The 60948-nt window shown below is 47.2% G+C and overlaps 1 protein-coding gene across 1 annotated transcript; it reads right to left on the bottom strand.

Annotated features, from left to right (window-relative positions):
• Positions 1–18290: 18290 nt before the first annotated feature.
• On the bottom strand, positions 18291–58122 carry LOC142839742 (protein THEMIS3-like). The gene is made up of 4 exons (XM_075956017.1): positions 57950–58122; positions 56803–56937; positions 24473–24946; positions 18291–19526 (listed from the first exon to the last, which is right to left on the bottom strand). The coding sequence occupies exons 1-4, from the start codon at positions 58038–58040 to the stop codon at positions 18505–18507; spliced, it is 1722 nt and encodes a 573-aa protein (XP_075812132.1). The 5' UTR covers positions 58041–58122; the 3' UTR covers positions 18291–18504.
• Positions 58123–60948: the final 2826 nt, after the last annotated feature.

The following is a 60948-nucleotide window of genomic DNA, read 5'->3' as shown; positions in this document are numbered from 1 at the left end:
TACTTTATCCTCAATTGTAATAAATATTCCTGTTTGTAATAGATAATACTACAAATGTCCAAAATACAGTTTTTATATATTCAATTAATGAAACAAATACTTAAAGAGACAACACACAAAAAGAGAGGAAGGGAGGAAAAAAAGAGAGGGGAGAGATAAATAGAAAGGGAGAGAGGGACGGGGTCAGAGAGAGAAAGAGAGGCAGAGGGGAGAAGGGCACCGTTTGATCTTAGAATTTTTTTTCTTTTTTTTTTTTTTTTTGGTTTTTCGAGACAGGGTTTCTCTGTGGTTTTGGAGCCTGTCCTGGAACTAGCTCTTGTAGACCAGGCTGGTCTGGAACTCACAGAGATCTGCCTGCCTCTGCCTCCCGAGTGCTGGGATTAAAGGCGTGCGCCACCACCGCCGGGCCAGAACTTTTGTTTTCTTCAGCTGTGGGTAATCTCTGCCAGTTGCTTACGAGGGGAAGATCCTATGCTCTGACATCAACCGTCTCTCCCTCCCTTCTGCATCTTCTGCATTTCCTTTGTTTGTTTGTTAAAATGTTGCAAGGCTAGTTAAATCCTAAATCATTCTCCTAGACCTGTATTTTCTGCCATCAACCCTAAGTCTGTAGTCTCCTTACAGTGGCCTCAGGTGTTGGGAGCAGTGAGACCCCAGATCCTGAATTTCTTGTAATCCCCTGATCTGAGTGCCTACAGCTGCTCTGAGCACGAGACCTTCAGGAGTTCCTGATGGCAGGAGAGTGGTTTCTGGTGGGTTTGGCTGGGGCGTGGCTATCTCTATATAATCTGCCCTTGAACACAATAAAGGGGGTATTCTTGGGGAATTCAAGGATGACCCATGTCGCTGTCTCTCTGTCTGTGTGTCTGTGTATTTTAACCTGCAGCCTCCCTTGCCCGAAGCTCACAAACTGGGTAATAGCGCACCCAGCGCAGACACGGGGGCATGGTGCACGGCACTCAGGTCCTTTTAAAAGCTACTCACTAACATTCAGGGGTTATCTGCAGGGGTGGGGGGTTTTCTTCACATCCTGATATGATATTTGTATGAGTTTTTAGAACCCATCTAATCATAAGGTTTTTTTTTTTATCATTTTCTCTTATATTTTTGGTTGTGTCTGGTCTTTAACGGATGATCCATTTCTCCAGCCCTCATTTTCTCTTACAGTGGAAAAGCAGCAGTAGGTACCGCTGTGGGAGGGTGTCATTTTCTTGGGTAGTGTAACCACTGACATGTTCCTTGCTCCAATAAATAACCTCCCATCAGCACTCGTGTTAGAGTTTTATTGATGTGAAGAGACGCCATGATCATGGCAACTTTTTTTTTTTTTTTTTTTGGTTTTTTGAGACAGGGTTTCTCTGTGGTTTTGGAGCCTGTCCTGGAACTAGCTCTTGTAGACCAGGCTGGTCTCGAACTCACAGAGATCCGCCTGCCTCTGCCTCCCGAGTGCTGGGATTAAAGGCGTGTGCCACCACTGTCCGGCCATGGCTACTCTTATAAAGAAAAACATGTAATTGAGGCTGGCGTGCAGTTCAGAGGTTTAGTTCATTGTTTTAATGACAGGAAGCACGGTGGCATGCAGGCAGACATGGTACTGGCGAGGTAGCCAAGATTTTTTTACATCTGCATCCTCAGGCAGCAGGAAGAGACTGAGCTACTAAGCCTGGGCTTGAGCTTCCGAAACTCCAAGCCCACCCCCAGTGACACACTTCCTCCAACAAGACCACACCTACTCGAACAAGGCCACCCCTCCTAATAGTAGCACTCCCTATGGACCTATGGAGGCCATTTTCTTTCAAACCACCACAGCAGTCAAGCAAGCAATTCTCAACTCGGTGGACTACACACAAAAAGAGAGCATGAGAGAGAGGAACGAGGTGGAAACAGCTAAAATTCATTGAATGAATGTCAATCAAAAATATATGTAATTAAATATCTGAAACAACAATAGGTTGTTAATCAAGACATTAATGACAGATTTTAGTCTTGTTTTGTTTTGCTTTTTGAGACATGGTCTCATGTAGCCCTGACTGACCTGAAACTCACAGGATCTGCCTGCTTCTGCCTCTCGAGTGCTGGATTTAAAGGTGTGTGTCACCCAGCATACATTATAATCTTAAATTTTAGAGATTTTTTTCCATTAGAGATCACTGTACCCAGCCTAGAAGTGACAGGTTCAGAATATTTGAGTCTCTCTCTGTTGCTTACCAAGAGCATTCTACCAGGCTGCTTGAAAACATAAAACTGGCTTTCCCCCTTCATTTTGGTAGAAAACACCCATTCCAGTGCTCAGTATTGGACAGTATTTGTTCTTGGGCTCAACTCTCCTGGATTCAGCCAGGGGCATACAAAAAGGATATAGAAAACAAATTGTACCTGACTGAACAGATATAAGGTTTTTTTCTTGCCATCATTGTCTAAACAATACAGTATAATATTGTTTCTATTGTATTCACATTGTACAGAGAATGAACCATTGTACCAGGATTTTTCTTTTGGGCACCAATCAGCTCCCAAATCATGACACAGAGACTTATTATTAGTTTTTAATGCTCGGCCTAGTTTAGGCATGTTTCTGGCTACCTCTTTTTTATGTTAATAATCTTGATTTTTTTAATTGTTTTTATTGAGCTATATATTTTTCTCGGCTCCCTTCCTCTCCCCTTCTACCGTCTCCCATGGTCCCCATGCTCCCAATTTACTCAGGAGATCTTGTCTTTTTCTACATCCCATGTAGTTTCAATCCATATATGCCTTTCATAGGGTCCTCATCGTTGTCTAGGTTCTCCAGGATTGTGAATTGTAGGCTGGTTTTTCTTTGCTTCATGTCTGAAAGCCACTTATGAGTGAGTACATATGATATTTGTCTTTCTGGGTCTGGGTTACCTCACTCATTATGATGTTTTCTAGATCCATCCATTTGCCCGCAAATTTCAAGATGTCATTGTTTTTTTTTTTCCTACCGTGTAGTACTCCATTGTGTAGATATACCACATCTTCTTTATCCATTCTTGGGTCGAGGGGCATTTAGGTTGTTTCCAGGTTCTGGCTATGACAAACAATGCTGCTATGAACATAGTTGAGCAGATGTCCTTGTGGTACGATTGAGCATCCTTTGGGTATGTACCCAAAAGTGGTATTGCTGAGTCTTGAAGTAGGCTGTTTCTTAATTTTCTGAGACATCCTGGCTAGCTCTTTTAAACTTAAATTAGCCTGTTTCTCTTCATCTACCTTTTGCCTGAGGGTTGTTACTTTTCTTTCTTTTTTTTAATATTTATTTATTTATTATATATACAATATTCTGTCTGTGTGTATGCCTTCAGGCCAGATGAGGGCACCAGACCTCATTACAGATGGTTGTGAGCCACCATGTGGTTGCTGGGAATTGAACTCAGGACCTCTGGAATAGCAGGCAATGCTCATAACCACTGAGCCATCTCTCCAGCCCTGTTACTTTTCTTCTGTATGTCTTACTTCCACTGCTTCTCACGTCTGCTGGCTGGTGTTTGCCTGGCTTCTGGCCCCGGGTGTTTCTCTCATTCTTTCCTTCTTCTTTGCTTTCGTTTTTCCCTTCTCTCTTGAGCCTAGATTTCTCCTCCTATTTGTTCTCTGTCCCTGCCAGCCCTGCCTGTACTTTCTGCTGCCTAGCTATTGGCTGTTGAACTTTTTATTAGACCAATCAGGTACCTTAGGCAGGCAAGATGAAACGGATGCCACCCATCTTTACATAATTAAATACACATCTTTACATGTTAAGCAAACACAGCACAAACAGAGGGAGCACATCTTTGCACAGTTAAATAGTCCGCAACAAACCATGACTTGGAGGACTGTGCAGAGGTTGCTTACAAACCCCACATCACTTTGTATGCAGTACTTGAACATCACAGCCTTGGGCTCCTGCTGGGAATCCTGGACCACAGCCCCTGCGGATACTGAGGAGTGATTGCAGGGCATTTCCTCAGGCACGGTGATGCTCTAGGACTTAGGATTGGGTTGGAATGCTGACCTTGACTACATGTAGGGATGGCTACAACAACACAGAGGGCATTGCATGTGGTGCCCTTCTGTAGAGACTCAGATGGTTGGATATTTCCCAGTGTTGACCGCGACTCACTTTGCGGCAATTGCCTGAACATAGGTGTCTGCTCTTGCTGTCTGGTTTTCAGGGAGGACTGTATTCAGATGTCACCAGACAATGCTTCTTTGTTGGGGCATCACATCTGGCTTTGGAAGTGTTGGTCCTCCTCTTCTTCCAGATGGTTACATCCACCTGTAGGGTGCACTAGAAGGACTTGGCCTGTCCTCTCTTCCTCTCACAGCCTTCTCTGCAGCCATCCTTTTGTAGTGTTAATGTAGCTCCAGTTCTAATTGGTTTAATAATAATCCCCCCTGTCAGATATTAGGGGCTGAAAGATGAACGATCAGAGAAACCGAGCAGGATCAGAATACATTCCACTCAGACACTGCTATTTCATAACATCTTTTATTTTTTGTTAAAAATGCTTAAACAACTTCAAACTTAAATTTGAAATTTAAATTTGTACGGTACGCAGTTGTTTTTCTCGAACCCATTTGTAGGTAATTGTTGTAATATGAGTGGCGGGCTACGTTCCTGGCACCCGGCCGCCTGCACGGCTAGCTTTATACCTGAAATAATTACACCGAAACTGTATTCTTTTAAACACTGCCTGGCCCATTAGTTTTAACCTCTTATTGGCTAGCTCTTACATATTGATCTAACCCATTTCTAATAATCTGTGTAGCCCACGAGGTGGCTTACCAGGGAACATCTTAACCTGCATCTGTCTGGAGTGGGAGAATCATGGCAACTAACTGACTTGGCTTCTTTTTCCCAGCATTCTGTTCTGTCTACTCCGCCTACCTAATTTTCTGTCCTCTTTATGTAACCAATGAAATTAACACAAAACAGAAGACTCTCCCCCATCAGGTAATTCGTCCAGGTGATGTCCTCTGACTCCCACCTAATCCCCAGACCTCCTTACCTTTGCTCATTGTCCTAGAGATGTCCCTTGCAACGAAACAATCCAGTCTAATGCCATGCATCCCAGGAGCTTGTGTCCCCTCTCCCCTGTCTTCTGCAGCACAGGGAGCCAAACTTTAGAGATCACACTGAGGATGGCTGTGTGATGATCCAGGAGCTCCGTGGACAATAGATTGTACTCAGCAGTAGCAAACATCAGCGAGCCTTTGTGGACAGGAATGTGTGTGACCATCTGCCGTATGCCCCTTGCTTCCTTTCTCCTGGGCTGCGACAGACCAAAAGGAAGTCAGAGAGGGGAAGAGTTTATTTGGCTTATACTTCTAAATCATAGTCCATCACTGAAGGAAATCAAGCCAGGAGGTCAAGGCAGCAACCCGAAGCTGAACTATGTGCTTGCCACTTTGCTCATGGACTTAACGCTTAGTGAGCTTTCTTTTATAGCCCAGGGACATCTGCCTAGGGAATGGTGCCCCCACCATGGGTTAGGCCCTCTTGTATCAATTAACAATCAAGTCAGCTCTCCTCTTCCAAGACATGCCCATAGGCCAATCTCATCTGCTCCATCTCTAAGAAGAGAGTGGAGATTCTCTTCTTAGGTGATTCTAAGATGTGACAAATTGACAGAGTATGACACTATGTTTTTAAGCAGCAAGATTAAGTCTTTGCCTTTGATTTATGGAGTCGTGGTCTTCATGGGCTTTGCTGAAGCTATTATTTGTTTTTGCTTATGTTTAAGTCTTACCTGCGTGGCTTCTGTTTCTCACGGTCCCCTGTCTCAGGTTTGCCTGCATATGTGGGCTTTCTCTGTTCAGATTTAAGAATGAGTAGAATAGAGTTGCCCCACTGGCCTGACTTTTGAGAGCCTGCCTTGTTCGTACAGAATATGATGGACGGCAAGCATAAAGGGACTAAAGAGGCCACACTCGGAATCTGTCTCCAGCAAAGACAGGTGACGAGGTTCTGAAAAAACAAGGGGGAGAAGTATCCAGACCCTAGTAAAAGCTCCCAGCTGTAGGTGAGGGGCTTCGCTGTGGAAACCGTTGTCACATGGAGGCGAATGCAGCCATTGCAGAGCGACAGTGGCGTGGAGAAAAGGGAAAACAAATCCGAGAACTCCCAGTCCTCCACAGTCATCCGGAACTGGAGCAGTGTGTCCTTAGTTCCTTAGAGCCTGCTCATGGGACGTGCAGTGTGCGGCTTATCGCGGGAACAGAGAGCACAAGAGGGAGGAGCCTGAGGTGGATCCCAGAAGCAAGGGGCAAAGATCCCCCCCCCCCAACACACACAGGGGCCATTCTCTAGGGAACAGTCCAGGAACCCCAGGAGAGTCGTAGAGCCCCTGGGTGGGGCACCTGCAGACCAGGGAAAGATGTCCGTATTGAGACCTGTGTCTAGCCCCACCCTGCAATCTCTTGTGTCCCAGACCGGGTCTCTTTTCACTTGCTGCCCAGGACCTTAGTGTGCCCGTGGAGGAGGAGCGGAGTTCCCTTTCCACTCGGTGAATCCAGACACACACTCAGGTTTGTGGCTTCCTCCTGGATGACTCAGTTACCACTTCTCTTCCAAGAACCAGCTGAAATGCCTTGGTTCTGCGCATTTCCCTTTTCCCCCCTTATAACCCTGTTTTATTGACTTTACTTGGACATGGAATACCTAACATTTCTACATTCACTTTAACCAAATCACACACACGAACCATTCATAGGTCTTTAACGTTATCTCCAATGCCCAGTAACAGTATAAAATGAGCAATAAAAGGAAGACCTTAAGGGCAATGTTCATGCATGGCACCTTCAGTGGAATGTATTTTGAGGACAAGAAAAAAAATGTTGAAGAAATCTTAACCTTGGTATTGGATATGTTCTTTTAAAATGATATTGCCAAGAACGGTGTCTAAACTGTGGTTTAGAATGCATGAGTAGTGAACGGTCCTAGTTTGCGAGCTAGTGCTGCAATGAACAGCATGACCAAGAGCATCCTAGGGAGGAGAGGGTTTCTTTGGCTTACGCATCTCCATCATAGTTCATCTCTGAGCAGAGTCAGGGCAGGAACTGAAGAAGGGGCAGAGGCGGGGACCATGAAGGGGTGGGTGCTCTTTACAATTTTCTTCCCAGGGCTTCCTCGGTTTGCTTTCTTTCTTCTTCTTCACTGGGTAGAGGGGACGCAGTGTGGGGAAGGTGAGGCAAAGCCCTATATATCTTGGTTTGAACCTCCATTTCAAACACCGACTATGCTCTGTTGGTGCAGGGAAGCAGCGAGAAATTCACAGGTTCCCCACACACTGTCTTGCTGGAAATGTTTGACCTAACCCTCACCACGAGAAGTGAGTCAGACAAGTCTAGAATGCAGCCTGGTTTGCAGGAACTCTTCGGGACTTCACGGATAGCAGAGGGGGGTGATGGGATTGTGTCAGAGGTCAGAGAGGAACAAGACAGTGTAGCTGTTGTTTTTTCTCCTTGGGGGCCCGCCACCCAGCTCCCAAATAAACACACTGAGACTTATTCTTACTTAAGAATGCCCTGCCTTAGCTTGGCTTGTTTCAAGTCAGCTTTTCTAGCTTGAATTATCCTGTTTCTCTTTAACTACATTTTGCCTTTGGGCTTTTTACCTTTCTTTATTCTATAGATCTTTCTTCTCTTCTTACTCTGTGGCTGGCTGGGTGGCTGATTCCTGGTTCTTCCTCTCCCCCTTGTCACATTCCTCGCTCTCTTCCCTAGATTTCTCTTCCTATGCCTGCCAGTCCCACCTGTTTCTCTCTCCTGACTAGCGATTGGCCGTTCCGTTCTTTATTAGACCAATCAGGTATTTTAGGCAGGCAGAGCAAAACAGTTTTACAGAGTTAAGCAAATACAACGGAAAAGAACCCAACACATATTTGTGTCATTAAACAAATGTTCCACATCATAAATAAATGTAACACATCTTAAACTCATAGTCCACAGCAAGATAAGGACTTGAGTGTGAACCTTTAACTCCATTTTCAGGCAAACGGAGAGATATCTACGTAAGGTGCTGTGGCAAGGAGAGGTGCCTGCGCTTGCCAGCCATAGTTCGGCAGGAGGTAGCTGTGTGTACCATGCCAGCCCAGAGAGAAGCACTGGATGAGTCTTGAGTGAGGGCACTGTGTTGTTATTTTGGAAATTTTAAGTTGAAATACAAGTAAAATAAAAAGGTGTGGAAAAAAAGTAAAAAATAAAAACACAGTTTACTTTAAAATCTCAAAAACCCATTAATCCTGGAAAGGTTTTGCTTTATGAAATAAATGACCAAGGCACTCTGAACTAAAAGAAGAAAGGCAAGGACAAATCATTTGTGCTAGACAAATCATTTCACATAGGAAATGTAAAAGTCGGGCTAGATAGACAACCCAGCAGTTAAGAGCACTTGCTGCTCTTTCTGAGCACCCAAGCTTGATCTCGGACACCCATGTCACAGTCTAGACTATCTGTAACTGTAGTTCCAGGGGGTCCAGTGCCCTCTTCTGGCCTCTGTGGGTAGCTGCACACACATGGGGTATATAAACTTGTACTCACACACATTCGCATACATTTAAGAAATTTTCATATGGTATATTTTGATCATATATATGATCTCTTAGATCCCCCTGTGGTGTTTTGACTGGCAATGGCCCCCACAGGCTCATATATTTCAGTGCTTGGTCCCGGTTAATGGAACTATTTGGGAAGGATTAGGAGGTGTGGCCATGTTGGAGGAGGTATGTCACTGGGCAGGGGGCATGGTATGAAGTTTCAAAAGACTTGTGTTCTTCCCAGTTAACTCTCTCTGTGCCTCATGCTTGTGGATCAGATGTGAACTCTCAGCTACTGCCTGCCCGCCTGTTGCCATGCTTTCTGCTATGATTGGCATGTATTCATCCTCTGAAACAGTTAAGCAAACCCCCAATTAAATGCTTTTAAATTCTGTGAGTTGGGGCTGGAGAGATGGCTCAGTGGTTAAGAGCATTGCCTGCTCTTCCAAAGGTCCTGAGTTCAATTCCCGGCAACCACATGGTGGCTCACAACCATCTGTAATGAGGTCTGGTGCCCTCTTCTGGCCTGCACACACACACACACACAGAGACACAATATTGTATACATAATAAATAAATAAACATTTAGAAAAAAAAATAAATTCTGTGAGTTGCCTTGGTTGTGATGTCTCTTTACAGAAAAGTAACTGAGACACTGCCCACTTCACAACTCACCCAACTTTGTGTGTGTGGGTCTCTCTCTTTGAAATAAACAAACCACAAAACATAAACATAAACAAAAAAACAAAAGACCAAGAAGATGAAAAAAAAATCCACAGCCCAAACTATAAGTCCACAAAAACAAATACCAAAAACCAAATAAAACCAACTCCACAGAGGACAGAATGTGTTAACCAACTACCCCTGAACACGAGGCCTGCCCTGGTGTGTGATTGAGAGACTTACTGGAGAAAATGGATTTTCCCCTTTTCCAGTGGGTGGTAGCAATTGCAGAGAGCTTTTTGGTTAGGGGTGGGACTTCGTGTCACTTTCCCATCTCGGTGCTGGGACCCCGTTTGGTTTCAAGCCGTGCAGATCCACGTATGTGCAGCATCAGTCTTCTGGTGTCTGGGAGGCTCTGTTTCCTCAGAGCCGCCCACCACATCCTTCTGTCCCCTCTTCTGAACAGATAACTCTCTGAGCCTGGGGGAGGGGTTTGATGAAGACATGCCATTTGAGATTGCATGCTCCAAAGCCTCTCATTCTCTGCACACTCTCCATTCAATTATACAAAGTCTTTTAAAAAACATAAAGTCGTCTTCAGAACGTTTGCTCAAAGACAGCTGGCTTTTTCCAGTCTTCATCATCCTTTTTAATTTTTTTTTTTCTCCAGAGACAGGGTCTCTCCATGTAGCCCTGTCCATCCTGGAACTCGCTCTGTAGACCAGGCTGGCCTCGAACTCACAGAGATCCACCTGCCTCTGCCTCTCAAGTGCTCGGATTAAAGGCGTGCACTGCCACACCCAGCCAATCATCCTAATTCCAATGGCCAGACATCAGAACCAGCACCACCTTCCCGTTGTGAGGTCAGGAGCCAGCCATCCGATTCCTTCCTTTCCACTATGCAGCCCAATCAGAGCCTTGACTTAAGAAAATTCTGTGTTGGGCACGATGCTGGCGCACGCCTTTAATCCCAGCACTCGGGAGGCAGAGGCAGGCGGATCTCTGTGAGTTCAAGGCCAGCCTGGTCTACAAGAGCTAGTTCCAGGACAGGAACCACCAAAGCTACACAGGGAAACCCTGTCTTGAAAAACAAACAAACAAAACAAAACAACAACAACAAACATAAAAAGAAAATTCTGACAAAATTCTAAAATTTGGCTATTACAATGGATGAAAAGACTTCATTTTCTAAAGCATCATTCAGGTGAAGCTTAGCATTGCTTCATATGACCATTTCTCTTTCTCCTCCTCCAATTTCCTTATTTCCTCCATATTATTTGTCCCACTCAATCTCCTGTCTTCTTCTAGTTACCCAGAAGGCATTCTGAATAATCTTCTCACTTTTATCATTAGTTTGTTATAACTGGTAGAAATATTTCCCCGAATTTGGCACACATCTTTCCATTTGTTCTAAGATAGTCTTTCTATATAGATGTTTCTAGTGTGCTTTACTTTTCTCACCTAAGAAAGTACTAATTAAAAAACAGAAATATTTGCGGGCTTTCTATAAAGCAAGTATGATGGGGGAGTGTCATATATCAATCTGTTGATTTCATTGGTTGAGCAATAAAGAAACTGCTTGGCCCTCATAGGTTAAAACATAGGTGGGTGGAGTAAACAGAACAGAATTCTGGGAGAAAGAAGCTGAGTCAGTGAATCGCCATTATTCTCCCACTCCAGGCAGACACAGTTAAGATCATTCCTGGTAAGCCAGCTCGTGGGCTACACAGATTATAAGAAATGGGCTATTCCAGGTGTGAGAGTTAGCCAAGAAAAGGCTAGATATAATGGGCCAAGCGGTGTTTAAAAGAATACAGTTTCCGTGTAATTATTTTGGGTAAAGCTAGCCATGTGGGCGGCCGGGTGCCGGGGACGCAGCCCCGCCGCTCCTATCTCAACACAAGTACTATTGAAAAGAGTCATATTCCCAGTCTAAGTAACGGGACATATAAAGCCAGCCCATAGCTTCTGGCACCATCTCACAAATCACAGTTGACTTTGACTCTTCTGTGTTGTCCATACAAGGCTGTTATCAGTCAAAGGGGTGACAGATAATTGGGCTGTGCACAGCAGACTCCAAGCGTCCAGGAAGAGCAGACTGTCCTTCAAACTGTCTGTCATCTCTACAGCACCGCGAGACTCTGACAGACGCAGTCAGATCCACCCGGATGTGCAAGGTCTGCTATGCTCATGACTTAGGAAAAGGTCCCGGGTCAGAGCTTACTTAGAGAAGGTTGAGCTGAAAGAGCTGGGGATGAGTGTGCATGCCTACAATCCCATCACTCAGGATGCAGAGGCAGGAGGATTGCCAGCAGAAGACCAATGTGGGCTAGATAGAGAGTCTCAGGTCAGCCTGGACTATTCAGTGTGACTGTCTCAATGATGAAAAACAAGCAGGAGGGAAGAGAGCAGGTCTCCTATTCTAGCTTACTAAGGCCCAGCATCAGACAGGAGCGGAGGTTTGGGGAGGCAGGTCAATTTACACCACTTCCACAGGGCCACAGGGTACTCAAGGTCTCCCCACCCAGCCAGCCCGGCCTGCACCTACACAGCGAAGGGAACAGGCCCAGAGCCATCTCATGTGGTTTCAAATACCAGTGTTCATATATCACTTTCCAGACGTAGAAGATCATACTATTTTTTGTTTCATTTTGAGACAGTTTCACTGTGTAACACAGACTGTCCTCAACCTTGATGTCCTCCTGCCTCAGCCTCCCAAGTGCTGGGATTAAAAGTGCTTGCTTTTGCACCCAGGTGGCATGTGTGCTTTTGATAGAACACAGGATGTAATTCTTATCCATGCCACCTCATATCTGTGCACCCACTACCTCCTCAATCCATCCGGAATGTCTTCCTCTTACTTCAACATCCATGTTCTCTAGTGAGAAAATAATTCAAGATCTTCTTTGAAATTAAAAAATAGCAACTGGAGTTATAGTCCTCCTTCATTAAAAAAATCCGCCCCCCACTCGTGTGTGTGTGTGTGTGTGTGTGTGTGTGTGTGTGTGTAGGATGGCCACCCTTGGTTGTCAACTTGACTACTTCTGGAATTAACTACCCCCCAAAAGGAATATTCCCCTGTTAATTTGAAATGACTCAGAAGGAAGAGACAGGTGATCTGTGACTGTGAGGCCAGCCTGGTCTACAAAGCAGGTTCCAAGACAGCCATCCAGGGCTACATAGAGAAACTCTGTCTCAAAAAAAGCCAAAAATCAAAAGCCAAAACCAACTAATCAACCAACCAACCAACCAACCAACCAACCAACCAACAAAACCCAACAACATTCTTCCCCCCAAATCCCCAAGGTTCTCCACCAATAATCAGAGGGCTGGAGTGTTGGCTCAGTGGTCAAGAGTACCTGAACTCTTCCAGAGGACTGCGGTTCAATGCCCAGTACCCACTTACTCCCTTGACTGTGCACAATCCCCTGTAACTCTAGCTTCAGGGGATGCGACACATACTTCGGACGCCAGGTAGACATGTGAAGCACATACATGCATGCAGGCAAAATACTCATAGACATAAAAAACAAAAATAAAAACAAAAGTTCTCTATCATTATATATAGTTCTGGGGGCTTGCGTTCAGCCTGCAAGCACTTCATAGACTGAGCCATCTTCCCAGCCAAGATCATTGCCCTCCTTCAAACAGTCTCCTTCCATCTCTATGGGGATCAAAAGGAACACCGGCTCCTGCCCTCCTGCTCCCTCCCCTCCCCTTCCTTAGAATGCCAGGAAACTTCTGTGTGACAAACACAAAAGCTTAGCTCTGATCTATGATTCTGCAGCTAGAAACCTAGGGTCAAAGTCACTTCTGGCCAAGATGAGCATCGTTTAACACATTTATTCGTCCTTCTATTTGATCTCCTTGGACTTTTCATTTTCCTCCTTCGTTCATTGTCATTGTCCTATTAGATTTTTCTGGTTGAACGGAGTTCTGCTCTCTAAACCCCCACAGGGAGTCAAGATGATGTAAAAGAGCTGTGTGAATACGGCATGTGAGCGACAAGAAACAGACGACCTGTTAGAAGGGAGAGAAGACCGGCTCCCATTCTCTTCCGGGACTGAAGATGGGAGCGCATGCTACTTAGGTTCAACCATGAATTTGGGCATTCTCTTATTATGAGGTTTCGCAGACTGGCAAATTCGATTTTCTCTTCTTTCTCTTTCCTCCGGTGTTTCAGATGTTAGAATTTTGAGGAAGGTAGTTCTGCACACAGTCGGTTCCCCAGACCCTTGGGTCTCTACAGTTTGTCTTCCTCACACCCCTTCTTGCTTGCTCGAACCTTGCCTCTGTGAGTCGGCTCCCGGCACGGTTCCTGCACCTCATCTGGTCTACCTGCATGTGATGGTACAGCCCACTCAGCAGACAGGGCCTGGCGCTGCGCTCCCCTCCTCTCCCCTCCCCAGAGGAGATCCTTCCTAACGGGATAGCCTTATTACAGAGGAGCTACTCTTCATAATTGCCCCTCTGCACGTACTCACGTGCCGCAACTTGATGGGGGCTCAGCGGGAGCACACTTGGAGAAGTTTCCCTGCGGCAGGAGCTGTCTGTGCCCCGCCCGCCTGGCTCACTTTGGCACCATGTCTAAATCTGCAACCAACTTCCAGCTGTAAGAACCCGTGACTCCGCCATAGAGATTTCAAGAGCATGATTGACCGACAAAGAGACCGATTAAGATCCTTGGATTTCCTGTTCCTTGAGAAATAATCGAAGGGTTCTTGCTCTCTGATTGGCACAGTCCTGAAGCTTGGTCCAGGACTGTGTTGGTAAGTTTTTCCTTTAAAAGGCCATATGGTAAATATTTTAGACTTGGTAGACTAAGTCCCTATCACAATCGTTCATCTCTAGATTATAGTATGAGAAGCCATAGCATGGACATACACAAATAGATGGGCATGGCTCTGCTACAAATAAAAAATTATCTGCATCTATTAAAACAAAAATTTCAGTAACTTTCATGTCACAACATACTTTTCTTCCTTGGATTATCTTCCAACCATTTAAAGTCATAGTGACCAGCCTTACCTTTTGGCTCACAGGAACTCAACGAACTTGGTTTACCTGCTGTGGCTTGCTGACCCTAACCTAACCAGAGGCCCCTGATGACTTGGGCCTTGTGGCTCGTAGCAGGATGTGCTCATTAGATACCTTGTATTGTTTCCCCCGTTCCCTGGCTTCTTTGTGTTCATCCCAGGATGACCTTCCCAGTATGCTGCTGGTCTCCAAAGCTCTTCCATATTCCTACTCTGTTCTTAGACCCTCACCAGACTGACAAACTGGGCTTTCTGTTTCCCATTCTGCCAAAAGGAGTTCAGCATAGATATTTAGAGGAGGGCAGCTCCAGCAATCACATAGCGGCAACATAGTATTTGGTTCTCTCTCTACAGGGTGGCCCCTTGATCCGTGTCCCCAGACCCACCATCTCTCTCCCGTTTCCAAGTTCTTGACTCTCTAATCTCACTTCCGTGAATGAGGCTGTCCTCTCGTAGGCAGTGGCTTTGTGCCATTGAATAAGGGGGGGTAGGTGTGTGTAGTAGTTACATTGCTGTTGCGATAAAATGCAATGACCAAAAGCAATTTGTGGAGGAAAGCGTTTATTTTGGTTTATAGTTCCAGAGGGAGAAGAGTCCATTCTGGCAGGGAAGCTTGTCTGAGTGGTTGGCAGGAGCGAGAAGCCGAGAGATCGCATCTTATACTGCAAGCATGAGACAGAGAGAGCAACTGGAGGTGGGACAAGGCTATGAACTCTCAAAGTCGGTCCCTAGTGACATACTTCCTCAGGTGTAGTGATAGGAGGGGTGGGCTGCGGCCCGGCTCCCGGCTAGCTTTACCCAAGATAATTACACGGAAACTGTATTCTTTTAAACACTGCTTGGCCCATTAGTTTCAGCCTCTTATTAGCTAATTCTCACATCTTGATTAACCCATTTCTAATAATCTGTGTAGCACCACGAGGTGGTGGCTTACCGGGAAAGATTCAGCATGTCTGACCTGGCGGCTGGCTCCATGGCAACTGACCAACTATGCTTTCTTTCTCCCAGCATTCTGTTCTTTCTACTCCACCTATCTAAATCCTGCCCTATGAAAAAGCCAAGGCAGTTTTCTTTACTAACCAATGAGAATAACACATAGACAGATGACCCTCCTCCATCACTCAGGCCCTTCCTCAAGGTCCCATGACATCTCCAAACAACGCCACAAATGACAGACCATGTGTCAAATACCTGAGCCTATGGAGGACAGTTCTCATTTCAGCCACCGCAGACCAGCGATAGGGACACACTCACCGAGCCCCTGTCTAGTGTCTGCCCACTCTGCTACAGGCCTTGTACTGTGTACTTTTAGGTCATCTCCTTCAGTTCTATAACGCTGAGTCAACGGGAGTCGGTAGCATCCAGTTTGCAGGGTGGACACAAGGCTCCGGAGAGGAGGAGCTGCCACTACGGAGGGTGTAATCATTGGTGATACATAACTAACTGCAGTCCATGCATTCTTAGCCACCGAGCTAGGATGTTTCCGAAGCAGTCAGAGCAGGGACTAAACTGGTCTTAAGGAAGCAGAGGAGTGCAGGCAAGACTGTAGTGTGAGCTTCAGCTCAAAGCCAGGCTGGAGAACTTGAGAGTTGGCCTCATCCTGAACGTAGAGTGACAGAGAAACGGGCTAGGGGTAGAGGGGAGAGGTAACTGCCTCGCCAGCGCAGGCTGGAACCAAGACTCTCCGCAGAGGGTGTCCAGGTTGAATGAATGCACAGAGCACGAGGTTGAGGTGGAACAGCTTCTTTTATTTTCTTGCTGGGGCTGGCTTTATACCATGGCACCAAATGAGGAGGGGGCTGCGAAGGGACTGTAACCTGACCCTAGCAGGGATCAAGGAACGGTCACCATGCACTCAAAATTCCTTCCTTCCCCGCTCCAGGAGCAGAATTTATTATGTTTTCCTTGCAGATAAGCACCTCAAACGGGGGCAGGGATATCAACTCGGGGCTGCAGTTCCCACAATATCGATGCAGACTAGAGGGCAGTGTATGAACACCCATAGAAAGTGTTCCAGATAGCTGGGATTCACCCTAAGGCAGCAGAGATACCCCAAGGGCTTTGGTTGCTTTCTCTCTTTATGTCTTGGTCTTAAAGACCCAGCTCTTCTGAGAACGGGGAGAACCGACAGGAAGGTGGTTAAACTTGATAGGAGAATAACAATGACAAAGGGAGCATGTGGATTGAGGCAGGGATCTGAGATGGGACTGGGCAAAGGTGAAAGGTGAGAGATTGACAGGAACTGTAGAAATTGGTAGGATATGGTGACGGATTAGTTGGATGGGTAAGGGCAAGTTTTCCATGTGTCTGCCTTGGGCAACTGGGGGTGATGGCACCTTCCTAACAGAGGGATAAGGAGGCCGACCCAGGGCTGACGTAGGTGCTAACAAACCAAAGTGGGCACTTGATCATCCGTCCAACAGAGTTTTGTTGGAGTGTGTACTCTGGGTCGGGTGCTGTTACAATGGAATCAGTGAGAGGCAGTGATTCCAAATCGAGGGCCGTAGGGAGAATTGTGTTCAATGACAAACACATGGTCCTGCTGAATAGATAGAATTTCCCTTTAATTAAAAGAGGAGTACTGTGGCCACACCACAACATCAGAGGCCAGCTTCCCATGCATACCAAGGGAAAAGCCTGTCTCCCAGACAGCTGCGATGGTCTGGATAGGTGTCCCAGAAAGGCTCATGTGTTAAAGGCTTAGTCTCTGGTTCATGGTGCCATTGGGAGAGGGTAGAACTTGGGGCTGAGAGATGGCTCAGCGGTTAAGAGCACTGGCTAAGACCCAAAAAGAGGAACATGGGATGTACTCACTCATATTTGGTTTCTAGCCATAAATAAAGGACATTGAGCCTATAATTCGCCATCCTAGAGAAGCTAAATAAGAAGGTGAACCCAAAGAAAAACATATAGGCATCCTCCTGAATATTCTGAATATTCAGGCGATGAAAGGAGACAGAGACAGAGACAGAGACAGAGACAGAGACAGAGACCCACATTGGAGCACCGGACTGAAATCTCAAGATCCAAATTAGGAGCAGAAGGAGAGAGAGCACGAGCAAGGAACTCAGGACCGCGAGGGGTGCACCCACACACTGAGACAATGGGGATGTTCTTTCGGGAACTCACCAAGGCCAGCTGGCCTGGGTCTGAAAAAGCATGGGATAAAACCGGACTCGCTGAACATAGCAGACAATGAGGACTACTGAGAACTCAAGAACAATGGCAATGGGTTTTTGATCCTACTGCACGTACTGGCTTTGGGGGAGCCTAGGCAGTTTGGATGCTCACCTTACTAGACCTGGATGGAGGCAGGTGGTCCTTGGACTTCCCACAGGGCAGGGAACCCTGATTGCTCTTTGAGCTGATGAGGGAGGGGAACTTGATCGGGGGAGGGGGAGGGAAATGAGAGGCGGTGGCAGGGAGGAGGCAGAAATCTTTAATAAATAAATAAATGAAAAAAAAAGAGCACTGGCTACTCTTCCAGAGAACCCCGGGTTCAATTCCCAGCACCCACATGGCAACTCACAACTGTAACTCCAGTTCCAGGGGAATCTGACATCTTCACACCAATACTCATCAAGTAAATTTCAATAAGTTATTAAAGGAGAGGAGGAGCCTTGATGAAGGGAGTTTGGTTTCGGGGGGCATGTAAAAAGGGAGGTGGAGCCTTTCTGCTTCTCACTTATCTTGAAGCGGGCACCTTTGACCCACTGCGATGTACCACCATGCCACAGGCCAAGGGCAGTGGGGCCAAGTGATCATGGACTAACATCTTTGAACCTGTGGGCACAAATGAACCTTCTTTCCTCATGAATTTATTTATTTATTTTATTTTATTTTTGATTTTCGAGACAGGGTTTCTCTGTGGTTTTGGAGCCTGTCCTGGAACTAGCTCTTCTAGACCAGGCTGGTCTCGAACTCACAGAGCTCCGCCTGCCTCTGCCTCCCGAGTGCTGGGATTAAAGGCGTGCGCCACCACTGCCTGGCCTTCCTCATGAATTTATTATCCCCCGAGTGCTGGGATTAAAGGCGTGCGCCACCACCGACCGCCTGGCCTTCCTCATGAATTTATTATCCGGGCATTCTGTCACAGGAACAGAACGCTAACACAACTTAAGGCAAACGTATGAGAGAGGTGGTGACACCCCTGATTTCCTCTGAGCCCCCACATCGGTTCCAGTGAACCCCAAATACTCAATTCCTGAGGGATTGGTTGATGCTGCTACATCCTGTCAATAAAGCAAGGTCTAATAGTCATATTTTCTGTTTTAAGATAGACTTCTGGGCTTTGGAAGGGGTGGCGGTGGGCAAGGAACTATCAGGCAATTACTAAAGGTGAGCATCTCCTCCTCAGTGATCTCCTGGATGGTCTGGAGAGTCGTGCATCTCTCCTTTCCGACATCAGCTCTCCAAAAACGTTCTTCTATCACCAACACCTCACAGCTTGACTTCTCAATTGGGATTTCAAACGTGGCTTCTGGCAAGTCCCGGTATATGTCTTTTGCAGAATCCAAGACCCCTGGTAAAGTTTCGTCTTTGGCTATGAGGCATTGCTCCACGATAATGTTTTCAACCCTCAGCTCCTCCGTTCCATACAGAGGGTCTCTAGCCATGGAAGGATCTGGCCCCACCACTCTGACGTGGCACGGCAGTTTTGGGATCTGGCACAGCTCCTGCATGGTCCCTGGTCCAGCATCCTCAAACAACTCCCGGAACTCTCCTTCTGCAAACAAGGGCAGCTTGACGTGGGCTTTGGTGGTGAGGTTCAGGCACTTGAGGACCTCCACCCGGTGTAGCTCATTGTGGATCTGCGCAGACACCACACTCTTCTTCAGAGCCAGGAAGCTCTCATTGGCTGAGAAAGACGCAAACGGCTCCACGCAGGAGTTGTAGTCCCTGGAAGACTGGAAGAGGAGCTGTCCTTGTTGCATGGCTGCCGCGACATCAGAAACAGCATTAAAATAGCGACCCCCCCTAAGTATCAGGCCCTGATAGGTGTATGGGATGAGAAAACACCTCCCTTTCTTCCCTTCGGAAATCTCCGTGGCAACGAACTTTTTCACCTCTTCTGTCCTGAGGATGGTTAAGAGCTGCCCGTTCTTCAAAGGCTTTGGGACCGCCTTGCTCTCTGACAGGATCACACTCATTATTTTGATTCTCACTGGGAATTTGTTTGCGTCCATACCGTATATTTCTCTCATTGTCATCAGTGCAAAGGGCTTACAAGCCAAGGAGCTAATCTCAGTGATATGGATGTCCAAATCGGAGGGGATGCTGATCTGGACCGAACCTGGGAACGTCAAAAGGGATACAGCATGAGGCTTTGGAAGGAAGCACAGATAACGGATTCATGCATTTTCTCTTGTGTCTACAACCGATAACCCTCTCCTACTGACTGTACCATGTTACCCAAGAGGTTTGCTATGTTCACGTGACTCTATCCGGCCTTCTATTGCCGCGGGATCTGTCAGTGTGTCTGGTACCGCGGAGTGAACGCAATCGTGAATCTACACTCTTCATAAAGGACACAACGCAATCGTGAATCTACACTCTTCATAAAGGACACGAGGGGCCCGTCTAGAAAGCGGGCACACAGCTGAGTGCATTGCAGCTCATCGCCATCCCGCATCCACGATCCCCACCAAGACCCCAGGCGGCAATGGGAGCTCTTACTGTTCTCGTCTGTGGTTAAGACTTGGATAAGACTTACGACAGCTCTTGGAAGAATCACATGGCTTCCAAAAACAGGTCATTTGAGAAGAACTTAATACAAGATTGAAAACAAAAATGTCTGGACAGAGCATGGGAGACAGACCCAGAAAACAGTTACGCTCCCTGTGTAGTTAGCAGAACCCCCGCACAGCCTGGTTGGAGCCCTGGGCGGCAATGTAGGTGAGAGTCCCTCGTCCTCTTTAACGTTCCTGAGTTCTCTGAGAACTTCCGTTTCTTGGTTGACTACTATGTGATGGAAGAAATGTGTGTTGATACCACCTTCACAGGTCAGTCCAGCCTCTGGGCTGTACGACGAGGGGCACGGAAGGGCTAGAACAAAATGACGGTTTCTAGGGTAGGATGGGGGTGTGGGATCCGCTTGGAGCCAGAAAGGAAGGCACAGACAGACGTATTTCTACATCACCGTATTTCAGAAGAATGCGTACGAGTCTGTCAGAGTGTGGCTATAGGCCTGAACTCAGCATCCTCCTGCCTCAGTCTCCCAAGCGCTGGGAGCACAGGCTTGCAGAGATTTCTTTTGCTTAAATAAAAAAAAAAGTATTTTTGTTTATGTGCATGAGTGTTTGGCTGCATGTATGAGTGTACCCCATGTGTGGAGGCAAGAAGAGGGCATTGAAACCTCCAGGACTAGAGTTACAGACAGTTGTGTGCCATCGTGTAGGTGCTGGGTACCAAACCCAGGCCTTCGGCATGAGCAGCAAGTACTCTTAACTGCTGAGCCATCTTTTCACTCCCCTGGCTTAAATGATCTTTAAGGATGAAAACAATAACCCACGACTACTAAGGAGGTAGCTTTAGGAGGATCTCTGGGTAGCCTTTTAAAGTTCAGAAAGTCCAAGTGGGCTATGGTTTTGAGCAGGCTCTGAGAGGATAGAATATTTACATAGTGCAAGAAGCAAGCAGATGCCTCTCCGCCCTCTCCTCTCAGCCCTCCCCTCTCAGGTTTCCCTTAAGCATTAAAATGTGAAAATGACCAGAAGGTTTAACTACATGTATCCCCCCCCCCTTTTTTCCCCGAGACAGGGTTTCTCTGTGGCTTTGGAGCCTATCCTGGAACTAGCTCTGTAGACCAGGCTGGTCTCGAACTCACAGAGATCCGCCTGCCTCTGCCTCTCGAGTGCTGGGATTAAAGGCGTGCGCCACCATCGCCCGGCTTTACGTGTATCCTTTTTATAACCTCTGAGCTAGCTTGCTGGCCTATCAATAATAGTTTTTGAAGCTAAAATAGGTTTATTGCTGTTATTCTAAAGCAAGTGAACGTGGTTTCAATTTCTCAGTTAATTTCTAGTATAATCACTTCGTTTTTTTAAAAAGACTTATTTATGTTTATATGCATGTGTGCATATATGTGAATATATGTCATATCTGTCTGTGGTTCCACAGAAGCCAGGCTTTGCATCCTTGGATTTGAAGCTACAGGCGAGTGGCTTGAGACAAGGGCTGGGAGCGAAACTCAGTTTCTCTGGGAGACCAGCCAGTGCTGTGAACCAGTGACCCGTCTCTCTTGGCCTCACTATTTGGTAAGTCAAGCTCACATCAGCTGATGTATGCAGCACCCCTGGCCACAGTTACAACCTGTGTCACAAGGCTCTTGTCATCCTCTCTTGCCCAGTGAAGAAGATAGCCCTGGCCTCACTCTGGTGCTGAGAACTCTAGCCAGAAACCTGTGCTAAAGGGTAGATTTGCTGTTCAGGGATCTCTATCAGCTGGTAATGCCAAGTTAGGTCAATTTCAGAAGCTGTTATAGGAACCTGGCCTTAATCTTTGACAAACTTAGTCCTTCTGGGACTAATTCCACAGTTAAGTGTTTTAGGCCATAGCCTGGTCCACAGTCATTGTCATCTAGATAGCTCAGTGCATGGTGCTGATAGCCCAGGACTTAAGGGCTTGTGCAAATGCGTTGTACATTTTATCTGTGGGTGACACTAATTAAAAATTTATTAAAAATTAAAAAAATATAAAATTTAAAAGATTTATTTATTTTATATGTATGGTTGCTCTGTCTACATATATGTCTGTGCACCACACACATGTCTAGTGCCTGCAGAGGCCAGTAAGGGATGTTGGACCCCGGTAACTGGAGTTGCAGTGGTTGCGAGCACATGGTGCTGGGAATCAAACCTGGCTCTTCTGGAAGAGCAACAAGTACTTTTAACTGCGAAGTCACGTCTCTCCACCTCTACAAAGAATACTTTTGTGAGGTAGAATCCTACTGTTTCCCAGGCTATCCCCAAACTCCTGGGCTCAAATGACCCTGTTGTCTAAGTCCCCCAAGCAGCCAGACTGACAGGAACAGGGATAGAGTCACACTTAAATGAAAACAGAAATTGGGGTTCAACCTGAAGATCAGAAAAGCAAAGCAGCCAACTCTTACCTTGACCTCAGTCCAAAATGGCGATTCTGCCTCCAGGAATCTCAGCCTGAGATTGTGTCTGAGAGTTGACTCCTCCCATTTTATAATCCTCTCTAGGGCTGGGATTAAAGGCATGCACCACTGGGATTAATGGCGTGCACCACCCAGTTTCTATGGCAAGCTAGTGTAGCTACTGGGATTAAAGGTGTGAGTTATTGAAGCGTGGTCTGTAAGGCTGGCCAGTGTGACTGTTTTACTCTCTGAACTTCAGGCAAGCTTTATTTATTAAAATAAAAATTAAATATCAGTACACTTAAAACTGAAGGGTATTTCAATTTTTGTCTCTTCGAAAATCAGTTCCACTTTATTTATTTTCACTTAAAATAATTTAAACAAAATTTTATGCATATGGGTGTTTTGCCTGCATTTATAACTGTGCCACACATGCGTGCAATGCCCACAGAAGCCAGAAGAGGGCGTCAGGTCTCTTGGAACTGGAGTTACACACACCATTGTGAACTGCCCTGTGTGCTGGGAATTTAACGCAGTGCTCTTACCCTGAGCCACAGCTAGGATGGGACCCAGGGCATCTTCCATGCTAAGCACATGATCTGCCACCAAACCACAGCCTCAGTCCAACCTCATAGTTTTAGCGATAAACAAAATCCATTCATCTTGATAGAAGCTGTATGCTGTGAGCTTCAGAAGCCAGAGCGAGGCAAAGCAAGGAACGGCTCAGCAAGAACGGGTTAGGAGAAGGCTAAATTGGAGGTGAGCTGATTCAGCCACACAACTGCACATGCGTGAGAGACCCAGTCCTTACCCCCAAGGTCCCCTTGGGGACGGCTAGACCAACCGCTCCTGTGATACTCACAGCTGTTGTCATTGCTCGAAAGACTGAGCAGGTGAAGGATAAAAGACATGAACTATGGAGACGTCATGGAGTGAGGGCTGGGGGAACGTGTCGCGGTCAGTTCTACGTACAACCGATAAGCAAAGCTGAAGCTAGACAAGCCAAAGCAAAACTTCTGTCGGAAACCCAACAACAAAGGAAACCACGCCTCCTCGAGTCCCGCCACGGAGTGAAATTTACAAGCCTTGCCTACTGAAAGGGATCTTCCAGCAGGCGGAATCTGAAGGCTGTTGTAAATTCACACTGAACATAACGCGGCGTTTCTTTCTGCAAAGAACCGTAATGCGGTGCAGTCTACGAGAAGAAAGAAAAGTGCACTGGAGTCTGGCTTTCCCGTGGACTATAAACAAAACCATAAAATTAATGGGTGGTGAGGAACTAGCTTTTATGATGACATATAAGGAAATATATCAATGATAAATCCACGCAAAGGAGAGACTCCTTTTTTTATCTGCTTACGGTCCATCTGACTGTCGACATGGTATGGATATTTATTAAGGGAATCAAATTAGAGCATCTTAGGCTTACTGCAGGAGTGTGTTTAAATGCGTATGATGATAAGGATATAATAATGGGCCATGGGATGGAGTGGATGTGTAACTAATAGGATAAATCACCTGGGGGGGGCGTGTCTCCAGTGTTTAATAGTTTTCCATAAATCAAGACGAGGAGCCAGTGAGGTAAGACGTGACCACTTTCTGAAAATGGAATCTTTGCGTCTATTCCTGGGGTTCCTCAACCTATCGATTTACAAATCTTTGGACCTTGGCAAGTTGCCTGCACAGTCTACAACCACTGCTGTTCAGCCCAAGTCCTTGAAGCAAATGCCTTTCTATGCCTGTAGGGGGCAGCGTCCTCGCTTTTGTTGCCCGCCCGCGGCATGGGTGTTTGAGTATGATCTGAGCCTGCCCTGCAAGAGTGTTTGTTCCGAAAACCTGGTCCCTGGAGAGGTGAGATTAGACACAGCGGGATGGAGCTAGTAGCAACCGGCAAGTTAAAGAACGGCTATACTGCCTCCTTGCTGCGGCTTCTTGTCTTGCAAAGACGTGGTCATTCTCTCTTGCAAGAGCTCTGCCATGGCGCCACCTGCCACAAAGTCCCTGCCAAAGTTGGCGCCATGCGATTTGGGCTTTCAATCTCCAAGGCTAGGAGCTATAAAGGCTCGTTTCGTTATAATTACCTCAGCCTCAAGGTTTCTTGTTCTCGCAACAGAACCAGACTGTTTCCCCCCACTTACCTGGCAGGTATGCCTTCACCGAGAAGTAGGGGTGCAGAACTAGATGACCACTAAAATGCTCCGGAACCAGGGGGTTAAGAAGCCTCAGACGGTATCCTGCCTCCATTCGAACCTTGCGTTTCCTCCCTGAAAGTAGCTTCCACCTCACGATGGTGTCAATGGAGTAGAACTGGTCATCTGGGCACTCCTGGAAGTGACCCCGGCAGTTCATGGGCAGGAGCAGCCTCAGGGGAGGGTCCGTCTTCCTCACCTCACAACGCAGCAGCTTCCTCCCATGACTCTCCTCGAGGCCGATTAAGGATAGCATTTCTCTTTTCTTCAGCATCAGGGGCCAATCATCTGTGGAGATGGGAACTAAGTTCTGGAAACAGGGAGGACTTCTGTGAGTCTCGGGACTCTGGGGCAGTCGGACAGAACGAACTAAGTCAGCCACGGTTTCAAACGAAGCTGGATCTGCAATCAGCTGGAAGTTTCCTGTTGAGAAGATAACAGAACAGAATGTGCAGGGTCTACATGCATAGGATTAGAGGGACCGTGCCTCCAACCCTGCACCATTTGGAAGTACAGTGATGGCTATCACCATTGTTCTCTCCCCTGCTGGGTTCTAAGGGCACAGAAGACCTCCCTCAAAACTGGGTCTTCTCCATCCTACATCTTCTGTAGCAAATCAGAACCAAGTGCCTTTCCCCGACGAGAAGGCCGCTGTGCCTCCAGTCTCTCCCTTTCCCAAAGACCACCACGAAATCTCTAGCTGCCATTCCTGTGCTGGGAATTCCCTGGTATCTTCTTGTCATTCAGACCACACCTGTTCCTAGCTCTTTGTTCCCTGCCCCTGTGTCCTGTCACTCTCCCATCACGGGCCCAAAATACAGACACACTGGGTCATTCCCAAACATGGACACTTCTCACCCAACAGTCAGACCTTCCTTTCCGGGCTTCGTATTTCTGTTTAGCTTACATCAATGAGACGATTAGCCTTTTTGGGCTCACAGTTTTGGAACCCAGAACCCCTCTGTTCCTGTCCTGTCTGAAGACTGCACTGGTGGCGGTCTTGGGGAGGAATGCTAGCGCTTGCCGATTATGTGGTTGTCTGCCCCGTGACGGGTCCCACAGGCATTGTAGCCTGGATCAACCCTCCCCCCCCTTCTCTCTTTGAGTGAGTCTCATTGTGTAGCCTGGGCTGGCCTCAAACCTATGGAAATGTGCCTGCCTTTGCCTCCCAAGTGAGGGTTTCAAAGGCATGCGGTATTATACTAGCCTGGGCTTCCCTTCTTAAAGCCACGTTCATTACCATTTTTGTATCTTGTTGCTTTCTGAAAGATTAATCATGAGCACTCTTATTTTATTATTTTTGTGTGCTGGTCTTTATTCTTGTCCCACTGTGTGCACACATAAACTTTTTTTTCCATCCATAAAGTTACCACCCCCAATGTCAAAATCCTGTCAAATTTTTTTTTTCTATTGGAAATTTCCATGAGTCAAAAAGTCTTTAGCTTGCAAGAGTATAATGTTTTCATTTATATCTAAAAAAAATTCCTTATCAAATGAGAAACATCCTACCAAATTTAACAGAGACTGTTATCACCAAAGGAAACCAGGCATGTGCATGTTCAATTGTGTGTTCACAGTGTTTAGGGCATGTTCTATGTGTCTATGTGGATTTACTGCACACAAGCAGTCCCCCAAATCAATGACCCATCAGTCAAGAGTGGTCCCTCTCCCTGGCCATGGAGACTGATTCAGAGATGGGCACGTGATCCAAAGAGACCTTAGCAGCAATCACTGGGACTTGGACAATACAGTAAGATGTTATGCAACAAGAGCTCATGACCACCCCGCCCCTCACCAGCCCTGCACACAAAGGAAGTTACACACAATACAGAGGAATGGGGCCAACTGGTAAAGGGAAGTCTAAACCAAAGCCAGGATACTTAAAGAATGAGAGACGGGGAGGATTTTTACTGCCCACACTGATAGAAACTGGGCGGTTTATAAACACGCCACACAAGACGCTATTTCCAGTGCCAAGGGCTGAGAAGTCTTAAATCAAGGTGCCAACGGAAAGACTGTCTAAGGAGAGGCTGCTTCCTGGTTCATAGGTGCTTGTCTTCGCTGATAACATCACATGGAAGGTGAGGGTGCTCTCTTAGCCTCTTTTATAAGGAAACAAATAACCATCATCAGGACTATGGCTGAACACCTCTTAAAGGCACCGCCTCCTATTACAGCGAGGGCTGGGATTTTGGCATATCCAGCGGGGGTGGGTGGGGGGTGGGTGGGTGGGTGGGTGGGTGGAGTGGGGGGGTGGGGGAGTGAGGCTGGAGGTGGGGGGGTGGGGGTGGGGGAAATGAGCATCCGGGTCACAGTAGAGAGGAAAACAAGGAGGAAAGAAGAGATCTGCCTCTAGTTAAAGCCACGGTTCCTCGCCTCCGTGTGGTGGCCACATGAACCAGTAATTTCCCTTTTCTAGCTAAGCTGCTTTGAATTACTTTCCTGTCACTTGGAACTGAAAAGATTTCTCTAATAAACACGCCTCTCAGATCTCAGGACACAGAGCTCTGGAACAGGCAAGAGCTTGAACCTCAGTCTGTCTGACATGCTAGCTGCGTCTCAAACACTCAGTAGCAGCAACTGACGTTTAACCCGTACCAAGAGACGTGGTGGAAATAACTCAGTATTTAGAAAAGCTAATCACAGAGAAAGGGTTTCGGTTCCCATCTTGGCATCAGGTAGCTTTGTTTTCTTGATTTTCATAAACTGACTATTTTTCTCTGGCTTTATTTATTTGTTCATGAGACAGAGTCTCCCTACATAGCCCTGGCTGTCCTGGAACTCACTTTGCAGAACAGGCTGGCCTTAAACTCACAGAGATTTTTCTGCCTCTGCCTCCCTGCTACTGGGACTAAAGGTGTGCAACACCACACTTCTCTGTTTTTTTTTTTTTTTCAAAAGAGCAATGCTTTTCCCACTAACTGCTCAGGCAACAGTGACAGAAAAAGGGCTAATAAATTGTTCTTCAAAAATATTAAAATGTTTTCTATATCAAAGCTCTCTATCAAGAAAGTGAAGAGACAAGCTGGGCCTAGGGACACACTTCTGTAGTCCCAGCACTCTGGAGGCAGAGCCAGGCAAATCTCTGTGAGCACAAGGCCAGCCTGGTCTACATAGTGAGTTCCAGGACAGCCAGGGCTGTGTAGAGAGACCCTGTCTCAACCATAGACTGGGTTGAAAATGCTGTGAAATCCTTTAGAAAGAACAGCTATGACTCCGCAGCAGTGCAACAACCCGATTAAAGAGTCAAGAGAGTCAACCACACAGTTCTCCAGAGGAGATGGATGGCCAGTAAATCTTAATTAATAAGAAGCCTGAGCTACTGGGTCAATCAGTTTGTAATTAATGTAGACTTTTGTGTATTTCTTTGGGACGGAACAGCTGCAAGACCAGGTGGGACAGAAACCTCTGAGGGTTCTACACCGGAAACGAGTGAACCATATTATATGCAAAATAGGCTCTGTAAAGCTGAAAGACAACACAAACAGCAAGGGCCTACTCTAGCAATCCTGGAAATGCTTCTCAGAAGAAACCAGGCCCAGGGGAGCATCCTAGTCAGAGGAAGCCTGGCCAAGCTGCCTAGCCTCCCCGCCCTCAGCGCCTCACTTACATTTAAAATGCCCCTTTCCCTCCTCTACAGGGCTGCTGGCTGCCTACGTCCTGCTGAAGACCCTTCAGCAAAGGCTGACTGTCTGAAAGAGGAAAATGTAGTGGAAATCACTGTAATCGGCAGGCACTTGCCTTCTCTCTTCTGAACCGCTCCCATCTGGGTCCTGGGAAGCTGTTTACTTGACATTGCTAGCCTTGTTACCAGAAGCAGTTATTCACCTCAGCAAGGGGGAAATGCCAACCTGCAGGAAATGCGGCACTAGCTCCTGTGTCCACTCCATCAAATGCAGGAGTTCCTAGATGCTGCTCTGTCCCAGAGCCACGATGACCCTTCCCCGTGGTGAAGAAGCAACCGGGATGCTGCAGCCCCAGGCACTGTTGGGCCCCATCTCTTGTTTCTCTATCAATACTTTTAAGGAAGTAGGGATGCTTGAGTCAAGAAAATCTTAGTAACATTTAAACTTTAGCATTTAAAGGATCTTGGCAAAGCTCACCAGGTAGCAGAGAACATTTATTAAGCACCTACTGAATGCCAGTCACCATCCTAGTGTGGTTCTATGGTCTCTTCATCTCTGCCAGCCTGGTGTCAGGGGTTCCTACTCTCCGCCATGTCACCACAAACAGATGCCTTGTTTTTAACAGTGTAGAAGTTTGCACAGCACGAACCCTTTCTGAGTGTTCTACGCCTGTTTCTTACTGGCAGGTGTTTAGGTTGTCTTTCTTATATTATTTCTTCCCTCCTTCCATCTTAACCCCTCCAGCTCTGTTTGGTTAATTAATTCCCTCTCCTCCTGGCTCCAAAAGAGGGTACCAGCTAGCCTAAGGCCATCACAACTGGTGATGGTTGCTGATCCAGGAAGGTATAGCTTGTTGGGCTTGCTGTTCAGGTTTGGGGGAGACTGTTAAATGCTGTCTTCTATCCACTTCTCTCCTCTGGACAGCGTCCAGCAACTGAGAGAGAGGTCAACCGGTCCAGAAATGGCAGAACTCAACAAGGAAGGACCTGTGTCTCTGGTGATATCTGTTAGTGTGCCGCACCGCACCTGGGCTCAACTCTGGAACTGTAATCATGCGAGTGGATAACTTTCCTACTTTTTAAAAGCTGGTTGGAATGACAGCCTCTGAATTTTCTGTATCTTAACAGCAGGGAGATTTAGTCATTCATAGTGTGAGGTGCTTAGAATGGTGTTTATCAGGAACTAGCCCTGACGTTAGGGTCTGCTGGGTGAACACACGAGATGACGCCACGTGGTCTAGCTTTCTTCTATTACACATAATGCTGCCACACGCCTCTCACGTGTACATCCTGGTCCATTTCCACAAGTATAAATATAGGCTGTGGCAGAAGAGTTGCTGAGTCAAAGGACATCTGTGTTTTGAATAAGAATAAGCAATGACATGCTGCTCTCCCCAGAGGGCTCGGAATTTACTCATCCCCAGCACCGTGGCAGAGTATTTATATTCAAACATTTTTGATCAATAAGTCGTACTGATAAGGCCTTTACACTTGGGTGGATTTATTTTTTTTAAAAAAATATTTACTTATTATGTATACAATATTCTGTCTGTGTGCATGTTTGCAGGCCAGAAGAGGGCACCAGACCCCTTTACAGATGGTTGTGAGCCACCATGTAGTTGCCGGGAATTGAACTCAGGACCTTTGAAAGAACAGGCAATGCTCTTAACCACTGAGCTATCTCTCCAGTCCCTGCTTGGGTGGATTTAAAATGGCATTTTATTTCATGTCTGTGCTTCTTTCACTGTGAAGGAATGCAGATTTACATGTGTTGTTTATCTCAATTACCTTCCAAAGTTGCCACTTAAAAACCAACCTGGCTTCAAACATTCAGAACTAGTTAATTTCTCATGGCGTCGAATCTGTAAGAATTGAAACATCTCGTTGTTAAAAGCAGCCAAACGCTACCACTAAATACAAGGAGATAAAGGACCCTCTCCAAGCTAGGAAAAATATTTGTAACTTATATCAAAATGGATGATATAAACAATCCTTACAAATCGAAAAGTAGAAATACTCCATGTTAAAGCAGGCAAAGGCAGCCTAGCATGGTTGGCATACCTCCGTAGTTTGAGAGAGGCTGAGGGAAGAGGACAGTCAGTTTGAGCTATCGCCTTTAAACGCCAGGTCTGTAAATAAAGCAGGCGAGTAGACAGAAGGCGGGAACAGATATAAAACTCTGTGCCTCGCTAGAATGCACTTAAAAAAAGTCAAAAGTGAGATGTCACCATTCAGTCACTGGGTGTGCAAGGATTTCTTTCTTATAATTCTTAGTGTTTAAATTCTCACCCTTCAGGGACGCAGAAAGGGTTATGCACTAGTCAAGTACAAATTTGACTCGCCTTAAAACTGTGTCAAAGCCTGGTATCTTTAGGGCAGTGGTCGCAAAGGTGGACGCACATTATGCGTTTGTCCATTGTCAGAATGGATAGTGCCAACTATGATGCCCAGGGAAGGTAGACTGTTGGTGGAGGAGGGCCCATTTGTTTGTCCCTACCACCCAGAACCAAAATAACCACTCAGAAACTATACTAATTAAAACACTGCTTGGCCCATTAGCTCTAGCTTCTTATTGGCTAACTCTTATATTAATTTGACCCATTTCTATTAATTTGTATACCACCACATGGCAGTGGCTTACTGGCAAAGATTTGGCATGTCTGACTCTGGAGGCTCCATGGCGTCTCTTTGACTCCGCCTTTCTTTCTCCCAGCATTCAGTCCAGACCTCCCTGCCTACCTAAGTTCGGCCCTATCAACCGGCCAAGGCAGTTTCTTTATTCATTAATGGTAATCACAGCACTCAGAGGGGAATCCTATATCAGACTGTGGCTGGAGACAATGTGTCACTGCGGTGTGTCCAGCTGGGGTTACTAAGGGAACATCCCATGCATGCGAGGGCAGGGGTGCAGGGGAATTTCTGCATCCACCACTCAGCTCGGCTGCGCTTTGCTTCATTTTGGCTAAAATTGCTGTATGAGTAAAGGGGAAAATTCAAATGTGTGCACCATTTCCTGACACATCCGGTCTGTGTTTGGAAATGTATCTAAAGTCATTAGCGATGAAGCCAGGCATACACATTGTCCCCAGGACCCTCATTTGTAGCTAAAAAATAAACACTTGGCTCAGGTATCGGAGGTAGTTTAGCAAGTATGGGTGTGGCTCTGGCTCAGAATATTATGCAGACTTTAATGATCAGGAGCAAGCTATGAGATGGCAAGAGAAGCTGCCAGTGATCTATCCAGAGAGAACGATTTCAACCGTACTAGTGACGTGTGTCGGGGGCTGAGTTTGCAGGTGACATCAAGGGCACTGGAACGAACAGAGGAAAAGACTGTGTGAGCATCACGTGCCAACCACGTGATCTCCAGCCAACACAACCCACCCGTGGTCTTCATTCTTTGGTGTGGCTCCATTTGCTTTGTAATAAGCACACAGCAGATCCCTTCCCCTAATGAACAAAGCTAGCCACAGCATGTTCACCCGTTTTTGTATTTCTCGTAGTTTGTCTTACGCTAAATGAGCGCAATGCTCTAGCAATACCGCGCAACCAAGCTGACGGCTTCCTCGTTTGCGAGAAAATCATACTGAGGCTGTGTCTAGGCGGCACTGAGGCACAACTTAGTACAGTCTCTAAAAGGCACCTCAGTAGCAGAACTTCATCAAACATCATCCCACACGATTAGCTAGGATTCACAGTCGAGGACTTTTCCTGGCCTCCAACTTTCCGGACGGTGTTTTTTTTTTAGAACCATGTAATTTGAAAATTAAAACCGTCTTGTGCGCTTTTTGTTTACGCTGCAGTTTTGAAAATTAAATTGTTTAAGGCAAAATTGTTTGAGTAAGCACCACGTCCCCCTTTTTTAATCTGATTGTAGTTTCTAAATTCATTTTTAATACACAGAGAAGCTGGAAATTAGCCTGATACCCAGTGGGGCAGAAAACTTACTTATCTTGATGAGAAAAAGAAATTAGTTGGGGGAATCCACCCAATCTTATAATAAAAGGTGACAGCAAATTGCTTCTTGTACGAATGACATAATTTGGCCGGTACTCCCTGCTGTTTAGGTTCACTGCTCTGAGCCACAGTGCGCTGTAAATACTCGTGGGCAAACCTGGGACCTCGTGTTTGGCGCCTCCCAGAGAATCGGAGAATTGCAGAGACAGAGGACTCGTTTTTAACCCCCCCCCCCCCACACAGCTACATTACTGACTGTTTCAGTATGTTTCAAGAACATGTCACATGACAGATGTCACATGACAGAATCACCTGTCAATTGGATACCATTAGCTTCCAGTGGGCTTCTAAATTCCTTATATTTTATTTTCAAGACAGTCTTACGATACAGACCTGGCTGGCTTCAAACTCACAGAAATCCTCCTGCCTCTGCCTCCTGGGACTTAAAGGCATGAGCCACCATGTCCAACTGAGTTTTAAATCGTTGGAATGTACTAATGACGTTATTAGTGGGGTTCAGTGTGGCAAGCCAATGTTTTTTTCCAAAAGAAATTTAGAGGATTTCCCATTGTGTGTATGTGTGTGGATTTGAGCACTTGAATGCAGGTCTGCCTAGGCCAGAAGTGGGTTCCTGATCCCCTGCTCTGGAGTCATACACAAGTGGTTGTGAACCATCTAGAATGCGGGCTCAGGTTCTCTGCAAGAGCAGTGTGTGTGTGTGTGTGTGTGTGTGTGTGTGTGTGTGTGTGTGTGTGTGTGTTTTGTTTTGTTTTGATTTTCGAGGCAGGGTTTCTCCGTAGCTTTTTTGGTTCCTGTCCTGGAACTAGCTCTTGTAGACCAGGCTGGCCTCGAACTCACAGAGATTGGCCTGCTTCTGCCTCCCGAGTGTTTTTAGCGCCCGAGCCAACGCTCTTGCTCCACAGTGTGATGGCTCAATACACAGATGCGCGTGCGCAAACACATATCACTCGCCCCACCCTCCACTCCCACACTGCTCTCACTGGCCAAATCCAGCCACCCACTTACAGTATGTGGCAGGTAATAGGAGCTGCCTTTTAGAAGACTCTCCTTTGGGTTTTCAGTCACTCTCTACGTGTGACTGTGGGCGGGAAGGAATTTCATGGTTGCCCTCAGATGGGTCTTTGTTCCCATAAGACAGACTCCACCACTAGGGGGCAAGCTTGAGTCAGCCAGGCGTGGTGCAGACCCACCCTCAGGAGGTAGAGGCAGGCAGATCTCTGTGAGTTCCAGGACAGCCTGGTCTACAGAGCGAGTTTCACGATCGCCAGGTAGGTCCACACAGAGGAAACCCGGTCTCGAAAAACCACACCATACCACACCAAACCAAACCAAACCAAAAAAACAAAAAACAACAACAACAACAACAAAAAAAACAAAACCAACAAACCCAAAACCAAAAAAACAACAACAAAAACAAACCAAACAACAACAACAAAAAGTGCCCAGAGAAGCAAATGGTCAGGGGCTTTCTTTTCTCCATAGACACGCAATTCAGTAGTTAACCATGTCCTTCAAGGCTCAGGCATGCTGAAGCCACCTTCTCACGCTTTCTCCTCCTCGGGGGATTGCCTGAGTTCCCTTGACTCTGTTATTACCCAGCTGTTTCTTCCAGATCTGTCCTCTGAGAGTCCGTAGAGACGCTGCCTAGCTCAGGGTGTTGGCAGGCGGGGTAGTGGCTGTGCATGGTGTGTGTGTGTGTGTGTGTGTGTGTTGCACTGAGATTATTTTACTCACTCTGTCTCACAAATGTGGCATCTGAGTTTCAATGGTTGCACCCACTCGGCTTCTTCCCCCATCTTTAGGTATGTTCTTCTGAAAACTGCAAACCGAGAGCTTTGACCTCCCCCCACAACCAGTCTTTCTCCTTCCTTTGGGAATAAACAAGGCACAACCCCCCCCCCCCACACACACTCCCCAGCTCTAAAGTCAGAGGCCCGGACTGGGGCTAGAGTCCTCACTTTCATCCGATCCATCACCATGTTCTAGTGGATCTCCTAAAGCACGCCTTGAGTTTATTCTTTGCTCTTTAAGGCTACCATTGCTACCACGTCCAGGCCAGCTCTTGGCCACTACGGCAGTCTCTCTTCACCCTTGGCTCTCTCCACCCCTTCACCAAAAATCTGCACAGGAGGCTGCTGCGGTTTCAATATGTGCCCCCCGATTTCAGGGGTGGGAAACTTACCCCCATTCATCTGTTAGTGGTATTTGGAGACAGGCACTTTGGGAGTGATGAGGGGTGGGTGGTGTGGAAAGGGTAGGCTCTCGGTGGTGTAACTGGCAAGGGCATTTTACGGGTACAGGGCCCAGATTTTGTTTTCCACACACTCTTTCTAAGAAAGCTACTAAGATGTGTCTCCTCCCCAAGTCAGAGGGTGGACCATGAGGAGAATAGAGGAATCCGCCTAGGGAGAGAAATGCAGGCAGGTCAGGAGGGTGCCAGGGAAGAGGCCAAGGGTGGAGAGGGCTGAGTTAGGAGAAAGCCTAAGGAGGAAGGACGAAAGAGGCCAGCCTGTGGCATTTGAGCAGACTGGGGAATAGGAATGGCAAAGATTTGAGCGTAAGTTAGCAACTGATTAAAAAAAAAAAACTATAGCAAAAGAGCTATGGCAGCCAGGCGTGGTGGTATACACCTATAATACAAGCACTCCAGAGGCCAAGATGAGGATCATGAGTTCAAGGCCAACCTGGGCTATACGATGAGTTCTAGGCTAGCTTGGCATACATAGTTAAGACCTTCCCTCAAAAAAACAAAAGTTACAAAAGAGTAATTTAACTATTATACTCTATGACTCAGCTTGAATAATTATTGTTAACTATGTAAATCCTTTGTGTGTGTTTATGTAGATGAGGGTAGAAAGGTAGAAAGGTAGAGGTTTATATTTCTGCCTTCGGAAACAGAAACTATCCAAACGTGAGACAGAAATCAAGCATGCCGGTGCGGGTGGCCCTCCTCACCTGCAAGTGCGCGTCCATGGCTGAGGACCTGGGAAAACATTGCATCTGTATTGGCCACAGGCAGCTTTTATTTCTTATTATTTCCTATACAATACAGCGCAACAATTCTCACAATATTGGGTGTATCAGTCAGTGGAAGCCACCTAGAACTGATTTAATGTCCACACATGCAAATCCTGGGCATTGTGGCTGAAGACTTACTTGGGAACCTGTAGATTTTAGTAGGCACAGGCGGTTCAAACGCCAGTGGAAACCAAAGACTGCATTTTACTTAGGAATATGGAGACAAAGCAGAAGAAAGAGCTAACAAAGCGGCTGCTTTGGAGGACTTAGAACTGGGGTGGAGAAAGAAGTCTCTGTGTGTGTGTGTGTGTGTGCATATGCTTGTGTGTGTTTATGGTTTATGTATGTGTGTGCCCGTGTGTACACGTGAGTCTGTATGTATGTGTGTTTATATATGTGTGTGTATATGTATGTATGTGCACATGTATGTGTGTGCATGTGTGTATATGTGTATGTAGATATATATACCCATGTATATGTGTCTGTGTGTGCACACGCATGCCTGTGTGTTTGTGTATGTATGTGTGTGTCTATATATGTGTGTATATGTATATATACATTTGTATTTGTATCTGTGTATGCATGTGTATGTGTGTGTGTGTATGAAACTGCATAGAAAGGGAAAGAAGAAAACAGGAAGAGTGGGAGAAAGGGGAGGGGGGAAACAAGGAAGCCGTTGTGTTAGTTCATATAAACATAATTATAATTCATAACTATTTAGTGAGTACCCTTCCTTAGTACCCTTCAAATCTTTTTGAAAAATATTTTTTAATGTGTGTGAGCTTTTTGCCTACATATATCTCTGTTCACTGCATGAGTGCACTGACCATGAAGGCCAGAAGAGGGCGTTGGATCCCCTGGAACTAGACTTTCAGGCAACTGTGAGCCACCATGAGAACAGAACCTGGGTTCTCTGGATGAACAGCTGGTGCTCTTGACCATGGTGCTATCTGGCCAGCTCCAAGCCCTCACATTTCAAGATAAAACAGCATTCCATTTTATTCTAGAGAAATGAATCAGGTCTTGCGGAGCCAGACGCAGGATTATCCGGTACCGGACAGGCCACAGCTAAAGGCTGGGGAGAAGTCAGACAGCTGGAGAGGAGATAGATACGGTGAGGTAAAGAGCGATCAGCGGGGCTGGAGGTGAGGTGCAGGGGAGAAACTTGCTTGCCTGGCATGTGAGGCTGAGGTTCCAAGCCAGCACTTAGAAAAAAGAAAGAAATCCCTGCTTGTTTTGCTAATCTTAAGCTCTCCAGAGACTTCAGCAAAGCTCAGTACAGAGAAGTGTGGAAGGATGGCTCTGAGCGTGGGCTTGAGAGGAAGAAGAATACCTGGCCTGCCCATGGAAAAGGACGGGGACGAGTGAGAATAAAGAGGAAGACTCTCCCCGTACTTATTCTATTAGTTGTTCACAGGTAAACACCAGAGGAAGTTTAGAGATTCAAGCTTGGAATACCACGTTCAACAGGAGCCTGGTCGGGGGATTGGCTTACTCACTGAGCTCAGGTGGACCGCGACCCAGGCTGAGAACTCAGGAGTTTCCTCAACATCACACGTGGAAGTGTTGATGGTACCTCCTCGTGGAAAGCAAGCAGAAGACAGAGGCCTGTCTGCGCCTTTGGTGCAGCTGTTTTACTTCTGCGACCCAAGGCAACAATTTGACACTGAGGCAGATTTTTGTACAGAGGCTGGTATCACAATGTTATTGATAAGGGCAAGAAAGAAGACAGTCCTAATTTACCCTTCTCTTTTGCGGATGATTTTTAATATATATATGCTTGAGCATATTTTTGCCTATGTTCAAAAGGCGTGGCATTAAAATGATATTTACAAAGAATTTGGTGAGCTACTGTGTTACCACAGGGGAAATAAAGCGATATCTGCTATCAAGACCTATATTTGACCTATTACAGCACTCCCCTTTGCCCGTGGTGGATTTATTTTAGGCTTGGCAGCAGAGACCTGAAACCATGAAGTATCAATCAGCTTTGCACTACTCAATCAAGATACAGAAGTTAACCGGCTTACACAAAGAGCATCAGATTCATTTGTTGGGGTTTTAGCCTGTGGTCTATGCCAGTGTTGGTTTTGGCCCCGTAGGAAGACAGCATGGTGTGGTGGGGACTCGTGGTGGAGAAACATGTTTACCACACAGCTCCCAAGAAACAAAGACAGAGGAAAGAGAGGGGCTAGAGTTTCAACATCCCTCATCAGAACCCCCTCAATAACCCAACTCTTCTACTAAGTTCTACCTCTTAATAGTGCTAAGGGCTGGGATCAAACCTTCACCAAGCCTTTATGGGACATTCTAGTACCAAATAACAGAAATGACCAATAACAATATCAAATTATTCTGATATTGAATATATTGAAGTATACTCCGAGAACACTTTCATGGATAAGGTGTCTCCCTTAATATATTTTCACTTTTTATTTAGAGGAAGCATTTTGTAGCTTCTCATTGGCTCGCTAAAGCTATTCCTGTGCAAAAAGCCAGTTAGAACTCGTCAGCGTGAGACTATGTCATTTTATGAGCTAACCCGAGGAGCAGCTAATCCACTGCCTGCCAGGTGGAACAGACAAGCGGGGTTGAGGGTGATTTACATCCTGGGCAGGGGTGGGACAGGAGGCCAGCACACTGGAGCCACACGCAACTTCAAACTTCTGCACTGCTGGTTTCTGGGACTTCCCGTTTAATATTTTTTTTTTGGGGGGGGGTCAAAGTGTTTTTGCATGCAATTGAAAAAAACAAAATCTAGGAGGAAGGGGGAAGGGGAACTAATGAGCTGAAGAAACAAAACCAAGCCCCACTTTAAAAAAAAAAAACACTCAACTAACAAACACAAAACACCTGGAAGCGGTTGTGAGCTACCGCCAGCGATAGGGGTGATCCTTTTTGGCGTGTGTTCTATTCTCACTTCACGTAATAAGGACATGGGGCTTGTGAACAGAAAGTATAATAACGCTTGTAAGAGAGCTGAGATCTGTGCCCCTGAAGGGAAGTTCCTAACGTCCGGCCTCTCCAAAGACAGCTTGGCATCCCCAGCCCTCTACCAAGTGTGGCAGATTTTGTTTCTATGTACTTATACCAAATCCTGAATGTCTACCAAGTTAATCAGACGTTCAGCGCCCATCCAGGCGAGCGGCAGCGTTATTGTGTATCTCAGATTGTTCTTCGTCTTCTCTGCCAGAGGCCTCAAGCTCATTTGGTGTCTCAAGGAGTTCCCGGGCCTCTCCTTTTTTTAAGTGGATCAATAAATCTCTTTATTAGATTTTTCTCTCAGGTCCACAGCAGTCACAATTAACAAACCCAGCTGTCACTCAAGTGGGAGCATATCAAATCTAAAGGCCACAGAGTGTGTTCTCAGACAGTGCTGGCCATGTCTTCCTGAAAACAAGATAATGCCAGGCAAGAGGGAGGCCCATAAATATTGCATTCAAGAACGCTGACATTGACCTACACTCTTTGACAGAAACATTAAAGCATGGAGCGCTCTGACATATCTCTCTGAGATGTCTATTCCCAGAGGTAGCCAGGCGTCAGGCCTCGGGCATAGCTGACAATTCTGAAAGGTCTCCTATCTAGTACTACTGTTTTCCTGTCGCCCAGAAAAGCTAGGTGGCTTTTCCTCCTGGCCTCACCGGTAAATTGGTTCCGTAGAAAACCCAGGCAGACGAACACGTCTTTACTTAAGCCAGAGAGATGAAACTTCTTGCTAGGTCCTAAACTTACCCTCTCCTCCCTACCTGCAGAAGAGCCCTAGACACACTCCTATGGCACCCTGGGGAGACGCCAATTTCATTGACTGCCGAGGAAGATTCTGGGGACAGACACGCGGAAGAATGCTCAGGGCCGTTCGCTTCCCTAATACCGCGAAGGATCACCAGATGGCGCTGTCACCACAGCAAGGTACTCAGCCCTTTCCCTGCAAGCTAGGTGGCACTCAGACTCACCTGGGCCCAAGGGTAGCTCCTGGTAGGAACAATGCCCCGTGCTGGTTCCACGCTTGGGGAAAGACGTCTAATTAAAGGATGTAGTTTTAGTTTGTTACTGGGTGACTTTAATGTGTGTTAACAGTATACCAACACCTTAGGAGAGTACGTCTGTAAACATAGTTTTTACACAGACGCTCTGGGCAGCATCATTTTTTTTTCCCGTCTCCATAAAGAATACATAAATGAAGAAAATAAACTGTACTTAAAACCCTGGAGCAATTTTTGTTTCATAAATTCTCCAACAGACGCTCACCATAATTTTCAAAACAGGATTTTTATTTTCGCTATTAACAGTCCCTTAAATCCAATTCGAGATCTTCAAGGTGTGGTAGTTATGTTAATTAGCTTTTTCTTTTCTTTCTTTTTTTTTTTTTTTTGTCAGTGTGGCACAAATTGGACTCATCTGAGAAGAGGAAATCTCAGCGGAGAAAATACCCCCATCAGTTTTTTTGATAGATGATTTACATGGGAGGACCCAGGTCACTGTGGGCTGTGCCACCTCTGGGCTGCAGCTACCGAGGCTACAAGAAAGAGAAGCAAGCCACGAGGAGCAAGCAAGCTAGTAAACAGCATGATTCCCATCCCCCCTCCCCCATCCACCCCCCGCCCGTCCCCCCCCCCGTCCCCTCCCCACCTTTGCTTTCAGGACTCCCCTCAGTGACGGACTACAATCATAAGCTGAAACAAACCGTTTCTTCCCCTCGCTGCTTTTGGTCACGGTGTTCGTGGCAGAAATAGAGACCCCAACTAAGGCACAAGGACAGAAGAGGGGAGAGTGGGGATTTTCCGAACAACTCGCTACAGGACTGATGTCTGGGCATCCACCTGCTGGGCTCTCCCCAGCAAAGTTTCTCTTCAGTCAGACAAGGAGGCCCAGCACACGTTCACGGGGTCCTAGAGAAGGTGCACCCTGGTAGAGTCAGCAGAGCGGGGTGGAGGGGTGGGGCTTCCAGAAGCTTCCAGGTGGGAAAGGCAGCAGGTGCGCCCCACCTTCATCACCACCTGCGCTGGCACCTGTTCTGGGAGCCCTTTGCCGGTCCCCATAGCAACTGTACTTCACGGATGTGTGGCGTGAGCTGGGGGGACAGTGATGTGGCTGAGAACCTCTCATGGGTGAATATAATGTACAAAACGGTCATTAGTGACGGACAGGGTAAGATGTTGTGTGAGAGCCACACTGTCGCCAGTCTCCCCTGGGCTCTTGGGGATCATCTGACAAACTGTCCTCTTGGCACCCTTGGGAAGGTGTGTGTGAGTGGCTGCGATGCGGGGGCAGTGGACAAGGAGATTTCTGTAAGGTGTTAGAACACCCCAGCAAACGGACTCCCGGGCTCTGCTCCTTGCGGGCCGAAGCTGTAGCAAGTTGCCCGGAAAAGTCACGGCCCTCCCCAGTTTACCTCTGCCCCGTGTCTTCCTTAGGGTTTCTATTGCTGTGATGAACACATGACTAAGAACGAGACCAGCCCTGGGGCGCACAGGTGGAGGCAGAGATCGGCCAGCAGCTGGGCTCTACCGGAAGACTGGCCTTTATCGTGCTTGGTTCAGCCCAGCCACCAACCACCGCTCTGCAGGTCACACCCCATTTACTACTGATAAAGATGCTGAGGGTCATAGTGATTGTCTGCCTTGGTCCAGCATCAAATAGGAGATTAAAAAGCCTGGAAAGGGAAGAAGGCCTGGAAAACTGACCACCAGCAGCTAGCAACTGAGGATGGTGCTGGCCAAGTGTTCTGGGCTCCAGCAACCCTGACCTCAGCCTGACCCCTGAGGCTGGTGAGCTCCATCGCGCCTCAGGCCCACAGCAAGGTCGTGGTGAAGAAACTGGGGCTCGCAGAGGTTAGTGTGGTCCCCTCGTTAGGCTGCACGCCACCCTCTCTGCTCTGTACGCCCCTGTCTCTGCGGTTCTCATTTCCCTCTAGAACCTTCGCTCTGCTGCCCACTTGCCCTCTTCCTCCACAACTCACCCCACCTGGTGGGTACCACTTGTGACAGTGGAGACTGATGGTCAGTTGACAGGATCTATCTAGAATCACAAAGCGACAAGCCTCCGGGCATGTTTGTGTGGGGAGTTTCTAGACTTGGCTAACGGTAGAGGGGAAATGTGGGCCGCACCGCTCTGTGGGCTCGAGTCCCAGACTGAACGTAAAGCAAACAGAGCTGAGCGCGCCTCACTCTGTTTCCCGATGGTGGCTACAAAGTGACCAGGTGCCTCAAATAAACACTCTGATTCCTCGGCTCCTGTCAGATAGTTTGCGCAGTAAGAAGAGTGAACAATTTCCCTGAAATGTTAATAGTGTCCCCGAGTCCTCTGTAGGTCTCCAGGAGGAGCGCGCAGGACCACAGGGACCCAGGGGCAAGGCGGCAATGCCCGCAGGATTTCAATGCCCGCAGCGCTGCAGTGTCTGCAAGGTGCGCACCTGTTTCTAAACAACCACCCCATCCTCACTCTACAACCTCTGCGCAGAGCTTCTCTATCCTCGCCGGGCATCAATCCACTCCTAGGCGTTTCCTGAAAGCTTGTGTATTAATTAGCCTATCGCCTTCTCTGTCCGTGCATACCCCACATCATCGCGTCAGTTCTGCGCCACCACAGATTCCCCAGACTCCAAATCCAGCCACTGGATTCCAGCTAGCTATCCCCGCAATATCCTCACTTCCACCCCCGCCCCCACGCTGCCTCTTCAGCTCTCAATAACATATGCTTTCCCCTTTCAGTCTGATGGTTCTTAAATCTTAGGGTACGTTGGAGTCTTCTAGAGGGCATGCCCGAGTACACAGTGTTCAGAGCGAGCAGCCTGAGGTGGGCACAGGAAAGCACATTTCTACAAAATACTCAGGGAGGCTGCCAGGAGACCACACTCGAGAGGAGCAGCCCAGAGCTTTGCTCAGCCCTGACGGCTTCTTACAGTCACCTGGGGAGCCTTAGCGCCTGCCAGGCCCAGGTCCACCTTAGCCTAATTAAATCACGCGTTCCGTTCCGGAGTGAGGCTACCACAGGCTTTTAGAGCCCACCGGGGACTGTGATGCATAGTCAAGACCATGTACGGCCCTAAAGATCCTGACTCGCCCTTATTTCTTCGGTCCCTTGTTTCAGGAGACCCTCTGTGCCTGGCTTACCAGAAGCACAGACAGACCTATATCAAGTCAGCCTTCTGCTTCCTCTGCTGAACCTAAGCCCCTCAACACACACAGACTAGGACCGCTGAATGCTATCTCCAGCTGCTGTGGCCCGGTGCTTGGAGAGAGTGCACCCCAAAGCCCTTGATGATCCCTGTCAATTTCCTCGGGCTCCTGGGTATCAGATATGATCTAAAACACGCCGAGCCAGGGTCCCCTGTGCTTTCGGGGGCCACACTCGCTAACAGGCTATCACAATTCCGCAGCTGCGATAGCTAGGGACGAGGGACAATCATTTGCGTTGGGTTTGACGTCAGAGCAGACACATGAGAAATTCATCTGTAGTCATTATTGTCTGGGGGTCTTTCTAAGGTCAGCATTATTTCTGTTTTTTTGAATTGCTGAATACAAGCCGTGTTACTGCTATATATAACATGGTGTTTTGAAACACGTGCACATCGGAACGGCCAAATCAAGCTAACACGTGTTACCTCACGTACTGACTATTATGGGATGTACTCTATCAGCAATTTTTTTTTTCAAGTAGAAGTTATTGACTGGAGTAGGCACCATTTGCTTTCAGGGGCTTCATTACCTATATGCAACCATGTCTGCAAACACTAAGTGGAAAATTTCAAAATTTTAAATTTTTAAATTTTAAATTTTTTCAACAATTTTACATTGTTCAACATGATGGGTAGTGAAAGGGATTGGTATGAGGACCCCCAAGACCAAGTTCTCAGCATAAAGGAGATTTATTTGCCCCAGAGGGGCAAAGTGTAGGGAATAAGAGGCAAAGACAGGAGATAGAGGAAGCAGGGGAAGGGGAAGGAAACAAGGGAGAAGGGTAAGGGGTCTTTGTCCTACAGGGGGGACAAAGGACTGCCTCTGGATAGAGAGAAGACAGACATGGCCCATGGGAAAACGGCAGTTCAGAAAGATAAGAGGGGAAATCCCTGTGTTAGGATGCGGTGGTTAATTTTAACGGGGCATGTGAAGCAGGTGAGTCAAAGGGCGTTTTTGATTGCTGGACTTCAATACTTTGATAGCTGGGCCTTGGTACTCAGCCTCAGAAGGAGGAGGTGACCAAATAAGGGAATAGACCTTGGTGGCTAGCTTTAGGAACATAATCTAACAGCTCTCAGCAAGGCAGAGGGAATGGGGGAGAAGGGCAAGGCCTGTTAGAGCCACGTTTGCCACGCTCAGGCCGGCTAGAGTCCCTTCAGGTAGCGTGATGGAATCTCTTGATGTCCCTTCCGTCCCACCCAGGATGAGAATGATGCCCTGGCCAGTGTATCCGGACTGTGTTCACTACCTGTTTGACAGTCACCAGGTAGCCATTTTTGCGGGGACCACAGTGTCTGTTTTTAGGACCTGGAGAGCAAGAGCTGAAATGCTGGCGTGGATGTGGAGAAGGGGGCTCTGACGCCCTGTAGTAAGTGAACTATTTTGAAGATCATTCTAGAGAGTTTCCAAACAATTAGAAATAAGGTACCGTATGAGCCAGGCACCCCACAATTGGGCATATATATAAAGGACTCTATATCTCACCACAGAGATACGTCCACACCCATTACTGCTCTGGTTACTAGCTAGGAATTGGACTTAGCCTACATGTCTACCAGCCGATAGGTAATAAAAAAAATCACCATCTACCAGATGGAATTTTACCGAAATGGAAAGAAAAAGAAAATTATGAAAATTTCAGGAAAACAGATGAACCTGGGAAAATATACTGAAAGAAGAGACCCAGGCCCAGAAAGTCAAACACTGTTTGTGCTCTCATATACGGTGATGGTTTTGAAGTTTTAGTTGCTTAACTTGGAATGTATGTAGACGCCTAGAAGTGGCAAAGGGGTCATAGAAGAGGAAAGAAGAGGCTGTAAGTGGGGTGGGGATGGTGGACCACACGTGCTACGGAAAGAGAGGGAGGGACGACGGGAGTGGCCTCCTCTCCTGCCACATGTCCCCCCCAATAACGCATGACACTACATGGGGCCAGACACCTTTAGACTGAGAACTGCAGAAGTGTGAGCTCTTCTGAAGGAATTTTGCCAGAATAACGGAAGCCGTTTAGCAAGAGGCACAGTGAACTTTAGAAAGTGGCTGAAAAAAAATCTGTTATCTGTTCAGCCAAGGAAGACTGAAGCTCCCATTTCTTCTTCCCAGTGCACACTGGGTACGTGAGTGTGCTCACACCTCCTCTTCCCAGTGCACACTGGGTACGTGAGTGTGCTCACACCTCCTCCAGTGCACATCAGGTATGTGAGCTCACACCTCCTCTTCCCAGTGCACACAGGGTATGTGAGTGAGCTCACACCTCCTCTTCCCAGTGCACACTGGGTATGTGAGTGTGCTCACACCTCCTCCAGTGCACATCAGGTATGTGAGCTCACACCTCCTCTTCCCAGTGCACACTGGGTATGTGAGTGGGCTCACACCTCCTCTTCCCAGTGCACGCTGGGTATGTGAGTGGGCTCACACCTCCTCTTCCCAGTGCACACTGGGTATGTGAGTGAGCTCACACCTCCTCTTCCCAGTGCACGCCGGGTATGTGAGTGGGCTCACACCTCCTCTTCCCAGTGCACACCGGGTATGTGAGTGGGCTCACACCTCCTCTTCCCAGTGCACACTGGGTATGTGAGTGAGCTCACACCTCCTCTTCCCAGTGCACGCTGGGTATGTGAGTGGGCTCACACCTCCTCTTCCCAGTGCACACCGGGTATGTGAGTGGGCTCACACCTCCTCTTCCCAGTGCACACTGGGTATGTGAGTGGGCTCACACCTCCTCTTCCCAGTGCATGCCGGGTATGTGAGTCTACACTCAGCATTTGGGTATCAGAAACTTAATATGAGCCAGCAAGAGGATGCTTGATTGTTACTTTATATCGGAACTCCCCATTTATAAGTCAGAGATTACTGTGTCTCTTCCCAGACCTAATTTAACTTTATCCCACTCACAGGATTAAGTTGTAGTCTTAGGGGCTTTTCTCACCTCCTTTGGAAGGTGTTATAAAAGGGTAAAGTATGTGTGATAGCATCATGCACCAGCCGTGTGAGCCTTCAACTGTGTGTCTAAGCTGTCTAAGACGGCAGAATAACTCCAAAACATAAAGACCCATAAAAACCACAAGAATGGAAGCCGAGTCAGATACTAAGTCACAGATACATTCTCCTCACCACGTAAGCGAGCTCTACAATCTACAATTCCAGCGACCTTCTCTCTGAAGGTGGACACCAACGCCTCTCTCCGATTACCAGCATACCATAAGAGAAAAACATTCGGTTTCTAATACTTTAATACTGCGGGTTCATCAGGGGAAGACCGGGGATGGCCGTGCATGCCTTCCTTCTTAGGTGATTATAACCATCATCAACAATGAGGACAGAGATGGCACCAGGAGTGTACAGCATAGAGTGTCTCCAGTAGATGGCACAATGCCAGGACAGGGAGAAGAAAGCAGAGTTTAAAGGCACTGGGAGCAGGAACCATGCCGTGGGCTAGCTGGCGTGGTTGGTTGCAACATGTTACCCCCATATGATTAGCCCCACTGGGCACCAGCTGAGGGAGGAGTCCTTAGACTGTGTCCCCCTTAGCAACATCCCTCAACAGTGAACTCACTGTCTAGCTTCACTGGTCCCCTATTTGTTATTCAATCCACCAACATCCCCAAGTTCTACCCTATAGGACGTGAGCTAGGAGAACGAAACCAAACAAAGCAAAACCAACCAACTAATCAACCAAAAAAACTAATCGAACACACTGTCTTCTGGATGAATTCAGATGCGTGTGTTTCTCCTGGGCTTCTGAGGGCGCCTTTTGCCTTCCACACTCAACCTAGTTTCTCAAGACAACGGCAGCAAGGCTGAAGACGCTGTCCCTTGCTGACTAGCTTGCAGATTTGAAGGTGTAATAGCGCGGCTTCCCGGCTCTGATTGGTTTAATGAGTCTAGCCTTCCGACGACTCTAAAGGAAAATGGATTCCCGAGTGTAAAGAACCGTCAGGGTTTCGTTCCTGCTGAGGAGCAGGGCGCCTGTGGAGAAAGGGCTGAGTGTGGATGAGGGGCTCAGCGGGGAAGACAAATGCCCAGTGCCGCCTTAGGACACACCTGTCATCTCCTCTAGGGAACAACTCAATCCATGGCTTCGCCTTCAAAATAACTGTCCTGGACATCTTCAGCTCATTCTCTTTTTTTATGCTTTATTTAACGTTACTTTATGTGCATTGGTGTGAAGGTGTCAGATCCCCTGCAACTGGATCTTCAGACAGTTGTGAGCTGCCATGTGGGTGCTGGGAATTGAACCCGGGTCCTCTGGAAGAGCAGTCAGTGCTCTTAACCACTGAGCCATCTCTCCAGCCCCATTCTTGCTGCCCTTCTAGAAAGTTCCCTGAGCAGTACCCCTCTCCTCTTCATCCCGTTACTGATGTAGACCTAGGCGGCCACGTTTGAACAAACTCATAGTACAAATAAACTCTTTTCTAAAATGGGGGCTGGTTCCCTAATTTACTATGGAGAACCATATGGCCTTTAGAATCAGGGAGATTCAATTGAGCTAGCTAATATATCAATTACCTCACCGATCCATTGGTTTTTGTGGTAAGCAGGTCTAAAATCTGCCGCAGTGATTTTTGAAACGCCCAAGACATCATTAACCCCTGCAATCAGCACACGTCACATGTGGCAGAAGTCACAGAATCAGTGTCTTCTTTGATCAGTACCTCACCGTCCCCCAGTCCTCTCCATCCCCTCCAGCCTCAGGAGTCACAGTTCTCAGCTGTGTCTACACTTGAACTGTTTTCAGATTCCACTTACCAGTGAGGCTAGATAGTATGCATCATTCCAAATCTCACTTACTTATTTCACTTAGCATAATGTCTATCAGTTCTGGCCAGGTTGTTAGAAATGCCAGACTTCTATCTTTATAAAATATGTATAATATTCTATCACTTAAATGTACTCACTCATCAATTGATGGACACTTGGGTTGCGTCCATATCTTAACTATTGTGAATCACGCTGACAAAGAAGATAAATTTCAATAGAAACAAATTAATAGATGTTTGTACTGTCTGGTTTTGTGTGTGAACTTGACGCAAGCTAGAATCATCAGTGAGGAAGGAGCCTCCGTGTAGAAAATGCCTCCATGAGATCCAGCTGTAAGAGGACATTTTCTCAATTAGTGATCAATGGAGGAAGGCCCAGCTCATGAAGGGTGGTATTATCCTTCGACTGGTGGTCCTGTGTTCTATAAGATGAGCAAGCCCGCGGAAGCAAGCTGGTAGGTAGCACCCCTCCATGGCCTCTGCATCAGCTCCTGCCACCAGGTTCCTGCCTTGCTGGAGTTCCTGTTCTGACTTCCTTCAATGATGATCTGAAAGTGTAAGCCAAATAAACCCTTTCCTCTCCAACTTGCTTTTTGGTCATTGTGTTTCATTGCAGCAATAGAAACCCTAAGACAATATCTTCCTGATATATTACAATAGACCAAAATTCACAACTTCAAGAAGAAACATGGCTTCAAGAGTCTTAGAAAATAGTTCTCAGTTTTGGCCAACTAGCAGTACCCACAATAACTGGTGCTTTGCCTTCAAGGGGGGCTTCACTGAAGCCAAAGGGGAGAGTGGTGGATGGTGGACCTGTGCGACAGCTCTGGAGGGGACATCAGCTGAGCAGAGCATGGACATTTTGATTTTTTTAATTAAAAGGGTACATTGTAGGATTTTCCTGATGACCATCGAGGATCCCTGTAGTGACCAAGCTTCACGGGCCTTCAAAGTATCATGATTCACTGGATCCTTTACTTCTGCTTCCAGGAATTCCAAGCTTGACAGCTCCAAATACGGAACCATCCCTGTGGTTCAAATAGGCACGGGAAGACTGAGTTTTGCTCCGCTAGGATAGCAAGACCCTTCACCTCGGAGAAAGACCTATTTGAAAGCCGTTGGTTCTAAATCAATCTTTCTCAGACTAAGGAAAGGGTGTGTCCCTTCCTAGACACAGACCGATAAGCACCCACTTAGGGAGCCTCCTCCTTCCCTGGCCATTGCAGCATGTACTTGAACTGCATGTGTTCGCTTGAGCCTCCTAAGGAACACGGGGTACTCGCCTTACTGTGTATAGAGGTGGACAGATGCGGGTGGGCATTGAGGCAGAAGTGGTCCCGAGATACAGGGGTAAACAGGCATATAGAAAGTGATAGCAAATAAGTCACCCCTGGATCACAGCCTGCAGGGATTTCCACAGCCGCACCCTTCATTTCTGGTTGGGTGCAAAGTGTCAACAGCTCACCACCCACGTCCCACCACCGGCTCTTCCGGGTGACAGTGCCAACAGCAAGATGACCTTGCGGGTCCTAAAGGCACTTTTTGGCTATCCCTGGGCTTCCCTGGGCTGCCCCTTCACACCGATACATTTGAGTTTCAGGAGGGCAAAGCCAGTATTGAGAGCAGTTTCTTGTTGGACGTAGGCGTGAAGGCTTGGAGAGTTATTAATTCATACAACCAGCATTGATTCTTTCGTTTTTGCATGGTCACCTGAGAAGCGAAGCTAACGGGTTTTCATTTCCCTTGAAAGGGTTTTGTGATTCATCATTTTGCTTCATGGGCAGCATCTTGCAGCCAACAGAACAAGGCCGGCAGTTGCCAAGCGCCAAGGGAAGGAGGGTTTAGTAGTGGTCCCGGTTTTCCAGCTAAGAAGTATTATGTATGGCAAGCCTCTCCCAACTGTAATTGGAAGAGGGCTGCTGCCTGCAGGACCACAGGAGAGCCTGGGCAGGGGGGAGTTTTACTTGTCTGCGAGTCCCTTGCCCAGGATGGCTTTGGACTCTATGCTCTTTTCTGAGCACTGTCCTGCATTGCTGTAGCCGGCACACCGATCAGAGCGCCGCTCATGTAGGAAGCAGAATTCCTGAACTTGGAAGAATGCTGGAATCTGGGCTAGAGCAGAGCTCTCCAGATCTCCGTGAGATGCTGGCAGGAGCCCGTTGCTGAGGCTGTCCTCCAGCACTGATGGTGCGCTCTCCTACTCAGGAAAGCCTGGAAGAAGCCTCCGTGTGCCTCAGTTTCTCAGCAGAGCCCAGGGTGACTGACTTGTTCCACATCTTGGTTTTGCTGTTTCTTCTCTGCTTCAGGCTGTCAAGGGCAAGCCTCTGAGTCGTGGTTACAGTACCTAGGGCAGAAGCCAGAGGAGCAGAACTGGGCCCACAGAAGCCTGGCAGAGAAGTTGGCGGAGCCAAGTGAACCCAGTCACAGAGCTCCGGCACTCCAGATGGGACCGGCTATGACTTTGGGTTCTGTTTGTCTTACAGCCCAGCAGACAGGAACATGAGTTAGACAGGGGGTGGGGATACCCTTCATATTGTGTCCCCCGGGATTCCGTAACTAGAGCAGAGCCAAAGAGCGTTGCCGGCTCCTTCTCGGGGACTTGATGAAGTCCTTTTTGCTCTCTTCAGTGTTGCCGGCCCGCCATGTTCCAGTGGGAGACATGCCCAATGCGCGGGGAAAACACAGCTGTGGCGTAGTTACTTGTCATAAGAGGACCCTCTGTCAAGGAAGCCGACAGGGTGCACGAGTTAGAAGCGTCTAGTCTTTATGGGAACCTTCCACAGTGCTCTAAGCTCTTGTACTTCGTTTCCCCTTTGATGACTTGGCTGACTAAATGTTACCATCGGTGACTTCTGATTTATTTTAATCTCTTCCCTTTGAACTGAAATGGGCACGTTCTTGGAAGAGCAGGCCTCTGGTCCTCTACTTAACTGGATTCATCTTGATAACCGTAGAGATAACACAGTTCAGCTGCTACCGGATTCACACTTCTAAGACATAGCTCCTGGCTCCTGCCACGAACGGCAAGCCCGAAGCGGCTGCCTCCGAGTCCCAACCTGTGGCCTTCCCATTGTGGTTCCGTGTCTGGGTGCCCGATATGCACGCTAGGCAGAGATACATGCTATTCCGGAGATGATGCTGATGTCTGCCGCGCTGGGAGGAGGAACCATTTAGCTGCTTCCCCCGCAGGCTCTCCCCTCACCTGCTGTTCCGTTTTCCAGCCCACTTACACCCCATTGCTGCCGACAGACACATAAGCATGTTCTGCTGCAAGCAGGCACGTCGGCAATCCGGGAGGTGGGCTCCCAGAGGTCCCAGGCACGGTGCATTAGGCAGCGGGCTAGCAGGTTCCCATCCCAGAAAGCTCTCTTCATCTCATTAGTTTCTCCCTGTACAGCGAAAGGCACGGCCATGTAGGTTAGAGCAATCAGGGCAGAATGGCTTGTGGTTGCGCTGGGAGCTGCACCAGATTCCCGAGGCTTTAGACAATGCTGTTCTGTGAACTGTGGCGTTCGAAAGCAGGGCTAACTCGGATGGCAAGTGCGTTTATCCCACGCCTGTTTCCCTTGCTTTGTTCTGAATGGGAAATGCGTGCAGGTGTCTGCCTCAGATCCTCCACAGCCCAGGAAGCTCTTCTCTGGGCTTAACGGCAAAACATAGCATGTTCAGGGAGTAAGCAGAAAATGTATTTTGCTCAGCCACGCATCCTGGCAGGGGCTTTGACAGCCAAATAGGATTTGAGAGTCGAAAAAAAAATCTTTTTATCTGTAAAGTTGACAAACTGGATCTGAGACTTAGTTGTCAAAATGAGCCTGTGTGGACGGATAAGCAATAAATTACTTCGCACGGCTGCTGTTGACCCTACCATTCATTCAGTTTTCAGCAGATCATCCATTTTCCTAATTGGAAGAAAGCGACACCACCAATTGGGTAGATGACAACTGGGCCTCGCGTTCATGAGCGCAGTAACGGATTCCTATGAACGCCTGGGTTCAGCCCAGCTCATGTAGAATCTGCTATCCGCTACCCACAGTGTTAGCTCTGGGATTGGTCCCTGCACCTAGTTTGCAAAGGGAGGAGGAAGGACACTTAAACATGTCATTTCAACAGAGAAAGAAAGATGAAGGTGGCTTCACAGGGGTCTCAGTCAGTCCAAATTCTATATGACAGCAAGGTGGAACCTTGCAGAAAAGTGTAGACTCTGGCTGAGTTTGGTTTATCCACAGGGTTCTGCTTTCTCTTTCTGGAGGAGAAACTATACCCCTAAGTGACTATATTCCCAGTTTATGGAATTGGACACAGAGTCCTTTGGTATCGGGCTTCAAGAAGCTACAGGGTCTGAGATCTGGGCCTGGGAAATGAGCTTCTGGAGAAAACTCAGGCAGCAGAGGGAACTATTAGGAGTCTGGAAATGCCACTGTGTTTGGATGCTGCATGCATTTGCTCCTATGTGCCTGTGTCTGCATGCTGCATGCAGAGCCCTCCTATGTGCCTGTGTCTGGATGCTGCATGCAGAGTGCTCCTATGTATCTGTGTCTGGATGTTGCATGTGGAGTGCTCCTATGTGCCTGTGTTTGGATGTTGCATGCACTGTGTTCCTATGTGCCTGTGTGTGGATGCTGCATGCAGAGTGCACCTATGTGCCTGTGTGTGGATGCTGCATGCAGAGTGCACCTATGTGCCTGTGTCTGCATGCTGCATGCATTTGCTCCTATGTGTCTGTGTCTGCATACTGCATGCAGAGTGCACCTATGTGCCTGTGTCTGGATGCTGCATGCATTTGCTCCTATGTGCCTGTGTCTGCATGCTGCATGCAGAGTGCACCTATGTATCTGTGTCTGGATGCTGCATGCAGAGTGCTCCTATGTATCTGTGTCTGGATGCTGCATGCAGAGTGCTCCTATGTATCTGTGTCTGGATGTTGCATGTGGAGTGCTCCTATGTGCCTGTGTCTGGATGCTGCATGCAGAGTGTGTTCCTACGTGCCTGTGTCTGGATGCTGCATGCACTATGCTCCTATGTGCCTGCGTCTGGATGCTGCATGCAGAGTGTGTTCCTATGTGCTTGTGTCTAGATGCTGCATGCACAGTGTGTTCCTATGTGCCTGTGTCTGGATGCTGCATGCATTGTGTTGCTATGTGCCTGTCTTCTTCTCTGTCAGAATTTCCACCCTTGAGGACACAAACAAACAATGACAGGGTTTAACATTCAAAAGCAGACCTTTCTGATGTTCAGCCTAGTGTTTAAAATTCAATTTTATCACTTCTCCCCTTACATCTCGGAACAATAAGCATGATAAAGACAATAACAAAATGGCTGGCCCTCTTTTCCTGCAGGTTCTGTATCTCCAGACAGAACCAGCTATGATAAGAAACATCTGGGGGAAAAGATTCAGGAGGATGAGGCAGAAGGATAGTGAGGTCAAGGCCAACCTGTGCGACTTAACGAGACTGTCCTAAAAACAACAAAACAAAAATAATCATTCCTGAATCTATCCAGACCAACTACTTATATACCATTTACTTTCTGCTAGATATAATAAGTAATCTAGAAATGATTTAAATAGCTGTGAGGATCCATGTAGACATGCCATTTTATAGAAGACACTTGAGCATCTAAAGATCTTCTTTTCCATGTAGAGGAGGAATATGATACCAATCCCTCTCTTACATTGTGAGATTTAGGAAGTCTTATGTTAGAAAATGTTTGAATCTTCCTTCTTCCAACTTAATTGTTTTTTGGTTTTTGTTTTTGCTCAAAGTGTGAAGTTTTCTTTCTTCCCTCTCTCTCCTTTTCTTTCTCCTCCTCCTCTCTTCCTCCTCCTCTTCCAACTGTTGTGTATACGTGTGTGGAGGTGTGTGAAGAGGCCACAAGAAGGACTCAGACTCGCTGGAGCTGGAGCTGGACTTACAAGTGATTGTAAACCATCCAAACCGGATGCTGGGAACTGAACTCAGGTACCCTGGAAGAGCAGCAAGTGCTCTTAACCACTGAGCCATTTCTGCAGCCAAAAAGGTGTAGCCTAGGCTGTCTCAAACTCCTGATCTTCCTGCCTCTGCCTCTTCCACATGCACTATTGGTGTGCACCACCACAACAGACAGGAGCAGAGTTGACCATATCCATTTCCTGCTATGCTAAGGAAAGAGGCCAGGAAGAAAACACCACAGATACTTCTCAAATGCATACCCTGATGCTGTATAACTAGATGGAAAACAGTGGTCCCCACCCCACAGCTCTGATATACCCAATAAGCAGAATGCACTAGCAAGTGCTCCTTAACAGAATCCCCAAATGCAATGCCAACATGCGTGACCCCTGTTGCATGCGGGTTTACTAAAAACACCAGCTTTTAGCTCTGACTCATAAATCACACGTTGCTTTCTTCAGAAACCGCCTGTTCAATTTTAATACCCGCCACACAGTCAGCCCGCCTCCCTCCCTTCATCACAACGTGAGACCATTTCTGCCTTGTAGCACGGGGCTGCTGACCCTGTAAGGCCTTGAAACATTTGTTTGTTCCATTCACCAAAATGCTGTAAAAATAGTAAGGGGAGTGAATGGTGACTGATGAATTTCAAAAACACAAATAATGCTTGTAATTGCAATTTAAAGAGGAATGTTCTTCACTTTGATTAATCTGACCCTCTGGGCCACCCTTAATAGAGAGGCATGGTAGAATGCTAATCAGGAAATGAATCCCGAGAGGAGGAAGTAACTCCCCAGGTGTCCAGCTCTGCCTGGCCTTCTCCAAGGCTGCTCTCTGCACCCCTCCATCTTTCTGCGCTGCAATCTGCAACAGACCCCAATCAAAGCCGCAGTATTAGGGCTTCATCCTCAAACTCTACTGCTTGGAGCTGTTTTCCCTTGAGGGTCCTCCTGAGCGGTACTGGGACCACCATCCCCGGCGATTTTTTTTTTTTTATTTAAAGATTTATTTATTTATTATGTACACAGTGTTCGGCCTCCATGTATGCCCGCATGCCAGAAGAGGGCACCAGATCTCATTACAGATGGTTGTGAGCCACCATGTGGTTGCTGGGAATTGAACTCATGACCTTCTGGAAGAGCAGTCGGTGCTCTTAACCTCTGAGCCATCTCTCCAGCCCCATCCCCGGCGATTTTAAAGCATGGTGTGCCCATCAGTGGCTTGGTGAGCTGGCTAAGCTCACACGTTGGTGATAGAAGCAAAGGTGCTCCTTCATTGTGCATTCCAGCTGTGCCCTCACAGGCCCAACTGGGAGAGCTCCAGGGTAGCCCTTCTTCACTGAGGTACCTCTTTTCCTGCCTTCTGGCCATCCTGGGGTTTCCTAGTGTCCCCGTACATCTCCCCTCTTCCTTGTTCCTGCCAACCTCACACCTGAACATGCAGAGAGAGCCACCCTGGCTTCTGATAAGCCCTTTAGAGCCCAGCAGGTTCTACCTCCCTTTATAATTGCAACAGCAACAGGTCTTTGAATCTGAGTGGCAGGGATATAGTCCACATCCCTGAGCCAGGAGGCAGGTCTTCTGGCTGCTCATACAGAGTCCTGTGTGTTAAGACAGTTTCTGTCCCTGCTTCCTGGGTCGGGGGGGCGGGGAGGGGGGACGGGGTTAGGCATAGTAGTAACAGAGAGGGCAAACAGGGGTGTGGATTCTGGGCAGGCCTGTTGCCTGGAGGCCCTATCACCTGCCAGCTGCAGCTCCCCCACAAAATCTGACTTCAGAGGTTCTGGTTGCCAGAGCTGATGGACTCAACACCCCTACACAAGCCCGACTCTTAAGCTACAAGAATCGCAGTGTTAAATGAGAACTTTCGGGGCCTCAGCTGGGAAGAAGGACTCATGGAGAAGAGAAAGGCAAGGATTCTACCTTGCATCTCAGAGGAGACTGACAGCTTGGAAGGGCCAGGGGATGTGGGCTCTGGGGAACATTCCAGAAGCCTCCTTCCAAGTTAACCCTGGTCCCAGAAATGCTTTTCCAGAAGCCTGAAGAGCAACACTGATATTTTTCGTTCCTTCTTTTCCAGGGAATTCCTGCTTCTAAAGTCCCCACTTACGCTCTGGGAGAGCTGGGAAGTGTGTCCATACCCAGAGAAGAGAGCCTCTGGGGCTGTGCTCAGTGGGTGAGGCCACCGCCGGGAATCCTGCTCTTCCTGGTTTCCTCCACTTCTGTCAAGTGTGGTTGGTGATGCGTCCACGGTTTCAACATTCCTACACGTTTTAGGTAAATCTTTGAAAAGGATTTACTTGTTTTTCTTATTTTATGTGTATGGGTGTTTTGCCTGCATCTATGCCTACACACCATGTGCTGTGTAGAACCAAAGGAAGACAGAGGAGGGCATGGGGTCCCCTGGAACTGGAGTTTCCGATGGTTGTGAACTACATTGTGAGTGCTGGGAACCGAACCCCTGTGCTAAGAGCAGCAAATTCTCTTAACTACTGAGTTCTCTCTCCAGCCTTCTAACAGCGTATTAATAAATAAGTCATCAAACACGCCTTTTGGATCATTTGCTCAAAATTCAGCACGGTCTGCTCTGCCACCAACCTTTGCACCTTCTGTGGATCCTCTCTTGATGTCAAGACTAGAGATTACTCATCAAGGGCCTTCGTTGTGGCACCATGGTGTCTACTGGAAATTCTACCTCAGCAACATTCCTGCCTCCCCAAGCCCCACCCCCTCAGAGAAACGGGGCCCACAAACCCGGTTCTGCGGAGGACAGGGGTGCGGGAGAAGACCCCCACCCAAAAGCTTACCATAGCAGGAACCCTCCTTGGGGCACATGATCACCCCGGAGAGGCCCTACGGATATTTAAACTATCCCCTTTAGAACGGCCATGTCATTCGCGCCCCGCCCCCCAACCTCCCCGAGGGGCTGGAAAGGGCATCCAAGAAGGCTTGGCTCATAAAACCTGGTCTTTTTAATTCTGCTTGGTCTGGCTTACTGCGTCGGAGAAACTACTATGGGGGAATCCAAAATAGCCATCAGTGTTCCCAAAGCACCAGCAGAACCATCCCTATCTCAGCGATGGAGGTGAAAGTCACCGCACTTGCACCGGAGCTTTGATGGCCCCGCAGAATTGCTCTCTGGCTCTTAAATCCTGATCACCTCTGCATATGCTTGCGTCTTCCTCTTTCTCCACCTGCATCTGCCTGACACCTTGCCCATTCTCTTGTTTCTCTTCTCTTGGTGTTTCCTAACTGACCCCACTGTGGCCACCAAAGTAATTCAGATTGTGATTTGTTTATTTCGTATACTCTTAGTTATAAGGGGTGAGTATTTTTATTCCTCTTTCTGTCTCAGAAGCAAAACAAACAACGCCACAATTGGGCACTGTTAATGTCTACGGCTTGGTAGTCTTGGCCCCAGTTTCTAATACTCGCTTTACTCTTGCATGGGGACATTTCACCACCAGATCCAGCACAAGAAAGAAACCTAAGGGGTTTCTTCAGCCCAGTCTCCAACAGGCACGGAGCTGATGCCATAGCGTGAGTGTGGGTACAAGGCTTTGCAGACTGATGTCAACATCATCACAAGAATCCTGTCCCAGGAGCCGACCGCGCATGGTGTCTGGAAAATGCCCGCTTCCTATTGCTTCCCCACTCACCCAAGACCCAGCTGATAACCTGGCTTCCTTTGGTGACATCACTGGACAAAACTAGACAGAAATGACCTTCCCTCCCTTCTGTACCCGTGTTCTACCAAAACGAGTGAAAAGAAAGTGTTTTGTACACTGTACCTTTGTATTCAAGAGGTATATTGACCACGCCCAGAACCTGCTCCCCATCCTTCACTTCTGCCCTAACATGGATCGGCTGGAGGTCCGTCACCGTAATGATATCCCCTTTGGAGAACGACAGGTGGGCTAGTGACCCTGAAAGACAATAATTGCCACGGGAAAAGGAAAAAAAAAACTCTTAAAGGCTGACCGTTACGTCCAGAGATTTGTATTTCTCCAGGTAAATGGAAACTTTACGCAAAATGTGTAAACATTTAAGTAAAATTTGTTAAATATGGCATAGAAGACAAACAGAATACAGAAAAAAAAGACAAAGACCACTGATTGGATCATTTGGCATCGTTTAATGGAGGCAGACTCTTCAGTCTGTCCAAATATGTAATTTACTTTAAAGTTAAAAATATTTGAAATAATTCTTTTTTCAGAAGCAGCCATCATGATTTGCCTTGCCCAGTGGGCAGCGCGGCCACCCTGTCGTTTCTAGCAGCAAGCCCTATTTCCTCTGTTCTAACAATGCAGAGAGAGAGCGGGCTAGCTGGCTCTCCGAGGCACAGGCGGAAGGCTTGCTAACCGTGGGAAAACGCGGAGAGCAGTGACATGAATTTTTTGGTTATCATCAAGCCAGCAAAAGACAATTTTTCAGCCTCACGCTTAACTGTGCCTTAGATTTCATGTGTCAAATTGCAGTCATTTCTCAGCAGCGTGAAAAATCGTCACTGCTCAAAGATAACAGTTTCCCCTTCCTAGGCAATCTCGGTGAATCGCTCCCTCCTTTCCCAGCGTCCTGTCAAGTTAAATAAATAAATAAAGCAACCCTTCAAATGGCGGAAATCTGACAGCCCATAGCAAGGAGCGGTGCCCGGCTGTATATTTCATTCTGCCCGGGGATAAGGAAAATACTTTAGCAAGTAAATATATGTCTTCCATAAACGGAACAGCTTTTCGCTCTTTTCCAATGCTCCTAGGCGATTCTGGTAGAATAAAGCTTGGTTCTCCAGACCCTAGCATCCCCCGACATAATCTAGATAGTACACCCCTCCCATTCCTGAAGTCTCGCAACCAGGACTGATAAGGAAGCCTTCGTCTTTGGAATTTGCCGGCTTGTGCTTCTTCTGACCCGAGAATTCTCCATCTTTCTTTTTCCTACCTGAAAAATAGTTTCCATCAGTCACCTCCACTCGTCTGGGTAGGGAGTTCTGATTTAAGGAATTGATGTAAGAAGCCCAAGTTTGTTCCATGATGCCGGAGTTTCTTTCCTACAGGACATGGCCACTACTGCTCCAGGCAGTGAACAGACAACTATCAGCCACCCGATCACGATCTGAACTGTGAGCCATGTGTCATAAGGGGAAGAAGGAAGTAAGCAACTTGCTGGAAAGAAAGTTTATTAGTTCAATGTCCAAGGGCTGGAAGGGGCAGGCACTTGACTGTTTTGGATGGAAAGGCTTGCAAGGCTTGTGGGGAGTATCTTCTAGATTAAGGTATCCTATGCAGCACCAGGTACAACATCACCCCAGGATCCCATCCCAACGCAGACTCTGCTTCCCTAGGTGGGTCTAGTCATCTGCATGTCTGGCAAACCTCCAAGATGACACGCTGCTACTTCAGCTACCTTCTGAGGGACAGGCTGCTCAGGGATACCAGGGTTGCTTGGATTGTATGCATTTGTGATTAATTCTGAATCACTAATAATTGCATAGGTGTCACCATAAGGAAAGAAAGAAAGCACTTCCCCCTTGATGTCATTTAACCAAGAAAGGGTCCAGATTTGGATTTTCTCCTTCCTGCTCCCTGTGTCTTCGATCCTCTGTCTGTTGTGAGCCTGAATCTGTGTCTATCTGAAGAAGGCTTCTTGTGAATCTGTGGCTGTGTCTACGTTTTCCATCAGTGTGTGTCTGTCCTAACAAAGGACTTGGCTCTGTATTTACTGAACAACACAGAAAGCATCGCATGGGGGAAGGAACGGGGGTACTTTACAAAAATCTTTATTAGAATTTTACAAGGGATGAAGTCACTGCCTCCAACTGATTACAACCAACCAGATGACAGGCATTATTATTTATTAACCAATATCCATAAATGGCTACTTTCAACTTTTATGGTGGATTTTAAGAAGCTGTTTTCAACTTCTGTATTTGCTGCTTTTAGTAAATGATACACAGTTGCTGTCTGGGCCAGGGACATGGAAGAGCACACAATTTAAGATTTATGGGTATGCATTGGCTTAGGTTGTAGAAGTTGATTGCGTGGGAAATCCAAGGCAAGGAAGGTTGATTATTATACTGTTCTTTTAAAAATAGAGTAAACAAATAGTTTGAGTGCATAGTTAGATAGCTGTCTTTTTTTTTGAATGAATACTTTTTTATTGATTTTATTGAGCTACACATTTTTCACTGCTCCCCTCTCTGCCTCTCCCCTCCCCTTCAACCCTCTCCCATGGTCCCCATGCTCCCAATTTACTCAGGAGATCTTGTCTTAGATAGCTGTCTTAAGTGACGGCAAGGTGTATTGTTAACTCTGGCTGTGAGGTCCAGCAAAAGTTCCAGTCTCTTAGAATGTGAGACCTGCAGATCAGCCCCTCTAACATCACCCGAGAGACAGAACACAGGTCAACAAGCCTCCCAACCTATCAAACGTGACTCTAGGTATGTAGCCCAGTAAGCTGTGGCCCTGCTTGGACAGCATCTCTGCCATCTACCAGTGTGTTGAGGATGCAGACTCAGGCCTCACTCTGAGCATCTTGAACCAGAGTCCTCATTTAAACACCCCCCCCCCCCAGTCAATGGGGTTAAATATTAAAGTTTGAGAGACTCACTGGAGAATGGTTCTAAGTAAGACAAGCTTGATCAATTAGCATTTAAGGGGGCGACACTTTTCAGACTTGAGGAGCAGCTGTCTCCACCCCACCTACTCAGAGCTGAGCATCACCCCTGGACCCCCAGATCTGAATCCTGGTGGCCCTCTAGGGCCACATGCTCCACCCACCACAGCCCACTCCACACAGGGCTTTTCCCTCTCCCTTAGTCGATTCGAAGAGCAGTATCTACTGTGAGAATAAAATTGTAAAGAAGAGATGTACATTCCCCATGCCTTCCCTCCCAGAAGGGACCACTTATTTATAGTTTGGAATCAATGTCTCTTTGTATATGCATAGTTCAGATACCACAGTGCTTTTTACTTGATATTATTAGGTCCAAATGAAACTCCATTTCCCCAAATTCTGTCAGTTAGACAAAAGCCAGCAGTCCTCAGGAACTTGGGAAGCCAGTTCCTCTCCGCCAAAGGACCCAATTTCTTCATCACTGGCAGATAGGTAAGTGGGTATCTCTGGAGCCTATTAGCATACCAAAGTGCATGCTGGTCTCCAGGCTCCTTCTGTATTACAAGTACCTGTTACACACGTCAGCATCCACGCTGTATCCTGGCTTTTCTCTATGCTCATAGTTTCCTGCTATTCTCTTTCTCTCTCTCTCTCTCTCTCTCTCTCTCTCTCTCTCTCTCTCTCTCTCTCTCTCTTTCTCTCTCCTCCCTCTCCCTCCCCTCTCTCCAGCTTCTCTCATGGCCAGGTCCAGTCTGCTGGTCACGTTCAGTCTACTGCTTTCTCTCCCTGCTCCAGGCTCTTCTAGATGCTTCTGACTGCATTCTCCCTCATATCCACAATAAAAACCTTCTCTTAAACCATACCACGGAGTGATGATGTTAATAGTTTATACAGATATTATTTTAGGCTTTAAAAGAACTCTACCGCCGTAATTTTAATTCCTATAAATACCTAAGTTGTAGCCACTAATAAACATCTTTTGTACTAATGTTAGACAATAGGCCACTTAAAAAATCTTCTTTCTATATGTGCAAAGGAGATCTTTATATTCATCTCACTTCTTTTGGATCAAGTCCTACAAGTGTTAATTATAGTAATTACGGAGCTAAATAGTTTTAATATTTCTAAGGCTCTTGTTATCTATTGCCAAGTTGCTGTGCAGTAAGTTTGAATAGTTGAAACTTTGACTTGTATATCAGGGTACCCGTCTTCCTTTCCAGCTTTGAGAACTATTGATTCTGCAATCTTTGCTAATGTGGTTGGGGCTAGCCTGGCATGGTTGCTGTTTTCCTGTTTCCTAAGTGGTGATGGGCCTCCATGTACTG

This window comes from Microtus pennsylvanicus, chromosome 22, assembly GCF_037038515.1.
Source record: "Microtus pennsylvanicus isolate mMicPen1 chromosome 22, mMicPen1.hap1, whole genome shotgun sequence".
Classification (NCBI taxonomy): Eukaryota; Metazoa; Chordata; class Mammalia; order Rodentia; family Cricetidae; genus Microtus; species Microtus pennsylvanicus.
Note: the sequence above shows the minus strand (reverse complement) of the source record. Positions and strands in the feature narration are given on the sequence as shown.

Excerpts from the sequence above, each read along its gene's own strand:
- LOC142839742 (XM_075956017.1), bottom strand. The coding sequence starts at position 58,040 with ATGGAACAAACTTGGGCTTCTTACATCAATTCCTTAAATCAGAACTCC. Across the intron at positions 24,947-56,802 it reads TATACCTCTTGAATACAAAG|GAAACTTCCAGCTGATTGCA; the intron begins GTACAGTGTACA and ends TCTTCTCAACAG. Across the intron at positions 19,527-24,472 it reads GGTGAAGGCATACCTGCCAG|GTTCGGTCCAGATCAGCATC; the intron begins GTAAGTGGGGGG and ends TGACGTTCCCAG.